Here is a 72089-nt window from a genome sequence, read left to right as displayed (position 1 = left end):
TACTCGTTTTTAAGGGGGGACGTTGATGAAATTGACCAAACACGTCAATTTTCGATTTTTTTTTTTTTGTTAGCACAACTCATGGACAATAAGTTCCCAAAGTTTCAATGTTGAAATCGCATCTGAAGTGCCTGAAAATTAATTAAAAGTGTGACGCGGCCTCCCTGCCACGCTCACGTTTTGAAGCAGCACTTCAATACCAGCTCAGTGAACAACGATTCTGTGTATTACTTTCAGCCAAACGTGTGCGGGATGCATCTACAAGGCCGTGATACATACTATTTGGTTTTATAGATCATTTTTGACCGATCCTGCACTTCTCAAAAAGTGTGTTCAGGGCAAAACCCAAAATCCAAATGAATCTCTAAATTCACTCACATGGAATCGATGCCCTAAAAACACATTTGCATCTGCTACAGTTGTCAGAATTGCAACTTATGATGCAGTTATGGTATTTAATGATGGGAACGTCGGGAGGATGAAGGTATTAAAAAGAATGGGCTTCAAGATAGGAACTTTTACTCAAGACGTCCTGAGAAAAATAGATTTACAGCGCGTCTTTGTAGCTGAAAACTCAGTTGAAGACCTGGTAAAGGAAAGAAGACAGACAACAAGAAACCAGAAGAGAAGCCTTGAAGGGAAAGACGACCCAGAGTACAAATGTGGTGCCTTCTGAAGAATTGACATAAGGAGAAAAGTTAGACTGAACTTTAAATTGCGTCTCCTGAAAAGTTTGTTTTCTAAAGTTTATGTATCTTTTCCTCAGATTCTATGAATGCTAGAATTATGAAATTTTGAACACATATTTCTGTAAACCTAATAAACGTTGTATCAAGAGTAAATTTTGAAATTCTGATTGAAAGCTGAGATGTTGGGCAAAGTGCTTGGAATTTTGCATCAATTTAAAATAGAACTTGTGGATTATAACTGAAAAATTATGAAAAATTCTCCTATTTGACCTATTCCAAAAACCTCATGAGAGAAGTTTATAACATATAAAGGTATGAAACAGAGAAATTTTTGTAGAAATCTCTTTAACACTTTCTGAGAAAAAGGAACACACATTATTTTTTGAAAATAAAGCTTCAAATTTCATTTGAAAAAGTTGACTATAAATAATCAAAGGATTTTATACGTAAATGTGTTACTTTCATGTAAAGCGTGATACAAAATTGTATTCCCAGATGTCCAAAACTGTTGATTTGGTGCATTTTTTGGAATAGTGTGTGTTTTTCAACAACACTGATACCCAACTGACACATTCAGACGGATTTCGATTAGTGAACTATTTAGGAGTGTTGTTGAGACTCGTAAAAACACAATCCCCCACTACCGCCCCTCTCCCCATTTGCAAGCTGTTTTGTCATCCCCAACGCACCCCTGTCATCACTACTACCATCAAAGTATTCTTAGCACTTATACCGTAATAGCACATGCGTAACTGTCGCTACACATTCCAATAACATTATATTATAAAGCTCTTACAGCCAAAACAACTAGATTTCCTCTTTCACTTGAAAAACTACCCAATTAATCATCTCAGTTACTGAAGACTAGGGAGTGTTTGTGAGAGACGGCGTCTAAGTGAAATTAAGGGCGCGGCGGTTCAAATGATTTACATTAATGATGACTTAAACTGGCATTTATACGAGGAAAACCTTCCGTGTATATTTATGGGCTTTACGCAGTGGAAATGGCACACATTAATTTGAGAACGTGCAGTCGATTTCTCTGCCTCGAGCTGTCGATCTCCTGCTGTGTTCGAGTCGCTACTGCTGTAATTCATACTACCGACCTAAATTGAGGATCGTCTCTATGTAATTTGGCAGCAGAAGATTCCGGAACATCATATCATCTCAGGAAACGTAGTGTCATTTTACTCTTCTGTTATTAATACAGGGTAATTTTCAGTACACTCAATGAAAAAATAAGCAAAGACTGTCTGACATTTGGCTGGTGTTTCTCATTAAAAATTAAAGCTATCTAGAAATCCACGAGTTGCAAAATCCCTGTTACAGTTGGATTCTGTGATCACTTCTTTACCACAACGGTTGAAAACACCGAAGTATTCATACAACGTGCTGGTTGGAACAGCACTTACTGTAGTAGGTACCTTTAGAAGATAGTTTATTTCAGACGAAACTCATGACATTGTTACTGAAGCGAAATCTTTACTCTGTCTCTTTTAAACTGCCAGGGAGTCAATGCCTCATGGGAAACTGAGATGGATATTTTTTCGCTTGTGATCCTTGTAATATCTTGAAAACAGAGGCAACACTAATATAATTTATGTGAAAGCTTATGTCTAAATGCGATTTTTGCAGACGGTCTTGTATGATGATATCGGAAATACACTGAAGAGCCAAAGAATCTGGTACAACTGCCTAATATCTGGTAGAATCTCTGCGAGTACGCAGAAGTGGCGCGACACGACGTGGCGTGGACTCGATTAATGTCTGAAGTAGTGCTGGAGGGAACTGACACCAAGAATCCTGCAGGGCTGTCCGTAATCCATGGGAGTACGAGAGGGTGGAGATCTCTTCTGAAAAGTACGTTGCAAGGCATCCCAGATATGCTCAGTACTGTTCATGTCTGGGGCGTTTGGTTGCCAGTGGAAGTGTTTAATCTTGGAAGTGTTTAATCTCAGAAAAGTGTCCCTGGAGCCTCTGGATGTTTGGAGTGTCGCACTATCCTACTCGAATTGCCCAAGTCTGTCGGAATGCACGACAGACATGAATGGATGCAGGTGGTCAGATGGGAACTTTACGTACGTGTCACTTGTCATAGCCGCATCTAGACATATCAGGGGTCCCATACCAGTCCAACCGCACACGTCCCACACCATTATGGAGCCTCCAACAACTTGAACAGTCCCCTGCTGACATGCATGGTCCGTGGATTCATGAGGTTGTCTCCATACCCGTACACGTCCATCCGCTCGGTACAATTTGAAACGAGACTCGTCCGACCAGGCAACATGTTTCCGGTCATGTCGGTGTTGACGGAACCAGACGAGGCGTAAAACCTTGTGTCATGCGGACATCAACTGTATACGAGTGGGCCTTCGGCTCCTAAAGTCCGTATCGATGATGTTTAGTTGAATGGTTCGCACGCTGACATTTGCTGATGGCCCAGCACTGAAATCTACAGCAATTTGCGGAAGGGTTGCACTTCTGTCACGCCGAATGTTCTCTTCAGTCGTCGCTGGTCCCATTCTTACAGGATCTTATACTGGCCACAGCGATGTAGTAGATTTGATGTTATACCGGATTCCTGGTATTCACGGTACACTCGTGTAATGGTCGTACGGCAAAATCCCCACTTCATCGCTACCTCGGAGCCACTGTGTCCCGTCACTAGCGAGCCTTCTGTAACACCACGTTCAAACTCATTTAAAGCTGGATAACCTGCCACTGTAGCAGCGGTAACACACCTAACAGCTATGTGCCACACCGAGACGTGCTTGGGTAGCTCAGATAGTAGAGTACTTGCCAGCGAAAGGCAAAGGTCCCGAGTTCGCGATGCAGCAAGAAGAAAAGGAAAGTGTTTTGTCTGTGTATACACCCTAGGGTTTAGTGTTCAGTGCTACAATCTCCCACACACCACGGAAATAACAGGTACAGATTAAAGTGAGCTTCTCTTAAAAAATGGTTGAAATGGCTCTGAGCACTATGGGACTTAACATCTTAGGTCATAAGTCCCCTAGAACTTAGAACTACTTAAACCTAACTAACCTAAGGACATCACACACATCCACGCCCGAGGCAGGATTAGAACCTGCTACCGCAGCGGTCGTGCGGTTCCAGACTGAGGTGCCTAGAACCGCTGGGCCACACTGGAGGATATTGGTGCAGATTCTCGTGATGAGAAGGTTTATGCCACCACCTCGCTTCACATTAGGGGCTCAATAATTGCGGAGAAAATTTTTTGTGCCACGCCGATTCGAACAGGATGCCTTTAAATTGAATGCCTGTGCGAAAGTGAGCGTGTGTTATCCACCATGCGCATTACTGGCCCCATATTTTTCAATTACCCTTTAAACAGTGCCAGCTATCTAGAGATCTCTATTTCTACTCATAATTAACAGATGCAGAGCAGCTGTATGCACTGTCCCAACAACATAGAGCAACCGCTCTCACATCCAAGCAGAGTATGACTCACATCACCAATACGTTCCCTGAAGAGAGACTTGTCACTAGAGGCCTCTGGCCTCCAAGGTTCCTAGACTTAACATCGTCCGGATTTTATTTATGGGGCACACTAAAAAGCAAAGTGTATGCTGACCATCCTCACAAAATAGAGGATCTAAAACGTAGCGTTACTATAGAAATTACCATCACGCCTGCGGAATTACAGCGTGTTGCTGGTAACATCACCACGACCATTTCTAACATCTCTTAAATATGGATAACGGCATGTTGCTGAACGTTACTCTTATCTATTCTTTCCTAGTTAGTTCCTAGTTACATTAATCTCCGGTGTGAGACATACAGGTTTTAAGTGGCACAGCCTGTACTATACGGGCCGGCCAGGATGGCCGAGCGGTTCTAGGCGCTACAGTCTACCACTACGGTCGCAGGTTCGAATCCTGCCTCGGGAATGGGTGTGTGTGATGTCCATAGGTTAGTTAGGTTTAAGTAGTTATAAGTCTAGGGGACTGATGACCTTAGAAGTTAAGTCCCATAGTGCTCAGAGCCATTTGAACCTGTACTATACGGGTTTTCCTTCTTGTATATCCTTTCCCCTAAAGTCGATTTCTCTGAACTGTGATCTCGAATAGTTTCCCCAGTATTTTAGATTTTTTAAATTTATTTGATATTACACATACCTCTTCTACGGTAAAGTGGAGAACAACTCTAGAAGAACTAGTAACTCATATTTGAAACATGGAAACATTCTTCGGAAAACCAAAACATATCTTGAAAACATTAGAACTCTTCTTAGAAAATTAAACTCATCGTTTGAAAGACACTCTTTTTCAGAAGCCTAATGACTCTTCTTAAAAATTTAAAAATTATTCTCTGAAATAACTGAGCTACTTCTTTGAAGAAACTAAGCTTCTATCAACGTACAAAGAAATGATAAGAAGCTTGTAAAGAGGCGAAAGCTGATATAGCTGAGAAAACAAATTTCTCGATACGAGTAAAATGGTCCTTGCATTGCTTCCGGACATAGTTCCTCAGAACTTTTTTTTTCTACCAGCTGCCGAGGTTTTTATTTTTAACACATTACTATGTGGAGGTCGAAGTGAAACGGCTCGATTGAGCAACACTTACTACCCCACAATAAGCGTAACTGTTAACGCTCTCAGTGCCTAAAAGGCGTCTGGACGTAGCTGACCATTTGCTCCTGTGTGATGGCAAACTGCTGTTTACTAGCTGAAGAAGTACTCCTTAAGGAAGGAAAGAGAGAAAGGGACTTAAAAATTTCTCAGCTGTGGTACTAAGTGTCTACCATTTGAGGTGAAAATTGTTGTCGCTGTGTTTAACCCCATTCTAGTTTTATTTTCCTAATGTCCTTTAGCATTTCTCGTTTTATGCGCGGTGTGACTGCAGTGGCCGTTTGCGCTTCTGTGAAGTACCACTGCTTCACTTTGCGCAGTGTAACTGTCTCCCCCGGGATTGCTTAACAAAATGTTAGTAATGAGAAACGTCGACAAGAAGGAAAAAGAAACTTGTGAACAGAGTATCAAACAGATACGTGCTCTTTTGTTGTTAGAGATCGTCTTGATCACATAGGCTTCTTTACACTTTATGACCGGTTTCGGCTTATCGCCATCTTCAGATCGTTAAAATATTCTGATATACGAGGGCAGTTCAATAAGTAATGCAACACATTTTTTTTCTGAAACAGGGGTTGTTTTATTCAGCATTGAAATACACCAGGTTATTCCCCAATCTTTTAGCTACACAACACTATTTTTCAGCGTAATCTCCATTCAATGCTACGGCCTTACGCCACCTTGAAATGAGGGCCTGTATGCGTGCACGGTACCATTCCACTGGTCGATGTCGGAGCCAACGTCGTACTGCATCAATAACTTCTTCATCATCCGCGTAGTGCCTCCCACGGATTGCGTCCTTCATTGGGCCAAACATATGGAAATCCGACGGTGCGAGATCGGGGCTGTAGGGTGCATGAGGAAGAACAGTCCACTGAAATTTTGTGAGCTCCTCTCGGGTGCGAAGACTTGTGTGAGGTCTTGCGTTGTCATGAAGAAGGAGAAGTTCGTTCAGATTTTTGTGCCTACGAACATGCTGAAGTCGTTTCTTCAATTTCTGAAGAGTAGCACAATACACTTCAGAGTTGATCGTTTGACCATGGGGGAGGACATCGAACAGAATAACCCCCTCAGCGTCCCAGAAGACTGTAACCATGACTTTACCGGCTGAGGGTATGGCTTTAAACTTTTTCTTGGTAGGGGAGTGGGTGTGGCGCCACTCCATTGATTGCCGTTTTGTTTCAGGTTCGAAGTGATGAACCCATGTTTCAACTCCTGTAACAATCTTTGACGAGAAATTGTCACCCTCAGCCACATGACAAGCAAGCAATTCCACACAGATGGTTCTCCTTTGCTCTTTATGGTGTTCGGTTAGACAACGAGGGAGCCAGTGGGAACAAACCTTTGAATATCCCAACTGGTGAACAATTGTGACAGCACTACCAACAGAGATGTCAAGTTGAGCACTGAGTTGTTTGATGGTGATCCGTCGATCATCTCGAACGAGTGTGTTCGCACGCTCCGCCATTGCAGGAGTCACACCTGTGCACGGCCGGCCCGCACGCGGGAGATCAGACAGTCTTGCTTGACCTTGCGGCGATGATGACACACGCTTTGCCCAACGACTCACCGTGCTTTTGTCCACTGCCAGATGACCGTAGACATTCTGCAAGCGCCTATGAATATCTGAGATGCCCTGGTTTTCCGCCAAAAGAAACTCGATCACTGCCCGTTGTTTGCAGCGCACATCCGTTACAGACGCCCTTTTAACAGCTCCGTACAGCGCTGTCACCTGTCGGAAGTCAATGAAACTATACGAGACGAAGCGGGAATGTTTGAAAATATTCCACAAGAAATTTCCGGTTTTTTCAACCAAAATTGGCCGAGAAAAAAAATGTGTTGCATTACTTATTGAACTGCCCTCGTATTTACTTCTAAATAGTAATTATAGCAATACTTACAAACGAAGATGGAATGGTCCTTTTGCATATGTACTTTTGGCATTTTATACATTGGTAGTTCGTTTTCCTATCAATATTACTCGAACAATCGTAACATCTTTTCCTTCCTTGGTTCGATGTCATAGAACTAGTTCCACTCGATGGCTGTGGATACAGTATTGCAAATAAGTTGTCAGTCGATGATCTCAGCTGCCTGGGAAGATTATGCACGTATTTCCTCCGTTTCAACTGCTCAACAACAAGACCAGAATCAAGTTCTTTCAAAAAGGTACGCCTTGTTTTCGGAAGAGTATCTTTCTGTGAACTGTACACTACCATTACATTAATTCCACTAACATTCAGCAATTAACAGAAAACGGTCATTGGCCAACGTCGAGTTTTTGTGGCCACATACACAGAACTGCAAGGCCTATCCACTGTGTCAACCCCAGATTTGGTGGCATTGTGAAAAGAAATTATTGCCGGTCTTTTGGCGACTGTTTCACTTTCAATCACTGCGTCTCGATGCATACTAGATAAGAGGGTAACTATTTTTTTTTTTGGCCTGATATTCAATAAGAGTTTTTGTGTCATCAAACAAGAATTGTGTGCAAAATAAATTTAGTTTATTTGCAATTCCAGGTGGTAATTCTTTTTTATTTTTTCTTACCGTCCCAACCATTGTCAACCTTTTATTCAACAATTCTTCGGCTGGTGAAAAGCTATTGAACTAATTGTCCATAGTAGTATTTCTGTCGGTGTTGTGTATAGGCTTCGTCAGACGCATGACCACGTCGTGTGGATACATTCCACTCGAGAAGGGTCCAGGCGGCTGTTTTCCAGGATAAATTTCCAAATTGAAGGTATAAAAAGTCCGTGCATCGATAAGAGCAAACATTTTTACACCATACCTGGCGGGTTTCGAAGGGCATCTTCTGTGCGGCTGGTCCCGGCGGAGGTTCGAGTCCTCCCTCGGGCATGGGTGTGTGTGTTTGTCCTTACGATAATTTAGGTTAAGTAGTGTGTAAGCTTAGGGACTGATGACCTTAGCAGTTAAGTTCAAAAAATGGTTCAAATGGCTCTGAGCACTATGGGACTTAACTACTGTGGTCATCAGTCCCCTAGAACTTAGAACTACTTAAACCTAACTAACCTAAGGACATCACACACATCCATGCCCGAGGCAGGATTCGAACCTGCGACCGTAGCAGTCGCGCGGTTCCGGACTGCGCGCCTAGAACCGCTAGACCACCGCGGCCGGCAGCAGTTAAGTCCCATAAGATTTAAAAAAAAAAAATAAAGGGGGGGGGGGGCATCTTCCTCTGAAAGCCTCAAGCTTCTCGTCAATCGTAGCATATTCCTCAATAGTACAGCACTTTTGGAAATTACCAGCTATTTGTTCAAAAAGGTCTATAATTGGAGCTAGTTTATCACCTTTTTCTCTCTCTTTACGAGTTCCTTTATCATCGAATTGTAAATTTTGTATTAAAAATCTAAACCTCTGCATGCTCATCACTCGTCTGGCAAATTCCTCACGGGTTGTATCGTTAGCTCATATTTCCTCGAGGTTTGTACGATTCAGTTTTTTCAAACCAAGTATATTTGTTACACCCATAAATGCTCTCAATTCTACAGCGTCTGTATCCATCGCATCACTTTGTTGAGAAAAATTATCTTTTTTGTGCTAATTTGGATGTTTGTGCACTGAACTATAGTATTTATCATGTCGGCCTCAAGGAAAAGTTCCCCACAGGCTAAAGGGGTCGTAGCATGTTGGCCTTGTCTTTTCACACCAGGTAAATGTTTAATAATGTTCCTTTCCAGGGTTCTCCTATTTCCAGGCGGAATTTTCTTGGTCCATATACTTTCACCATCAAGACCAAGAAGAATGTCGCCAAAGTCATCCTCAACCGAGGAATTATCTTGTTCCGTGTCAGATGTTTCCTTCGATTCTAAATAGTCGTCGCTCGCCAAACCTTCCGAGTCCTCTCATCTTCGAATTCATTCTCAGCCTCGAAGTTAGGGGTGTTGCGTAAGCCCAGCTCAGGAAGACCATCGAGGAGCGTCGTGTGAATTCTTCGTACACTATTGTTGTCCTCAGGAGGTAATATGAATCGTTCTCCCTCCACACCTAAAAAGGCAAAAGAAAAATATGTTGACGTCTCCATGCACAAACAAAAGTGTTGTGAGAAAAGTAACATGACTAGTGCGTGGGTCTGACACACCCCTGAGCCTCAAGGCCCTATGTAGGAATCCTACTATACAATAAATACATTACATAATCACCCCATGTAGGCTTTCACGGCCGGCGTCTTCATCAGTAAACACTTCCGGGCTAAGTTGCCGTGGTCGATCTGTAGAACTTCTTCTCCCTGACGTTTCGTTCTCAGCTACGGAGAACATCTTCCGAGGTGAGTCGACGACTGGAGCTGGGGCCGCCGCTTATATGGATATCGTAGGGGGCGCCACCGCACGTCACGTGGCTATCGTCCTCTCGATTGCAGGCAATCGATTGTCACGTGATTGATGCAACGTCGACCTCCATATGTTGTCCAATTTTAATCCTTCTTCTTTACGATTAAAATTGTGTTGATGTTTGTGGATTTCAATTGCCTCTCTATACATACGTGTATAATAATGCGACGTCCTCGCTAGCACGCTTGTCTCATCAAATTTTATTTCGTGATCTCCATCCTTAAAAACATGTTCCGCTACTGCAGATTTGTCGATTTGTCCCAAGCGACAGTTTCTTTTGTGCTCCGTCAACCGTGTATTGATGCTTCTTTTTGTAGTTCCTATGTAAACCTTGCCACAACTACACCTGGAGTGGCTAGGGGGTGACGAGCATCTTTTGTTGATCTTGGGCATTCACTAATTTTCTTAGTAGGTCTGAAAATAGTCTCCACCTGAAACTTGGCTAGTACTTTCCCAATGCGATCCGTGATGTTATGGATGAACGGAAGAAATACTTTTCCAGCTGATGGTTGTTGCTGTCTCCTACTTTTAGGCATTTTTCTACTTGGGTGAAGTGCTCGGTTAATCTCGTTTTTCGTATAACCATTTTTCGCAAAAGCCATTCGTAAATGATTTAGTGCTTCTTGTAAGTAGCCTGGTTCACAAATATTATTGGCCCTATCCACTGTCACTTGGGACATATCGACAAATCGGCAGTAGCGGAACATGTTTTTAAGGATGGAGATCACGAAATAAAGTTTGATGAGACAAGCGTGCTAGCGAGGACGTCGCACTATTATACACGTATGTACAGAGAGGCAATTGAAATCCACAAACATCAACACAATTTTAATCGTAAAGAAGAAGGATTAAAATTGGACAACATATGGAGGTGGACGTTGCATCAATCACGTGACAATCGATTGCCTGCAATCGAGAGAACAGACGATAGCCAGAGATAGTTACACATCGACGCCACGTGACGTGCGGTGGCGCCCTCTACGATCTCCATATAAGCGGCGGCCCCAGCTCCTAGCAGCCCCCTCCTTCCGCCTCCTTGAATTCTATCTCACCGTCTATGGCTGTCCTATCGCTCTCACTCCCACCCGTAAGTACCTTGGCGTCACCCTCGACCGACGCCTCTCCTGGACTCCCCATCTCCGGACAATCCAAGCCAAGGCACGTTCCCGCCTCCGTCTCCTCAAGCTCCTTTCCGGCCGTACGATGGGTCTGGACCCCTCCACAATCCTCCACACCTATAAATTCCTCATCCGCCCTATCCTTTGTTACGCCCATCCAGCCTGCATCTCTGCCCCCCCTACCTTTTATAAATCCCTCCAAATCCTTGAACGCCATGCTCTTCGCCTTGCCTATCGCATCTGTCTCCCCTCCCCCACGCGGATCCTGTATGGTCTCATCTCCTTCCCCCACCTCCTCCTTTTCCTTGAAAGGATACGGGTCCTGTACACCTCCCGTAAACTTGATCCTCCTCACCCGCTTGTGTCCCCGATCCTCTCCCACCCCCGCCCGCTGCCGCGCCTGTATTCCCACGTTCCACCCGGTCTCCATCTCTCCACCCTCCTTACCCTCTCCCAAGGCGGCTTCCGCCAGCTCCCCCTCCCTGATGATGTCCTCGTCCCCTCCATCTACCCCTCCTATCAACTTTGACCCTGCCCCACCCCCCACTTCCGGTGTCCTTTCCTTTCGGCAACCTCCCTCCCTTCTCTTCTCTTCCCTTCTTTTTCCTTTTCCCCAGTCCCCTCCCTCCACCGCTCTTCCCCCGGGCTTCCCCTCCCCCTTCCTCCCTCCCCACCTATCCCACCTATCTCCCCTGCCCGTGGCATCTCTGCTCTCCCCTCTCGTTCTCCCACTCCCCTTCCTCCTCCTCCTCCTCTCTTGGCAGGTCCCTGGACTCGTCCACGCTCAGTGGACTTTCGCGCGCCGGAGATCATCGCCATCTGTGTGTCGTGTGTGTGCCTCGATTTGTATTTAGTGTTCTGTCACCGTCACGCATCAACTGTTCACGTGTGCCGTCGCCGTCATCCGTGTCCTGTGTGCCATGTCACCAAGTGTTTCCTGTTTTTTCGAGTCCAGCGTGAACGGCTTCATGTTTATTGTTTTTTAAATCTCCTTTTTTTGCCCGCCGTTTTTACTGTAGTGTCTGTATCACCTATATGTCTTGTTATTGTTCCACTTAAGGCTGAAGAGCAGCGTACTATGCTGCTGACAGCCCGCCTGTATCAGGTGATGAAAATTACAATAAAGGAAAACAAAAAACTCCTAGCAGCCAGTCGTCGACTCACCTCGGAAGATGTTCTCCGTAGTTGAGAACGAAACGTCAGGGAGAAGAAGTTCTACAGATCGACCACGGCAACTTAGCCCGGAAGTGTTTACTGACATTACAGAATGTCAATAATCGATGTGATTAAAATATTGTACTCAGAAGGAAAAAGAAATAAAACTTACTGTGACAAGGAAGGTGAGGGGGACCAGCAGATGAAAACTCAACAAAGACAAGTACACTTAGACAGCAGGGTGAGAGCTGCAGTCGTGCTGAGGTTTTCCGCTTGCACAGGACGAGTGGAGGGAGAGGTCCACCGGACGTCAGGTCACTACATCCACACCGGCTATTTCTTGTGGAGTATGTCTGGAACTGTCCGGTCTGTCAGAACCATGCGACCGCCGCGGGGTTAGCTCGTCCCAGTAATTGACGGATTTTTGCTGGAGGCCTGGAGATCGGTTTAACCCAGTCTTTTCAACAGGCGGCTTACCTTACCCGACACAGGACCATAGAACGGCAAGAAAGCGTTTTCTTTTTCCTGCTCCTGGTGGTCTTACTGTGATTCTTGTTCGAATTCACTTCATTTATTGTTGAACTTTATAGCTGTTGTTCCTGAAGACCTTGCGCAGATTATCAGCGTCTAACATCATTCTTGGACGATGCACCAATGTTTGCAAAACACTGCGTTTCCGTGCCCTGTGATGATGGCTGCTGGCGTGCAAGTACAGATCACCTCCATGGCGAACTTGATGTTACTGTTGATGCTGTTGAGGCGTTCCAAGAATTTGTCAAGTAAAGAAGCCATTGAAATAAAAAATCAGCGATAACACCTTCAAGTCGATACGGTGGCCTACAGCTCAGCACAGCCTGGGATCCAGCGGCCGTGCGGTTGAAGAAGGCATATCGAACGTCGAGTCAAATGCCGATATGTGGCGATGCCTCCAGCACCAGTGACGTCAGAGCCGTCACCTAGTATACAGGGTGTAAATTTAAAGTTGACAAACAAGAATACCTCGAAAAATAAGCTTCACACGAAAAAATGTGTTGAATCCAAAGTCGATTATTTTCGAGGTGGCAGTTGCTGGTGCTAAAATTAGCCCGCCACCCCAGCATATGGGGGTGGGGTGGCAGGCAACTTTGTAATTTCAAATGGGAACCCCCACTTTTTATTGCAGAATCAGATTCTACATAAGAAACTACGTACATTTTGTCTTACAAACATTTGTTTTGATTCTTAGTAGTTGGCGCTGTAATTCAAGAAAATCCATGTTCTCATTTTTGCGTGGAAAATGGTAACGGATAGATAAAACATACTTATTTACTTCGTAAATTTTGATTCGCTAAAACTAAAACTCTTCCTCTGTCCCCATAGGGTTTGATTTGAAAGAGAGGAATTAAAGTGTTACAAATGTTGTTGACCCAAAAAACATTGGTGAAATGGGTCAACATTTGTAAAACTCTGGTTTGTCAACTTAAAACTTACACCCTGTATACAGGGTGTTACAAAAAGGTACGGCCAAACTTTCAGGAAACATTCCTCACACGCAAAGAAAGAAAATATGTTATGTGGACAGTGTCCGAAAACGCTTACTTTCCATGTTAGAGCTCATTTTATTACTTCTCTTGAAATCACATTAATCATGGGATGGAAACACACAGCAACAGAACGTACCAGCGTGACTTCAAACACTTTGTTACAGGAAATGTTCAAAATTTCCTCCGGTAGCGAGGATACATGCATCCACCCTGCGTCGCATTGAATCCCAGATGCGCTGATGCAGCCCTGAAGAATGGCGTATTGTATCACAGCCGTCCACAATACGAGCACGAAGAGTCTCTACATTTGGTAGCGGGGTTGCGTAGACAAGAGCTTTCAAATGCCCCTATAAATGAAAGTCAAGAGAGTTGAGGTCAGGAGAGCGTGGAGGCCATGGAATTGGTCCACCTCTACCAATCCGTCGGTCACCGAATCTGTTGTTGAGAAGCGTACGAACACTTCGACTGAAATGTGCAGGAGCTCCATCGCGCATGACCCACATGTTGTGTCGTACTTGTAAAGGCACATGTTCTAGCAGCACAGGTAGAGTATCCCGTATGAAATCATGGGCGTAGGTGGAAGAACATGGGGCCCAATCAACACATCACCAACAATGCCTGCCCAAACGTTCACAGAAAATCTGTGTTGATGACGTGATTGCACAATTGCGTACGGATTCTCGTCAGCCCACACATGTTGATTGTAAAAATTTACAATTTGATCACGTTGGAATGAAGCCTCATCCGTAAAGCGAACATTTGCACTGAAATGAGGATTGACACATTGTTGGATGAACCATTCGCAGAAGTGTACCCGTGGAGGCCAATCAGCTGCTGATAGTGCCTGCACACGCTGTACATGGTACGGAAACAACTGGTTCTCTCGTAGCACTCTCCATACAGCAACGTGGTCAACGTTACCTTGCACAGCAGCAACTTGTCTGACGCTGACATTAGGGTTGTCGTCAACTGGACGAAGAATTGCCTCGTCCATTGCAGGTGTACTCGTCGTTCTAGGTCTTCCCCAGTCGCGAGTCATATGCTGAATTGTTCCGTGCTCCGTAAGACGCCGATCAATTGCTTCGAACGTCTTCCTGTCGGGAAACTTTCGTTCTGGAAATCTGTCTCGATACTAACGTACCGCTCGACGGCTATTGCCCCGTGAGAATCCATACATCAAATGGGCATCTGCCAACTCCGCATTTGTAAACATTGCACTGACTGCAAAACCACGTTCGTGATGAACACTAACCTGTTGATGCTACGTACTGATGTGCTTGATGCTAATACTGTAGAGCAATGAGTTGCATGTCAACACAAGCTCCGAAATCAACATTACCTTCCTTCAATTGGGCCAACTGGCTGTGAATCGAGGAAGTACAGTACATACTGACGAAACTAAAATGAGCTCTAACATGGAAATTAAGCGTTTCCGGACGGATGTCCACATAACATCTTTTCTTTATTTGTGTGTGAGGAATGTTTCCTGAAAGTTTGGCCGTATCTTTTTGTAACAGCCTGTAGAAGGGGCGTACCAGCAGCCCACTGCCAGTCGTACCACTTGACAATGGCCAGTCATTGCTCGGCCGAAAGCTCAAGCAATTTTAATCGCTTGTGACGGCTGCAAACCAGAGGACTTTCCATTCGATGTTATCACTGCGAGACTCTCCATTACTACTCCGCTGTTTACTGTTTCTTGAGTAAAAATAAAGCTAGAATGACCTATTTGAAGTTTGTCAATTTCAAGGGATACGACACAGCTGAAGATGCCCATGACTAGAGACGAAACGGTGGACGGATATTCAGTTTGCTTGAGACACGGAGGACGTACAGCGATTCCATGAAAATTTTTCTGTTTGGCCGACCGGTGTGGCCGTGCTGTTCTAGGCGCTTCAGTCTGGAACCGCGTGACCGCTACGGTCGCAGGTTCGAATCCTGCCTCGGGCATGGATGTGTGTGATGTCCTTAGGTTAGTTAGGTTTAAGTAGTTCTAAGTTCTAGGGGACTGATGACCACAGATGTTAAGTCCCATAGTGCTCAGAGCCATTTGAACCATTTTTTTGAACTGTTTGAAATGGAATGTGCTGTGTCTCGGCGTAACGGGGCAGCTCTCGCGCGAAACTGTTTCAGAGGTCGCGGGTCGCCGAAACGCTCGCGCCTCATACCGACGTTTGGAGAGGGTGATGTATGCTGTCGGGAAAGGTTCGCGCGCTCACAGGTCACACGTCATGGGGAGCGCGCGCGCGTAATTGCAGGCCCTCTGGGCGACCCGCGCACCGACTCCCCCATAAAGCTTCACGGCGACCCCACAACTCAGGCGCCCCGGGCCGCTTTCGCCGGCGGCTCCCACACAAACACCGAGTGACGTCAGAGGCGGACGTGGGAACGCCACCGGCGCGGAATGTCGCACTGGACCGCGGCTGTCGGCTGGAGCCTGCGCGCTCTGTGCGGCTCCTCGCTGCTCTCATTAGCATTGCGCTCCGGCAGGGCCGGGGCAGTCTAGAGGCTGCCGAATGCCGGCGCACTCCGTGTGACAAGTCTCGCCGCTAAGTGCTGAAAGTCAGCTGTTCTCAGCAAAGGCTGTGCGTGCCTGCACATATAAACAAATAACCGTGGAACTGCCAGTGGGACTCTCACTCTGAGGGTTCCGTACGTATTTAATTATGTATACAAGGTGGAGGAATTTCCCTGCTACCGGTCATCTACAAAATTCTATCAACCTGCCTTCTCACCAGAACGCAAGGACAACTGGAACCCGCCATCTCGGAATACCAAGCGGGTTTCAGACCCAACAGAGCCTGCCCCGAACAAATCTTCAACCTGAAATCAATCATAAAATCCCACATGACAAGCGCCAAAAAAATCATCTGCACTTTCATCGACTTCAAAAAGGCTTACGACTCGATCGACAGAAAGTCCCTCATCCAAATCCTCAGAGAAAAAGGCCTAGACCAAAAGACCCGAAGACTAATCGAACAGACACTAACCAATACAAAATCCAAAGTCAAATTCATGGGCGAAATCTCGGACCCCTTTGAAATCCACACTGGCCTAAGACAAGGAGATGGACTATCCCCGCTATTGTTCAACATCGTCCTGGACAAAGTAATGAGCGAATGGGAAGATGAAGTCAGGAGACAAAACACCTGGAGACCAGTCACATTAGGAAGGAAAAGACTGGAAATCCCTTACCTAGCATTCGCAGACGACCTAGCGATACTGACCTATGACCCAACATCAGCAAAAACACAGATCGAAATCCTGAAAGAATGCGCCTAGAAAGTCGGCCTACAAATCTCTTTTGAAAAAACGCAAGTCCTAACAAGAGAAGGCGACGACATCACAACCAAGTACGGCAAAATTAAAGGGGTCACACACTTCAGATACCTAGGCGAAATCATCGAACCGACCGGAACAGAGAAACTGGCTTACGAAGACAGGCAACAGAAGACACGGAAATCACTAGGCATGGTACGAAACGTCTACAACAAACAATGCATTTCCAGAAACACCAAGATCAGACACTATAACACAGTGATCAAACCCGCCGTACTGTATGCCAGCGAAACACTAGCACTCAACAGGAAAATCAAAATTGAAGAAATCAAAAAAGAAGAACGCAAAATCATGAGGAAAATTTTAGGAGGAAGACCACCACCAGATGGCTACAGACTACAGAAGAACTCAACAGTAGAAGCATATTCGAACATCGAGAACGATATGAGAAAAAGGCGCCTTAAATTCTACGGACATTTAGATAGACTCCCTGAAACAAGACTCACCAAGAAAATTCTAGAACACATCAAGACAAAGTCTCGACACCCTGGATGGAAGGAGTCCGAAAAGACCTACAAGCAATTGGCACCACAAACACCACAGACAGAAGCACCTTCCGAAAACACATAGACAATTGGGAAGTAAAGTCAGAAGCGCTAAAACAGCGGACCAAACAAGAATGGTCTGAGGAGAGAAAAGAGGCCCTCTCCAGGAGAATGAAGGAGTACTGGAAGGACAAGAAGAACAAGCCTTCAAAGTCATAAGCTTAACGATTTCCTTTTAGGGAAAATCCGCCAACAACAACAAGGTGGGCATAAACACTCTGAAAAGTTTGTGAGGTTGTAGCAGGCTAGGTTGTTTTGATAAATAATTATTAAGAAAAAAATTCGATACCTGCGCCGTTTCTGAGGTATTTCGCACTCCATACGTACTCCGCTACCCTTGTAGCCGCTTGCTGCGTGTAGCGCACGCCTGACCTATTCAGGGGGACCCTACATTTCTCCACCCAATAGCGGAGGTCGAGATATTTGCACCCCAGATCTCCGCAGAATCGTCTGAGCCTCTGGTTTAAGCCTTCCATTCGGCTCCAAACCAGAGGACCGCGATCGGTTCTGGGAACGATACTACAGATAGTTAGCTCAGATTCCACCCCACGAGCGAGGCTTTCCGCCTTCACCAACTCCGCCTGTATGAACTGAGGATGACCTCTGAAGCCAGACAGCAGGAGTCATTGGTGCCGACATGAGCAACAATTTGCAGTCGGGTGCACCCAGTGCTCTCTATAGCCGCCGGCAGGGCCTTCTCCACATCTCGGATGAGACCCCCCGGCAAGCAGACAGAGTGAACACTGGCCTTCTTCCCCGACCTTTCCGCTATTTCCCTAAGGGGCTCCATCACCCGCATAACGTTGGAGCTCCCAATCACTAATAAACCCCTCTCCCCGTGTGCCTGCTCGGACCTTGCTGAAGGAACGGCCACATGTCCACTCACAGGCAGAGCGGGCGATGCCACACGGCCAGCCTCCACATTGACCCTCCGCCTCGTGCGCCACGATCGCAGCTGAAACCGCCACTCCCCTTGGGGAAAGGGTGGCGCAACCGCGCCCAGTACCCGGGAAGATGTCTCGACAGCAGGGACAGTGGGTGAAGCATGTAACACCTGGGGTGTACCATGCGATGCACCCGACTCCCCACTGCCGCTACACTCCGAGGCAGCAGCCTGAAGACGGCTGACCGCGGCCATCAACACGTTCAGCTGTTCGCGAACAGTGGCCAGCTCCTTCTGCGTCCGTACACAACAGTCACACATCCTATCCGTCCTAAGAAATCAATTTACTGTAGAGAGTTAATCAACTTTTAAGTAGACTGGTGCCGGCCGGTGTGGCTGTGCTGTTCTAGGCGCTTCAGTCTGGAACCGCGTGACTGCTACGGTCGCAGGTTCGAATCCTGCCTCTGGCATGGATGTGTGTGCTGTCCTTAGGTTAGTTAGGTTAAAAGTAGTTCTAAGTTCTAGGGGACTGATGACCACATATGTTAAGTCCCATAATGCTCAGAGCCATTTGAACCATTTGAACTAGACTGCTAATTCACTAAAGGCGGCTGATAGTTGACTAAACTGTGCTTACTAGACACTTCTTGTAGAAAACAATGAAAATAACACTACCTGTCTCTGGACTGTATTCAAAACAAACACTAGGACTACTGGCACTATGGCTGACTAAAGGTACTCTCTCTGACTGTATTCAAAACAAACACGAAATCTATGGAACACTATTACTAGCACTCGACAATTAAAGCTTCCTAAAAGCAAAAACACAAGGAAGAAGAAGTGACAAGTAAGAAAAATACAGTTAATACTTAATTAACGTAGCTCGCTGCACAGCAGACGTGACGCAGACGGCAGTTACGACGACACTGACACTACTGGCACTATCGCTGACTAAAGCTCTATGTCGGCTCTTAAGTCATGCTTGTGACGTAAAACGGATGCCACTGTAACACCCCACTGTCACTTATCTGGTTTTGGTGTGTGTTCACCCCAGGTAATTGACTAACAGATCAGCAGAGAGTGCAAAACTGCCGCAATGTCAGATAACGCAAAGAAAGTAATAAGGCCCTGTGACTGCTGATTGAACTGCGGTGGCAGTGCTGACATTAATTGGCTCAGAATAGATCACTTTTAATTAAAAAGAGATGCACATTGATGTTAAATGCAGCTATTGAACACCAGATGCAAATGTTGAACATAAAAATAATTAACAAAGTGATTTGGGATTTCAACTACTTGATTGAAAACAGATGCAGTCGATTAGCACAGATTTATTTTAACTCAAGACCTTCAATCATCACATTACATGACTCTCCTAAAGGGCAGTGGTAATAAATTGCGTTTGCGTTGAGTAAAGCGCGATAAATCAAAAGTAATTCCTATCGACTGACCCAGGCGTAATGCGAAGTGCGAGAAGAATTCTACAATACACGGTCCATGAAACCCTCGTGGAAACTTTGCCGACGTGATCCAGCAAATTAATCAGTGGCCGGAGCGGGCGCAATATCACCGAATTCAGTGTGGTGGAGCGGTGTCGTGCGGACGTTGGCTGACCTCGTGATGCTGCAAGGCTGCGCTCGTCTATTCACTCCTAGCTATCTTGCTCAGTACATAGCTGAATGGAAACTTCCTATCTCCAAGCTCAATCGTTCCATTTGCTAAGTCCTAAACTGCAGAGATGCTCACTCTTTCTCAGGAAAGCTGAGTGAAGAACGCCACATCCGCACTCTAGGCAAGCTGGGAACGGAAGACCTCTACTGAGACTTCTGCCAGTCCATTCTTCGCCTCGGTTTCCCCTCCAGCAAAATCACTTACGCCAATTGCAGCGCAAGTTGCGCTAATTATGCGTTGCTTCCCAGCGCCAACCAATGCCTGCTCTGGGAAGTGAACAAATTCCCACAAAATTTCCCTTCCTCTCAACTTTTGCTATTTATCTCCCCCCAGGCCACCCATCAAGGTTAGTGTCTGCACAAAACACCAAGTTTTCCGGAATTCTGACTCCCAGGAGAGTACTTTAAATTCCTTGGCCCTACATTCCCATCGGAGGCCAGCATATTTCATTCCATCGCTCTTCACCTGATTTACTTCAGACTCTGTGGACCGTGAATTCAGCGTGAAGTTGCTACAGTCACAAACATGCATATTTTGACCTCTGTTGACCGCTCCACCGTAGCTTTGCGCGGCTTTCTCTCATGTTTCACTGAAAACGGGACGACAGACATTTATCAACAGGCATACAAGTTCTCTGTCTGCTTCCCGGTACATCAGCGTGGGGTCAACCACACCCCCTCACTGTCACCCATCTTAAGGCACCTGGAGGCAGTGCCGCGTTACCGCTTTCTCAAGAGTTTGAGCCGCCCTACGCTGCCTATTGTCGCTTCCCTTCGCCGCTCCCCCACCAGCCACGGTGGTCAACTCGAATACTTCCCTGGGGTAAACTAGCCTCCAGTAAATTGACGCGTTCCACAAAGTTTTCATGTCGTGTGAATTACTTTAAAACCATCACCCGACATTAATTATTCCAATACGTCCATACTATACCCTCTACAAGATGCATTGTGCCTTGTCAGTCATTTTTGTTCAGCCCTACTGTTCGCTCAACGTGAGTTAGGTGATCTTTAATGACTTCATGTAAGGGGCATAGTTCTTGCCATCTTACACCACAAAACATTGCTCAGTCTACGAGACAAAACTCTGACAGGCCAGAGTCCTCTTTTCACGGTACGCAGTGCAGTGGGGACCTGGAATTCCACGATCTCCTCGTTCGCATACGCTTTCACGTCCTGTGGGAGGACGGCTCCAGTGCTGTGCCGTGTCCAAGACAAATCACGCTACATTTTGCATCGCAAACTTCCTCCAAAACGTACCTGGATAGCTTCTGTCCACTGCTACATGTACACTAGCAAGTTAAAAAAAGGGCCACTAGCCTCGCATTAACCAGCTAGACGGAGTTAAAGCAAGCACTACTCTTGTATCACTAATCAGTGCCCTGTACCTACCAACCGTAAAGAAAGATTACGCCACCTCTAACTGGCTGCTACCAACTCTTGTCAACAATCACCACAACTGCAAACAAGAATACAGTTCAAAAGTCAGTAGGGAAAGAGCCACACAAAAACTCTACTCTCAAACTAAAAAAAAAGAGAAGTTTATTGGCATGAATTGATCCTAGCGAAGCCCTTCGCGGTTACCCAATACCACTTGCAACTAGCTTATGGCTGCCCATTCTGCTCTGAGGTCTCCATTTTGTCGAATATGTCCGTACTTACTAATTCTCAAGGCTGGACGAGAAAAACGGGACAGAACCTAAAGAGAATTCCATCCTTCGTCGAGGAACACGCTTCGGATCCTCTCAGGCTTCCGTAGTGTGCTGAGTAGATTGGTTGTTCATGAAAGACCACCTACTTCAGGTTTCGGATGCACACAACGAAAAACCATCTCTGCTCCAGAGGGCATACGACTTCTACACTACATGAGACTTTCTGGCGACTCCATAGATTTCGCAAAGCTCCAGACCATTCCACCAGTTATCTTATCCACAGGCCTTCCAGCCAATGTGAAAGAGGAGCAAAGTGTAGGCATTGTCATTGGCTATTTCTCTCTACCGCTTTTACCGTTTCTATAACGTGCTACTTCCTGGAAGAAGTTTCAGAACTTTTTCTTCAACAGGCGTTGAAAAGCATCGGCCGTGAAGGGAAATTGTCTGTCCCTTAAAGACAGTCTAGACAGCCCTCAATGGTGTACATAAGAAGGATTAGGAAAAGTCCAGCCCATCTTTTCTCTGCTGAACAAAAGCCTCTGCCCCTGCAAAAGAACTGGGTGAGGAGATAACGTTAGCGAACGAGGCTAGCATACTCTTTGTTCTGTGCTGCGTCGTTGTCAGTGCTGGCAACTGACGAAAATATCATTAATCTTGGCTTAACCTGTTGCCATTATTGGGCACTGTTAAAATTTTTTTACATTTCCTCTTTGCCAGTGATGGCAATTTTTGTTATCATCAGTTTTAAGTTTTCCCTGTCGCCAGTGTTGGGATGTTGCAACTGAATTTTGCTATCAGTTCAGGCTAAACATCCACAGTATCAGAAAGCTTATTACTGCTGTGGTTCTACAAAATTAATGGCATTTTGCACGCTAGTTATTACTAATTAAACGCCGGACTGACATGGTGTCACTAGAACTGAACTATGGCAACACCAAAATAAATATCAAATGGTTCAAATGGCTCTGAGCACTATGGGACTTAACATCTGTGGTCATCAGTCCCCTAGAACTTAGAACTACTTAAACCTAACTAACCTAAGGACATCACACACATCCATGCCCGAGGCAGGATTCGAACCTGCGACCGTAGCAGTCGCGCGGTTCCGGACTGCGCGCCTAGAACCGCTAGACCACCGCGGCCGGCAGAATAAATATCCAATGATAGTACTTACGATACAAAATTATACTTAACTTCCACAACAGTCTAGTGTGTGGCGCTTGATCTCGTATACCTAACACAATGAAAACTTCTTGTTGTTGTTGTCTTCATTCCGAAGACTGGTTTCATGTAGCTCTCCGTGCTACTCTATATTGTGTGAGCGTCTTCATCTCCGAATAATTACAGCAACCTGCATCTTTCTGAATCTGCTTAGTGTATGCATCTCTTGGTCTCCTTCCACGATCTTTACCACCTACATTTCCCTCCAATAGTAAACTGGTGATCACTTGATGTCTCAGAATGTATCCTGCCACCTGATCCCTTCCTTTGCTCAAGTTTTGCCAAAAATTCCTTGTATTCCCAATTCTATTCAGTACCTCCTCATTAGTTACGCGATCGACACATCAAACCTTCAGTATTGTCCTGAAGCACCACATTTCGAAAGCTTCTGTTCTCATTTTATATAAACTGTTTTACGTCCATGTTTCACTTCCACATATGGCTAACTCCTGAGTGGTCAGAGCGGCGGTCTATCACGTCAAGGGACCCGAGTTCGATTCCCGGCTCGGTTGGAGATTTTCTCTACTCAGATACTGGGTGTTGTGTTGTCCTCATTATCATTTCATCATCATCAGTGGACGGCAACGGGAAACCACCACTGGAATTACTTGCCTAGACGCTCATGCGGTGGACCTCTCTACGAGGGTTCTCCCATGACAAGAGCTGCCGTAAGGCAGAACACGAAGCTATTTTAGTGGCTACACTCCGAACAAATACCTACGACTTATACATATATCCGATGTTAATAATACTTTTTCCAGAAACGATTTCCTTGCCAATGCCAATGTACATTTTCTATCCTCTCTACTTCGGTCATCATCAGTTATTTTGCCGCCCCAATAGAAAAACTCCTTTACTAATTTAAGTGTCTCGTTTCATAAATTCCCTCAGCATCACTTCATTTAATTTAGCTACATTCCATTACCCTTGTTGATGTTAGCCTTATATCCTCATTTCAAGATACTGCCCATTCCGGACAGCTGCTCTTCCAAGTCTTTTGCTGCCTCTGACAGAATTGCAAGGTCATCGGCAAACCTTCAAGTTGGCAGTCTATAATTTGGTCACTATGGCTGATAGTAATTATGCAGACACTCTCCTAGTCTGCTGTAAATAGTGGCTGCTAAGCTGGAGTGTAGTCTGAACAGAACTCACGGAAGTGTGATTCACAGCGTAACTGTAGGAAATGGTGGCACAGTCGGTTCAAGGCAAATAGCAGGAGCTGTTTCTACCGCTGGTGCCACAGGAACTGAACTAAAGTGTCAAATTGCAGGCACTGAACTGAGAGAGTATCTTCGGCTTCTTCCCTTCTTTGTGCTTGTTTGCGGAAGGTTCTCCATTCCTGCCAGTACTAGGTCGAATCAAATTAGTCTACCGCTGACAGTGCTGTCTCAAGGTGCTGGAAAAATGATCGACGGATGAATACGACGTGCTGATGGATGTGAGGCGGAGACAGAAAGTGGTCCTGATTAGCGAGCGTCATCTGCAGGCTGTTGCTAGGAACTCAGAACGCGCCGGGCCAGTGATGTGCCTGTATCGTACTGCCTCTCGTGCTTTTGTTGTGTACCTCTCGAGCTATGCACCCAACAGTCATCTTCTCCGGACTTCAGAAATACACAACGATAACACTACCTCTGCCCCAGCGACACACATCTTCAACCATCCACCAACGAAGCCACCGACTCCTCGATTATGCGAGTTCCAAATTACTCCTCGAAATTATTTTATCATTCAGATGTTTCGGCCATTTGGCCTCCAGAGTAGAATGTAGCCATTTCCTGTTAACACGCTTAGTACTGATGTAAAGTGCTGCTCCTTGCCGACACTTTATGGAGTTTGTTTCCCAAAGGGTATCACGAAACACCGGCCATTCTGCGGCACAAGCTAACCTTTGAAAACTGCTGGGTCGGACCAGCCCAACCCCCTTTAGCCGGACTGAGCAAAGACTTGACCGTTATCTTCAGGGTGGAGAATACGTGAAGTCCCTCGGAAGGTACAAAGAATGCACTGTCGCTCAGAATACTGATCAGCAGTAGCCGACGGTCGCGGACCCGAACTGGTATGTCGCAGGTTGCCTTGATAAACCGCTGACACTTATACGAGGGGGTGGCATGGTGACAACGGACTCGAATTCGTGAGGATGGCATTTCAAATTGTTTACTGACAGTGCCTCGGATGTTTAAATGGCTTTCTCTGGATATGGGACTTAACGTCTATGGTCATCAGTCCCCTAGAACTTATAACTACTTAAACCTAACTAACCTAAGGACACCACACACAGCGATGCCCCAGGCAGGATTCGAACCTGCGACTGTAGCAGTCGCGCGGTTCCGGACTGTAGCGCCTAGAACCGCGAGACCACCGCGGACGGCGCTTCCTTTGGATATTTACGAGCTGTGGTGTACTTGCTGCACAAAATTTACTAGTTAAAATCCTTGTCCAGCACGCAGAGTCAGATTGTAAGTACACTAGTGTGCAAAATTAAAACAAACGTAAATTTTGGAACGTTGCGTTTATTTGGCCACAGAACAGTATAATAAAGTGATAGTAAAACAGAATCAGTGTAGTGAATGCAGAATGCAATCAGCTGCAACATGAAGAACGGTAGATGAAGATGTTCTTCGTTTTTTTCCAACTTAACCTATTTGCACACACATTCAAATGGCTCAAATGGCTCTGAGCACTATGGGACTCAACGTCTGAGGTCATCAGTCCCCTAGAACTTATAACTACTTAAACCTAACTAACCTAAGGACATCACACACGTCCATGCCCGAGGCAGGATTCGAACCTGCGACCGTAGCAGTCACGCGGTTCCGGACTGAAGTACCTAGAACCGCACGGCCACCGCGGCCGGCCGCACACACATTCCGACAGCTGATTAATGTTCTGAGCACGGGATGTGACCACTTCTGGCAGCATCACAGCCTGACAAAGTACATGCAGTGAATGATGTTATCAATCCCATGTTGAGGTAATAACGGCCATTCTTCCTGGAGAATTGCTCTCAAGTCTTAGATAGTGGCCGGCAGCGGTGGTCTCGCGGTTCTAGGCGCTACAGTCCGGAACCACGCCGCTGCTATGGTCACAGGTTCTAATCCTGCCTCGGGCATGGATGTATGTGATGTCCTTAGGTTGGTTAGGTTTAAGTAGTTCTAAGTCTAGCGAACTGATGACCTCAGATGTTAAGTCTCATAGTGCTCCGAGCCATTTGAACGATTTATGACTGTGTACTCAGCGATTATGGATGTGGGACTTCCCGACAAATACTATCCCGTCTGATGGGTGACGTGACGTCACCGCTGGCTTGGTTGTCGTTTGACCGGAATGACGTTTTCCGTGCAGAACACGATCGTACGGATATTTGTTGATGTTGGTGTGACTATATCGTTGCTTAGAGACAGGAAGAAGATGTAGTAGTTTGTTGCTTTAATTTTGGATACCAGTGTAGTTTTCCAAATCACTTGAGGCAAATGCCACAAAGGTTGCTTTGAAATGGTACTAATCCCGTTTCTTCTAGTGTTACCTTCTAGTATTATTATTTACCACTTAATGTTAATGGGGAAATGCGTGTAGTGACAGGATAGCTTTTCACTCTCAGTGCTCTGATCACTACATTCGACATCGTGAATCTTTCAGATAACAAATCAGCTTTAGCGAAGCATATACTTGCAGAACACAGTCTTGGAATAGACAATGATCTTAAAGTGCTGCATGCTTCTGAGACGAGTTCGAAACTGAATATCTTGGGAGGAATGGAAATTTTTAAACTTCGCTAAACGAGGAAAAAATGAGATCCTAAACGAAATTACTGATTTCAAGATCACTTTTTCAACAGCTTCAATTTAGTACTGTTAAAACGGAAAATACGCAACGATTAGGAACATATATGAATCTGTATTCCAATAGCAATAGTTTTTTTTAAGTCTTGAAAATAATTTTTATACTGTCGTTAGTAATGTCAAATTGTCACAGGTTTTCTTCTTGAAATATATTTCGTCGACCATCATCTGGTGTGCAGAAGACATTACAAGGAACACACAAGATCAGCATCATTAAATAATTAAGTAACAAAAAGTGGTAATGGTCTCTGCAAGAACTTTTCGAATGCAATCTTCGCGGACTTCCAGTTCCGTCAAGTGCTTATACATACACGAGCTTTTGGCTGGGTGCTTCTCGGCCATTGTCAACTCATTACTGACAGCTGTGTGATTGCTACCCCGGTGCTTATGCAACCATGGTGAACATTCTTAGCTCGTGGCGCCAGGGACGCCTCAGGGAAACCCCACCGGCCATGGCGGCAAACCCCTTTGACAGCTCATGCGACGTCCCAAGGACGTGTGTGAATCAATGTAAAGTACAATCGTTGCCCAAATGAAAATACAGAATGAACAATGGCTCCTTCAAAGACTCATCCCTAAAATGTCGGACATGGTATTTTACACTGTATATGGTATTGTAAACTTTGGTATAATCCAAAAGTGGAAGCATCTTCTGTCTCTCCGTGCTCGAAAGTTTTCTCAATACTCAGAGAATAATAATGGCCGACATGGTTGCCTTAAATGTAATCTGTAAAACGTTAACTGTTTGTAAGTCCTCCGATTCTACAGATGCCAATTCTTAGATCTGAGGAGACATTGTGGGCGTCCCCTACAAGGCAAGTGCGATCCCCAAATTTATGCAGTTACAAATATCTGGTTCTGTCCTACTTTAAAAAAAAATGTCTGATTCATCTATACCTTGATGGACAACGGTGAGCTGAGTGAGGTATGTAAGAGAGATTGTACTAACGAAGCCCAACGTACTGGATTTAGTTTGGCAAGAGACTGACTTAAAAACGGAAGAAAACTAAGACACCGCGTCATGCACGTCGAGGTGTACAGAGACGGAGCACAGCCTCAGTTCTAAAACGGGAGTACACAGTACAGTCCGGCTGAAATAACAGTGGTAGCCACAGAAAAGTTGAAATAGGATATCCAGACAAGCATCTGTTTCCTGATCCTCTTGAATTCTCCACCAGTGTCCTAACCGCTGTGTCACACCAGTAGGTAAACCTTCACTTGCGGATGGATACCTGTAAGGACACCGTCTCAAAACCGCGGTTATTAAAAAGCATCAGGTGTTTTACTCTATAGATACTGAAATTTTCTGCACGTGGCATTGCCGTCTTCTTACTGCGGTTACCACTACAAAAATTTAGGAGGTGCCGATTTATAAACACAAAGAAAATAAAAATAAAAATCTTGACTCTCAGAAAGGACATGTAAACTTGAACACAATTTGCACTATTGGGCAATGCAAAATCCACGATGGCTGCGACAAATGGAACATCAGCGACCTTGGCGGGTTAATGTATGGTGCGGCATTATGGGAGGAAGGATAATTGGCCCCCATTTTATCGATGACAATCTAAATGGTGCAATGTACGCTGATTTCCTTCGTAATGCTGTACCGATGTCACTACAAGATGTTTCACTGCATGACAGAATGGCGATGTACTTCCAACATCCGGATCTGACGTCCCCGGATTTCTTTCCGTGGGGAAAGTTGAAGGATATTTGCTATCGTGATCCATCGACAACATGCGTCAGCGCATTGTCAATGCATGTGCGAACATCACGGAAGGCGAAATACTCGCTGTTGACAGGAACATCGTTACACGTATTGCCAAATGCATTGAGGTTGACGGACATCATTTTGAGCATTTATTGCATTAATGTGGTATTTACAGGTAATCACGCTGTAACGACATGCGTTCTCAGAAATGATAAGTTCACAAAGGAACATGTATCACATTGAAACAACCGAAATAAAATGTTCAAACGTACCTACGTTCTGTATTTTAATTTAAAAAACGTACCTGTTACCAACTGCTCGTCTAAAATTGTGAGCCATACGTTGATGGTGTTAGGACAGGAACCAGCCACAAATTTACTTTCAGTTCCTTTATTCAAAGGAAACCGTTACCGGTTTAGAATCGTTGTGATTCATCCTCAGACGGTTTACACGCTTTCTTTGTGACATTTGGTGTGTTTTTACAGATTAATTGTCCTAAAATATAAATAAAACATAATTATAAACACGCCATACACAGATGGTTACGTTACAGATTTTCGTTGCATGTGACTTAGGTGAAACGTCGGTTTCGAGTGTTTGTTTTCATAACATTCGTCAAACAGATCTAAATGCATTCGCACTGCATCCTCGTTGTTGCACACGTAAATAGTTCTCACTGTACACTTTAGATTTGTCTCTGTTAAGCTCTTTGTATGTATCAAAACACGTGGTGCGTGGTTGAAATGATCTCAGTGACAAATCTAAAGTGTACAGTGGGAACTATTTACGTGTGCAACAACGAGGATGCAGTGGGAATGCATTTACATCTGTTTGACGAATGTTATGAAAACAAACACTCGAAACCGACGTTTCACCTAAGTCACATGCAACGAAAATCTGTAACGCAACCATCTGTGTGTGGCGTGTTTATAATTATGTTTTATTTATATTTTACGACAATTAATCTGTAAAAACACACCAAATATCATAAAGAAAGCGTGTAAACCGTCTGAGGATGAATCACAACGATTCGAAACCGGCAACGGTTTCCTTCGAATAAAGGAACTGAAAGTAAATTTGTGGCTGGTTGCTGTCCTAACACCATCAACATTTGTCTTCAAACAACAGCCACGGTCTCCATCATGTCATCATATGACAAAATTGCATGTTAGCCATATGTTTGCGACTATTACAGCGCCATCTATCACAAAGCGAAAAAAGTGGTCCAACTAAAACATTCATATTTCTTTACGGACTACACGAACATGTAATAAAAATGGGGGTTCCTATTTAAGGAAACGCAGTTGATATGCGTTTGACCTATGGCAGCGTCATCAAGCGGGCCCACCACAGCGCCATCTGGTTTCCCCCTTCAAGCTAGACGACTTTCGTTCTTTGTAGTTTTTTCGTTTGACGCATATTTCGTGAGATATTTGGCACGGTCACTATCAATGGACCACCCTGTATAGTGGACAAAAGTTGCGCCGTCCGATATTTCTTCTCATCATAATTTCATAAAGCTTTGGACTGAGAGAAGTCACTGTACGCCAACGCAGTGCTATTGACTGAAAAGTGATTACTAAGAAAGGCTAGTCTATAGTGACATAGCAAACGGAATCAAGTGCAGGGACCAGCACTACAGCTCTACGTAATGCTCTGCATTTATGCAGTCGTTAATGCGTCCTTATCTTAATCTCAAATTGGCCTGTCAAATGCAAGGCCATTTGAAGACATGGCAAAATAAGTTCTATTATGAGCTGCTTCGGAGTGCACGACTTCTCTCTCTGCAGAATCTGGCTCATCTCTGCAAGTAAGACATGACATGGCGCATCTCTTGTGATTTAGGTTCCTCTCACAAATTGTACTAGCAAACAACAATATAGAAACGCAATTCAGCTTTGCGTGCTGATGCAAGTGAATTAAAATTGAATCGCAGACGGAAGTCATGCTACGTATGGCGTGATAATGAGGTGGCTACGAGCCACAGCCTGACTGTATCTGGTGCATTACTGTTAGTCTGCACCAACGGTGGTGTCAGGGTGAATATATATCTTAGCGATGGCGGATCTGATAACATTAAATATTTCTAATTTGAAAATTACGGACAGGAAGCGGCGGACGTCGGTGTGAGCTGCTCGCTGCATGTTACGACTGCTACAAGGTTAACACACAAAAGAACATCGTTCCACCGGAATTCTGCATTTGTGTCGGCCACGTAATCTCACCTATTCAATCCCTACCTTGCCGCACTTGACGTTTCTATCAGTTCTTCTGTGCCATTAAGCTCGTGAGGCTTTCGAAGGAGCTTTTCAGAATTCAAAATTCTGTCGGCAGCAAGATGCATGGAATGAATCTTTCAGTCTGAGTTGAAGTATGCACAGAAAAATTCTGACTGATTAAACCGGTGTGACGGATCGGAACTCAAACCCAGGGCCTTGCCCACCTAGGCGCTTCGGTCCAGAACCGGGCTGCTGGTACGGTCGCAGGTTCGAATCCTGCCTCGGAAATGGATGTGAGTGATGTCCTCAGGTTAGTTAGTTTTTAGTAGTTCTAAGCCTAGGGGACTGATGACCGGAGAAGTTAAGTCCCACAGTGCTTAGAGCCATTTGAACCATTTGAGCCTTGCCTACCTGGAACAAAACTCTTAGCGAGCGAGTTATCAAGGAACGAATCTCAACTCGCGTTTACAACGAGGCAGTCGTCCGGAATTGACTGCCAATGTTGTTAGAGGCGAATAAAGGTTTAGCTGGAAGACGGAAGAGATTTGCCTAGTTTTAGATACGGAAACAAGTTTGTTTCTCACAGGGATGGTTTACAGAAAATACAGGCAGTGAAGACAGACTGCGTTGAAGTCAACATGTTCCTGAGCTTGTAGTTGCGTCGTTGCTTGTAGCTGAGTCCTTATAATTCCGCCTGTCAGTGAGAACGTCTTCTTAGTAATGAGTTTTCGTCAGTGCGCTATAGCACTTCACGGGGATAGAACTGTTTGCAGACCGTTTAGAAAACGGTCCATCTGATGGATGTCCACAGAGAGAGTCGGGTAATACTGACACAACTGTACTTTTGGAACATACACTGTGTTCCTTCATTGTGAAATACCTCAAAGCAAACGATGTATTGACACATAACCAGCAAGGATTCAGAAAATACTCTTCCTGTAGAACACAACTGACTTTTTATTCACACGAATAGTGAGTGCTACCGACAGGACATCTCAGGTTCATGAGCATACCTGTAGCTTTGCAGAGGACTTTTGACAGTTTCCTACAAATTCGCGGTCAGGGTATTTGGGATAACCACGGGAGTGCTCCTGCTGTCACACGAAATCCCATCCCAGACTATAGAGTCACGTGGCCGTCCAGATCCCGGTCTTCTTGCGATCGTACGTTCTCGTAACCACCGTTGCCAGCAATCCTAAACAGTGGCTACATTTCTGACAAGTCTTTCTGCAGTATCGCGCAAGGGACAGCTAGCGTTTTGTGGCTCTATTACAAGACCTTGTTAAAACTCATTGAGCTGTTGACAATGGCGTCTTTGTCACCTTAAAGGCGTTCTCAACTAAAATCAACGCACCGCGTTCAATCTCAAAAGCAACTAACGATAACGAGCGTTACAGGCAGCATTTCAAAGCAACCGTGATTTGCGTCCTCATAATCGCTCTACTAGCGTCACTCTAATGCAGCTGGAGCGAGATTTGAATAGATGTCATCTTTCAGATGTACACTCATGCTCATAAATTAAGGATAATTGCAGAATGTGGTGCCACACAACGTGGCACTACACAAAACTGGCGCTAATAGCATAGGCACATAGGGAACACACACGACACAGATCTATAAGTCCACGGTATTGGTGACAAGTTGAGAAAACCGTCCCGAAACACGTGGACTACAAAACGCCACTGTTTCGTGCGCATGTACCCCGACATCAGTATGGGATATGATCACCATACACCCGTACACAGGCCGCACAACGTGTTGGCACACTCTGGATCAGGTGGTCGAGCAGCTGCTGGAGTAGAGCCTCCCATTTTTACAGCAGTGCCTGTCGGAGCCCCTGAAGTGTGCTAGGGTTTCTGCGGTCGCAGGTTCGAATCCTGCCTTGGGCATGGATGTGTGTGATGTCCTTAGGTTAGTTAGGCTTAAGTAGTTCTGTTCTATTGGACTGATGACCTCAGAAGTTAAGTTCCATAGTGCTCAGAGCCATTTGTCCTACGCTTTGAAGACGTGCAGCGATACGTCGACCGAGAGCATCCCAGACGTGCCCGGTGGGGTTTAGGTCTGGAGAACAGACAGGCCACTCCAATCGCCTGATATCTTCTGTTTCAAGGTGCTCCTCCATGATGGCAGCTCGGTGGGGCCGTGCGCTATCATCCATCAAGAGGAATGTGGGACCCACTGCACCCCTGAAAAGATGGACATACTGGTGCAAAATGACGTCCCGGAACACCTGACATGTTACAGTTCCTCTGTCAAAGACATGAAGGGGTGTACGTGCACCAACCACAATCCAACCCCACACCATCAAACCACGACCTCCATACAGGTCCCTTTTAAGGACTTTAAGGGGTTGGTATCTGGTTTCTGGTTCACGCCAGATGAAAACCTGGCGAGAATCACTGTTCAGACTATACCTGGACTTGTCCGTGAACATTACCTGGGACCACGTTCCAATGACCATGTACTGCGTTTTTGAAACCCGACCTTACGGGCTCTCCTTTGACCAGGGTTCAGTGGAATGCACTTTGCAGGTCTCCGGGCGAATAAGCCATGTTTGTTAAGTCGTCTGTAAACTGTGTGTCTGGAGACAACTGTTCCAGTGGCTGCGGTAAGGTCCGGAGCAAGGCTACCTTCTGTACTCCGTGGCACTGATGGTGAGATATCGGTCTTCTTGTGGTGTTGTACACTGTGGACGTCCCGTACTGTACCGCCTGGATACGTTTTCTGCTTGCTGGAATCGTTGCCATAATCTTGAGACCACTTTTGTAGTACACGGAGGGACCGTGCTACGACCTGGTGTCTTTGACCAGCCTCCAGTCGCCCTTGTATTCTACCCCTCATTACGTCATCAATATGTGTTCTTTGAGCCATTTTCATCACACAGTCACCATTAGCACGTCTGAATACATCTGCACACTTACTTGCTGCACCGTACTCTCACATGCACGAACACACCTCTGCGTATGTGGACTGCTGCCAGCACCACCGTGCGATGACCGAAGGTCAAATGCGTCGCATGGTCATACCCCGAGGTGATTTAAGCCCACGAACCTCCCAACAGAGCGTTGTTTCATCATGTATCAGCATTGTCCTTAATTTATGAGCATGAGTGTACAAACACAGCTACCAACTTTGCGTTTATCTCGCACAACTCCTTCTTGTTATTGAGAAATTATTTTCCGTCAGTGTATTTTTGCCACAATTTTTTTCGTATTCTGCCACCTCAAATATATCAACTGTACGAGTCGTATATGAGTTTCGTGCTCATTTAGCAGTGTCCTGATAGGTCGTATCATTCGCTACTGAGCGCTGCAGCGTGTAAACAGCATCTTCAGTGGTGCTCAGCAAGTCTCTAATTTTGTTGTTGTTACGATAAATCTTTTTAAAGCCGACGGTCAGTGTAGAAACAAATCGCTTGTTTTGATGCCTTTGTCCCGACATCTGAGTAGTCATCGTGACGGATTGCCGTCCTACAGTCCCGGGTTTGATTCCCGGCCGGGTCGGGTGTTGTGCTGTTTTCATCATCATTCTATCCCCATCCGGCGCGCAGGTCGCCCAGTGTGGCATCGAATGTATTAAGATCTGCACCAAGGAGGCCGTACCTGCCCCGCAAGGGGCCTCCCGGCCAATGACGCCAAAAGCTTGTAAGACATTGTGGTCTCCTGACCTTCATTGATTACATATTCCGCCCTCACAATCATATTGCGCACATCAAGACGCTTCATTCGAACCCAAACGATAAGATAAAGTCAGTTTTGTATGAATTCACATAAACGATATGCAAATAACTAATAAATCGCAAATGCGCACAGTGGTTGAAATACTCGAGGCTGGCGTACACACATAAATTCCAGACTCGACGGCCACAAGAGCTTTTAGTTCGAGAGAGGCAACCGCACGCCAGGAGGCCAGTCCCAACCCATCTACATCGGTTGGTGGCCACCCGTGGAGCAGACAATGTGTGCCTGAGTGAAAGGGGGAACGACCCCGTGTTCGGCTTAAAAGCAAATTCCGCTACATTGTGTGGGATCGTCCAACCTACGCCATCTTTACACATAGCACACAGTTTCAGAGATTTTCACAGGGAGACAGCAAAGGCCAAACGCTAATACTACCGATTTCCGGATTGGTTGCCTTAGACGAAACGTCATTCTCCCGTTTTAGAAGAGCAATGCTGATTGGCAGACGATATTCCTGACGCCTTGAGCTGAAGGAGTAATGGAAGAGACTGAAAGATATACTCCTTCATATCTGGCGTGGAGAGGCGCCGTTCCGTTGTCGCTCTTGGAGTGAGGAACAAGTCTCTCCTCAGTACTTCACTGGGAGAGCACCTCTGTCGAGAGCGAATCGAAGTGCGACTCTCTATATTGAGTCCTTGCGATTAAGCGTTGTTAACTGTGTTGGCCGACACACTTATTGTGCGGTGTGAACGGACAGAGTTATAGTTAAACGCCTGCGAGCGAATTTTTGAGTGGCATCGTGGTGGACTGGTTATCTGATCGGTGTACCACGCCAATAGTTAGACTATGGGCGAATAGGAATCCTTGACTTCATCAATGCGTAGAGAGAGTTTGATTGGCGAAGGTCAATCCAGATAGAACGAGAGTTACCATATTTGTCAGCAGCGAGCGGCGCAGACAGCAGTCATCGCAGCTTACAGTATTGTGCGCTACAGCTATTGCGAGCCCCGTATTTCCTCCACAACGGTACACTTCACTGCATTTCACACATGACAGCCTCGACTGTACCTAGCAACATTCTAAAGGATAATTATTCAAGTGGAGTAGGCGCCCCTCTCAGCCATTCTGCCAAGTCAATAACAATCTTAAACTTTGTATAGAAATTTCATCAGTGAATCCGATCCTTGAGAGGTAACTTCACATTCCAAAAAGAACCAGGATATAACTTGTTCAGTTCATAACTAAAAGTGCCATTGTGATTTTCTCAGAATTTTTGCAAAATAAATAATAACTTTCGTTAGTTTCATGTTTTTCTTACACTAACTAGCACTACTCCAGTACCCTTGTATCGCACTAGTTACGTAAGAAATTTTGGGAATTTTTGTGTCATTTACTTACAGCGGACAACTCCAGAAGATATTTATTGCTGAAAGTTCTTCAGGCATTTCTCTTTAGAACGTTAGGAGCGTCTGTCTGACTTCTGTAGCAGTGTGGAAGTGGAAATATCTTCCAGGAGCCGCAGGGTAAAGGGTACATCTCAGATTAATCCGTTGCGCAGAATAACAGAATCTCAGATCAGCCCCACGCTCACACACTCATCTCCATTCCTTTGATAAATACAAATATTGACCGTCGCTACTAAACCAAAAGCGGAACTCTTGGCTGCAGTTGATGGCACTTGTGATGTCTGTGGTCACGCTGTTGTGGTGCTAAGGGCAGTCGTGAAACGCTGGCCGAGCAGTTAGTCGCTCGTCGTGTAAACGTCTTCCAACGGTGCAGGCGCGCACAATAGCGTGTCATTACGGACTGAATGGCAGCAATCGCCGCAGTTCGGGCTCTTTGCGTCTGTCGGGCAATCCATTGCGTCTCCCCCTGCGGCTTTGCGGCCGTCGTCTAGAGCTTGCGTGTCGTTTCTCCTTGCCATGCCATCCTCTTTCCATTTCCGCCCATTCGTGGAGGCGGCAACGCTCGCACGATTGTCTTGGACCGCAGCATTCTAGGAGTCACCATCCAGCCCCCTAAAGTCCAGTACTGAGTCCCGTTTCGGCCGCGTCTACCTGGGAGATTTACTGTACCTTCGGATGTAGTTGTTCTTCAGAATCAACGATACTATAAGCAAAATTGCAATAGGAAGCACGTTTACCGTAATTCGCTGGAGCAAGGTAAGGTGCCATGCGGTTGGAAGAAAGACGAAGCAGCCGGCCGGTGTGGCCGTGCGGTTCTAGGCGCTTCAGTCTGGAACCGCGTGACCGCTACGGTCGCAGGTTCGAATCCTGCCTCGGGCATGCATGTGTGTAACGTCCTTAGGTTAGTTAGGTTTAAGTAGTTCTAAGTTCCAGGGGACTGATGACCACAGATGTTAAGTCCCATAGTGCTCAGAGCCATTTGAGCCATTTTTGAAAGACGCAGCGCACTCCTATTTTCGAAAGGATCGTCAGACAGGTACTCCCAGTTCATCGCTGAAGTCCGTAGAATCGAGGAGAGCGCTTTATCCTCGTGAGACCGAGACAATGGATGAGAACGATGCCCTGGTCTATGATGTGTGTCTTGCCTTCCGGACGTCAACCCATACAGCTATGCATTGCTGCCGACTGAACAAAATGGGACGTCACGGAATATAGGGCCAGCTTCTTGACTTCCTAGCTAACTGAACTCGATACGTCATTATTACCGGGGCGATTCGTCAGGTGTAAAATTAGCTCCAAGGGAGAGCTGCAGGGTCATTGGTTGTGACTGCGTCTGCCTGCAAGATTTACTGTACCTTGGGATGTAATTCTTCTTCAGAATCAACGATACGATAAGCAAAATTGCAATAGGAAGCACGTTTACCGTAATTCGCTGGAGCAAGGTAGAGTACCATGCGGTTGGAAGAAAGATGCAGCGCAGTTCTATTTTCGTAAGGATCGTCAGACAGGTATTCCCCGTTCATCGCTGACGGCAGTAGAACCCAGGAGAGCGCTTTATCCTCGTGAGATCAAGACAGTCTATGAGAACGATGCCCTGGTCAATGATGTGTCTCTTGCCTTCAGGACGTCAACCCTTACAGCTATGCACTGCTGCCGACTAAACAAAACGCGAGGTCACGGAATATAGGACCACCTTCTCCACTTAATGGGCAACAGCCTAGCCGCAGTGGATACACCAGTTCCCGTGAGATCACCGAAGTTAAGCTCTGTCGGGCGTGGTCGGCGCTTGGATGGGTGACCATCCAGACCGCCATGCGGTGTTGCCATTTTTCGGGGGTACACTCACCCTCGTGATGTCAACCGAATAGTAGCGGCTTCGGTCAAGAATACCATCATAACGACCGGGAGAGCGGTGTGCGGACCCCACGCCCCTCCTATCCGCATCCTCCTCTAAGGATGACACGGCGGTCGGATGGTCCCGGTAGGCCACTGGTGGCCTGATGACGGAGTGCTTCTTCACTTCCTACCAAACAGAACTCGATACGTCATTATTACCGGGGCGGTTCGTCAGGTGTAAAATAAGCTCCAAGGGAGAGCTGCAGGATCATTGGTTCTGACTGAATACAGGGAGAATCATAACGAACAACAAAAACTGACATGGGTGTAAATGTACGACAATACAAGCGGGAACGGGTCAATAAACATGGGACCGTAAAGGAGCCGCTTGCGATACACACTGAGGGGACAAAAGCCATAGGATAACTCCTGAATGCGTGTCGTGCCTCATTTTTTCCGGCGCAGTGCAGCAACTCGGCGTGATATCGACTGAACAAGTCGTTTTGAAGTTCCCGCTTCGCGCTCTGCTGTTTCCTTACCCTAGCCAGACGGAGCTGTGGCGCTGCTGCGGCCGGCTGCCTGCCGTGTTTGCGGGAGAGCACCGGTCTGGACGAGGGACTCTGACTGCGGACGTCTGGGAGCGCACAGGGGGCCAGCCTCTCTTATTGATTGTTTGGCGTGACTCGTGTTAGGTGTGATGCATCGTTAAGGCCGTGATAGCACCCAATGTTACTGTCTTGGTCGCAGGCGGATCCAAGGGGATGAGGCCTGGTTGTCCATTGAAACTCCTATCCTACGGTTGTCATCGGACTTACTGACATTGACATTCTGTTGCACTGACCACCCAGCTGCCAGGGGCGGACCATCGGACTTAAAGTAAGTCATTTGCAAGCAACTGGGGATTCCGGTGTCCGCAGTAATTCGGCGAAGATTATTTGTTTCGTCGGTGTATAAATGCTTGAACAAGGAGCAGTTTATTTAGTGTTCACCTAATGTTCGTGTTTTGCGTGTACTGCTTGCGGGTGTAAACTTGACTCTCACCTTTGTCTGTTGACAGTAGTGACTTTAAATTAATTAGCTGGATTCTTTCTTTCCTCGTCACGACTCGTGTTAAATGGCAAAATATAATTGTAGACCTTAACTTGCTACCTCATTTGCGTGGCATCAATAACATTTACATGGACAGATGTGAACTCTAACCATAATTTATTGGATTTGTTTATAAATAACTTTCCTGGTACCAGTCATTATTTTCTTATATTCTTAGTTTAGACGACGACTTTCGGGAAGTGGTTCCCATTTCCAAGTGCGTTTTTTTCTGAGTACTGTGCCACTTTTACGTAACGTTTTGGATGTGTTCGGTTCTGCTTTGTTTTTGTACTTTTAAGTTTCCTGATGGTCCATTTGTGCAGAGCCTCAGACATGTTAGACATCACATACAATCCTTTGCGCTCAGCACACATCAAGAATAACTTATTAAGTTACTCTCGATGTATACTGTACACAGAAAATTGTGCGCCATGTTAAAAAAAAATTATATCGTGTTTACCTTATGTTAAACTGACACGTTACACATTGCGAAATGTCGTATTCATGATATATGGAACAAGTATTATTGTAATATAATGTAGTACAGTTCTCATAGGTGAAATTTCTTAAGCAGTATTTACATTTAGCGTTTCTGTAACGCATGTGTTGCAAAGCGACGTTCATGGCTTACAAAAGTGCTAACGTCCTTGTAGCTGGTTGCACGTTAATATCAATATAACCACTAATAAAATCATGTATCATGTATTGCAAAGACCCACCAACAAACTCATCCATGATGATTAGCAATGAAGCTATACTGGCAACAACAGTTTAGTATTATGCAGGGTCCTACAAGTGTTGTTGTGTGCAGCTTACAAAAGCGGTCAAATTATTATAGCTGGCTGTACGTCACTGATAAACATTTTATGATCACCAACAGACTCATTCATGATGAACAGCAAATGGCGACTAACAAACTCATCCATGAGGAACAGCAATGCAATTATACTGACAGTAACTGTTTAAAGTAAAGTAGAGTAAGATAATGCGACATTCTACGGTTGTTGTTGTGTACAAGTATGTCCATAAAACTTAATATGTACGTTGTAAATGCAGTTTTGCCACCAAAGTACAGATAAATAGTGGAAGATCAGTAGAGTGGAAGTAAAGCAAAAGTAAAAGAGTAGCAGTACAGTTATGGCATATAAATTCGCTTTGAGTAATCTGTTTTCCGTAAGTAAGGGTTTCCACCTAAACTCATATGACATTCACCTTCCGCTTTGTAAAACAAGCTGCATAAATGGTCAAAATAGGAAGGAAAGCTTAGTTTAACGTCCCATGTTAGAGAAACTGATCAAAGAAGAAGCGATAAACCACCTGTACAAATTTGTGGGAGGAAGCAGCAATGACTTGAACGAACTACTACCGCTGTCACTGGAATGATGACTAGGAAGAATCCAAATCATCAGTACTGGACTGTGGTTTGAGTCCCATTTCTCGTATCCTGATCCACGCGTCGTGTCGATCGGTACAAAAGACGGAAATCAGTAAAACCCTTAAAATCCACAACAACTGTTTACAGTACACTACTTGTTTTATTGATTCTCTTTTTCTGTTGAAACCGCTTAAATAATGTTGCTCAGTAGTGACCAATAATGGGAACATTTGACTGCATTTAGGGGCATCGACACACAACCGAACTTTCATCGAGGATAACGATGAGAATATTCTGAACCGAATGCTCTCAATGACCAGGTGGAGTGCACGACGGGTCCTAGAACGTCGCTGAGTCACTCATGACGATTGCTGGGGGTGTATTCTCCGTTTTCCCTCGTAGGTCGTAACGTAGCGTCCATAATGGCCTCTAAATCGACAACACGTGAGGTCGCTCGGTCGTGACTAGCCGGCAACCAACAGACACAAACAGCGAACGTCATGTTACACCCAGAGTAACATCGAACTAGAAACATACAACGTTTCCTCTCCTTAACTGTTCCTCGTGGAAAATTAATAACATAAATGTTACACATACGTGAGCATTACACAAGAAACAGTACCTTTTCCGAAACCAGCAATAAAATTTCGTTTCCAGATTTGCAGCATCGTCCTCGTGGAAATCTCTGACGAAGAAGTAAACTGTTGTATTGGATAATGTATATCACTGCGCTTATAGTTAAGGAGTCACGTAAAATAATCTTAGAAAATTACGGTATACTGATAATTTTTACTTATGGACCGTCTGACAGCACCTGAATAAAACACAATTTTAGTGCCATATGCGTTTCGCCTTTATTTTCTGCAAGGCATCATCAGTGGCAGGTTGCGTGGACAATTTCTTACATATTACGCTGCTGTTGCATTTTTGGTGTTGTTCTTCTTCTTCTTATGAACGCCCATTTTTTCCACATTCCACAGCACTATGCACTGAACGCTTGTTTTAATGCAATGTTTTGGTTTCAATATACCGTAATATTACACGCAACTGAGGAAGACAGGACTACAAAAGTTGAAGATGTCTTAGAAAATTACTAATCGTTAGTTTGGTTCCTCCGCGTAATGTTAACAAACCCGAAGAAGGAACGAACTGTGTCATTTATATCGTTAGAACTCCTGCGGGGGAGCTGTTTGTAGGAACTAATGTTTGCTGCATACTCTGAAACACTGATGAATAGCTTGTTTATATTTTTATCGTTACTGGCCAACAGCAATCCTCTGAAACAAGTAATTTAGTTACAAAATATAACAACAGATTGTTTGTTTATTTAGCTGTATGAACTAGTTTTAGGAATACTTTGCACCATAGATCTAGATGTAGCTGATGACGTAACAACAGTTGCAGAGGAATAGTCTTCAGGAACGATCAATGGGACACATTGTGGTCGCCGTGGCAAATAGAGAGAAAGCTGAGTAGTGTACTTCGTATTTACAAAATCAGAGAGACTGCTCAATTCACGCACTTCACAAGTGATTGAGTCGTGACGTCAGCTACGTTGGAAAAAAGGACAATTATGGGTTCAAAGTCCCGTTAACTATTCTATACTCAGCAAACACATCGTGTGAGAACCAGAGTGCTCTGTTCATTCAAGAATTCCAGAAAGCAGAGCACGGGTTGATCAGACAGCCTTCATTTCAGATCCGCACACTTTCATAGCAAATAAATTGCGTACATTCGGAATACTCGAACAGGTAGTAACGTAGTTCTGTGTAGTGCAGTGTTGTATAGTGTAGCATAGCTTAGAACGACAAATTACGAAATTTGTGGTATAGTGATGGGGTTTTGCACAGTAGTTGAGAAGCACTTGTTTTCCAGCTTCCAGATGAGGGTACACTGATTAGCCAAAACATTATGACCACCTATTTAAAAGCGTGTTGGTCCACGTTTGGAACGCATTTCAGCAATGATTCCGCGTGCCATGGATTCGACAAGACTTGATAGATTTCCAGAGGCTTGTGGCACCAGATGCCTACGCACAAGTCACACACTTCCCGTAATTTGCGGGCGGTTGGTTTGTGGGCGCGGAAATGGGGTCCGATAGCGCCCCAGTTGGGTTTCATCGGATTTAGATGAGCCGAATTTGATGGCCAAGGTGGTAGGAGGCTAATCCCTGCAGTTCAGTCGTAGCTTGCTGTCCTAGCATTATTATTCATTTGTCCCAGACAGGGCTACTGCTGTTGGCTAGAATAATAGCGAAAATATCTTCTTTGCATTTACCAGCTGAAACTGGACAGAACTACTGTCTGGAGCTAGTGCTTGGTCAGTGGCAACTACCCCTCCTCTACTCCCATGCTTGGAAGCCAGAGGAGAAAAAAAAAAGGTTTTTGCTCCCCAATAGAAGGAGGGGAGTTAGACTGCACCAGTATTCTGGGTCGTCTTCCTTGGAATGTAATATGATATACTAATACAGTATTCCAAAGATGGGCTGAGGATTTCCCAAACGGGTAATTAATTGATCAGTTTAATTAATTAGTCAATTAATTTGATATCAATAGTGTGCCAGGGTCAGCTTCCCTTTTCCCAGAGGGATGGATGATTTCTCAGGAGGATTGATTATCCGGAGACGGTCATAAACCACTCAGCAGAACAATAGATTAAGGTCACAAATCGATCAAATGTCACAATTTAATATAATTGCATATCAGACTGTTATCAAAAGTGTGCCAGGACAAGCTTTGGTTACTACTTATGAGATGTTCCATATATAATCTGTGAGCGTATAAAGTCGCTTTTCCGCTCAAGTGCGCCTATAACTTTGACGCTCTGACACCCGTAACTGAGGTCTAGGGGTAGCGTGTTTGATTAGAAATAAAAACGTCCTCGGTCCCAAGTTCGAAACGCGCCATCTCTTTAAACTCTGATTAATAATCAGCATTGGCGGACGAAGACTTCCGGCAAGAGAAGTCACCCCCATTCCGCCAACGGCCTTGTCTAAGAGGAAGGAAGAGCGGATGGAGGTTCAGGGCAATCTCTTACCTTTGCGGTGGGAAACCGCCCTTAAATGCGGAAGAGTCAGCAATGATCAGCGGCGTGAGAATGCAGAATGTAATGTAAACCACTGAATTAAACACACATTACGTGTATCCACAGGACATGTGGCCTGTAATTGAAGATGTGTCATGACGATCTCTCCATTGGCAAAAGATTCCGGAATAGACCCCCATTCGGGTCTCCGGGAAGAGACTGCCAAGGGGTAGGTGACCGTGAGAAAATCTATAAATGGATGCAAATAATTAATCTAGACATAGTAGGGATCAATGAAGTGAACTGGAAAGAAGACAAGGATTTCTGGTCAAATGAGTGTAGGGTAATATCAACAGCAGCAGCCAATGGTAGAGCGGGAGAGGATTCGTTATGAATAGGAAGGTAGGGCAGAGAGCATGTTACTGTGAACAGTTCAGTGATAGGGTTGTTTCTATCAGGATCTGCAGCAAACCAGCTCCGACAATTATAGTCCAGGTATACATGCCGACGTCGCAAGCTGAAGATGAAGAGAGAGAGAGAAAGTATATGAGGATATTGAATGCGTAATACAGTACGTGAAGGGAGATGAAAATCTAATAGTCACGGGGGACTGGAATGCAGTAGTAGGGGAAGGAGTAGATGAAAAGGTTACACGAGAATACGGGCTCGGAACAAGGAATGAGAGAGGGGAAAGACTAATTGAGTTCTGTAACAAGTTTCAGCTTGTAATAGCGAATACTCTGTAATAGCGAATAGGAGGAATACTTGGAAAAGGGTGGATGATGCTGGAAGATTTCAGTTAGATTACGTCATCGTCAGGCAGAAATTCCGAAATCAGATACCCGATTGTAAAGCGTACCCAGGAAAAGATACCGACTCAGATCACAATGTAGAAGTGATGAAGAATACGCTGAAGTTTAAAAATTAGTCGGGAAGAATCAATAAGAAAGGAAGTGGGATACAGAACTACTAAGGAATGACGAGATACGCTTGAAGCTCTCTAAGGCTATACATGCAGCAGTAAGGGATCCCTCAATAGACAGTACAGTTGATTAGGAATAGACATTTCTAAAAAGGGCAATCACAGAAGTTGGAAAGAAAAACGTACGGAGAAAGAAAGCAAATGCGAAGAAAACATGGGTAACAGAAGAAATACTTCAGTTGGTCGATGAAAGAAGGAAGTACAGAAATCTTCAGGGAATTTCAGGAATACAGAAATACAAGTCGCTGAGGAGTGAAATAAGACGAAATAGCTGCATGAAAAATGTGAAGAACACGAAAAAGAAATGATGGTCCGAAGGACTGACTCATTATATACGAAAGGCGAAACAACCTTCGGCGAAAACAAAAGCAAGCGTGGTAACATTAAGAGTGCAACAGTAATTCCACTGCTAAACGCAGAGGAGAGAGCGGATAGGTGGAAAGAATACACTGAAGGCCTCTATGATAGGGAAGATAGGTCTCATGTGACAGAAAAGGAACCAGGAGTCGATTTAGAAGAGATAGGGGATCCGGTATTAGAAGCAGAATTCAACAGAGCTTTGGAAAACTTAAGATCAAATAAGGCGAAAAGCATATAATTTCTACAATCATTGGGGGAAGTGGCAACAAAGCAACTATTCACGTTGGTGTGCAGAATATATGAGTCCGGCGACATATCATCTGACTTTCGGGGAAATATCATCCACACAATTCCGAAGACTGCAAGACCTGACAAGTTCGTGAATCGTCGCACTATCAGCTTAACAGCTCAAGCATCCAAGTTACTTACAAGAAAAATATACCGAAGAATGGAAAAGAAAATTGAGGATGTGGTAGATGGTCAGTTTGGCTTTAGGAAAGGCAAAGGCACAACCGAGGCAATTCCGACGTTGCCGTTGGTAATGGAAGCAAGACTAAAGAAGAATGAAGACACGTTCATATGACCTGTCGACTTCGAAAAAGCGTTCGATAATGCAAAATGGTGCAAAATGTTCGAAATTCTGTGAAAAATAGGAGTAAGCTCTAGGAAGAGACAGGTAATATAGAATATCTACAAGAGCCAATAAGAGTGGCCGGCCAAGAACGAAGTGCTCGGATTAAAAAGGGTGTAAGATAGGGATGTAGTCTTCTGCCCCTACTGTTTAATCTGTACATCGAAGAAGCAATGATGTAAATAAAAGAAAGGTTCAGGAGTGGGATTAAAATTCAAGGTGAAACGATATCATTGATACGATTCGCTGATGACATTGCTATCCTGAGTGAGAGAAAAGCAGAAATACATGATCTTCTGAATGAAATGAAGTCTAATGAGTACAGAATATGGATTGAGAGTAAATAGAAGAAAGGAGAAAGCAATGAGTAGGAGCAGAAATGAAAACAGCGAGAAAATTAACTTAAGGATTGATGGTCTCGAAGTAGATGAAGTTGAATTCTGCTATCTAGGCAGCAAAATAACCAGTGACGGACAGAGCAAGCAGGAAATCAAAAGCAGACTAGCAATGACAAAAAGGGCATTCCTGGCCAAGAGAGGTGGTCTTAATTTGAGGAAGAAATTTCTGAGAATGTACGTTTGGAGTCCAGCACTGTATGGTAGTGAAACGTGGACTATGAGAAAACCGGAACAGAGGAGAATCGAAGCATTGGAAATGCAGTGCAAAAGAAAATGTTGAAAATTAGGTGAACTGATAAGGCAAGGAATGAGGTGGTTTTGCGTTGAATCGGAGAGGAAAAGAATATGTGGAAAACACTGTTAAAGGAGAAGGGACAGGATAATAGGACATCTGTGAAGACGTTAGGGAATGACTTCCATGGCACTAGAGGGAGCTGTAGACAACAAAAACTGTAGAGGAAGGTAGATATTGTAATACATCCAGCAAATAACTGAGATGAAGAGGTTGGCACAGGAGAGGAACTCGTGGCAGGCCGCATAAAACCAGTCAGAAGACTGATGACTCAACCAAGAAAATAAAAAAGACGATGTTTCTTGATGTTTCTGGACAAGTGTTCCTATCGTTGATACGTTCCTCAAGACTCCCACTACAACGTCCTGAAGTTTGTCACAACGTTTCCGGGACACCCTGTATACATGAAGGAAGGGAAATTTCGACATCAGCTACTATAAAGAACTTAATAAATCTGATGGCGACAAGTGCAAATTTGTACCGGACCGGGAATAGAACCCGAATTTCCCACTTACCGCGAGTGGTGGTGTTAACCATTTCAGCTATCTGAGCACACGTCCCGTCCAGCACAAATTCCCAAATGTCGCACGCTACAGATGTGATACTGCCAGTCCATTTTCCTGACCGATCGCAGCTTCACCTGGAAACGGCAAGAGCTTCAACAAAATGTGCATCCGCACAAAGTTATCATTGTTTCGCAGTCGAGGTTCGTATATTTATATGTGGGGTGTCTGTTGTTTCGGAAGTGTGATAAACGGGGTTCCGAGTCCTGGTCTACCACAGATTTTTCACTTGTCGCCATTGGATTTATTTCAGTGTCCGATTGCGGCTGACGTTGAGATTACTCTTTCGTCATGTTTATGTGTGTGGCGTCTGTTCTTTCGGATATGTCCGAACACCACACATACGCTACTGGCCATTAAAATTGCTACACCAAGAAGAAATGCAGATGATAAACGGGTATTCATTGGACAAATATTTTATACTAGAACTGACAGGTGATTACATTTTCAGGCAACCACCTCTGGCCGTAATAACGGCCTTGATACGCGTGGGCACTGAGTCAAACAGAGCTTGGATCTGCCCATGTAGCTACAACACGATTCCACAGTTCATCAATAGTGACTGGCTTATTGTGACAAGCCAGTTGCTCGGCCACCATTGACCAGACGTTTTCAGTTGCTGAGAGATCTGGAGAAAGTGCTGGCCAGGGAAGCAGTCGAACATTTCCTGTATCCAGAACGGCCCGTACAGGACCTGCAATATGCGGTCGTTCATTATCCTGCCGAAATGTAGGGTTTCGCATGAAGGGTAGAGTCACGGGTCGTAACACATCTCAAATATAACGTCCACTGTTCAAAGTGCCGTCAATGCGAACAAGAGGTGACCGAGACGTGTAACCAATGGCACCCCATACCATCACGCCGGGTGATACGCCAGTATGGCGATGACGAATACACGCTTCCAATGTGCGTCCACCGCGATGTCGCCAAACACGGATGCGACCATCATGGTGCTGTAAACAGAACCTGGATTCATCCGAAAAAATGACGGTCTGCCATTCGTGCACCGAGGTTCGTCGTCGAGTACACCATCGCGGGCGCAACTGTCTGTGATGCAGCGTCAAGGGTAACCACAGCCACCGTCTCCGAGCTGATAGTCCATGCTGCTGCAAACATCGTCGAACTGTTCGTGCAGATGGTTGTTGTCTTGCAAACGTCCCCATCTGTTGACTCAGGAATCTAGACGTGGCTGCACGATCCGTTACAGCCATGCGGATAAGACGCCTGTCATCTCGACTGCTAGTGATACGAGGCTGTTGGGATCCAGCATGGCGTTCCGTATTACCCTCCTGAACCCACCGATTCCATATTCTGCTAACAGTCATTGGATCTCGACCAACGCGAGCAGCAATGTCGCGATACGATAAACCGCAATCGTGACAAGCTACAATCCGACCTTTATCAAAGTCGGAAACGTGACGGTACGCATTTCTCCTCCTTACACGAGGCATCACAACAACGTTTCACCAGACAACGCCGGTCAACTGCTGTTTGTGTATGAGAAATCAGTTGGAAACTTTCCTCATGTTGTAGGTGTCGCCACCGGCGCCAGCGTTGTGTGAATGCTCTGAAAAGCTAATCATTTGCATATCACAGCATCTTCTTCGTGTCGGTTAAATTTCGCGTCTGTAACAGGTCGTCTTCGTGGTGTAGCAATTTTAATGGCCTGTAGTGTACAAACAACAGTGCTCCTTTTGAAAATGTGTGTATTAGGTTCGTGGGGTTGCAACAGTAAGCTACTTGTAGTGGTGTGGTATCGACTCGTGACAACGGGCTTCAGTACGGTGATCGACTAGAGCGACAGTGGAGGCGACGTGAGCGGGCGGAGAAAGCCGAGTGCAGGCACCTGTTGGCGCACAGTGTACGGTGCTGGGATCTGGTAGGGCGCCCGGGGCGACGGCGACGGCTGCCGGCGGGCAAAACGGGTAGTCGGCTGGCCGGCTGTTAGCGTATCGTCGACACATCGGCAATATCGTTTATTACGGCGGGCGCGCCTCGTTACGGTAATGGCCCGGGGCCAGCCGCGGCTGCCGGGTCTCCAGATAGCCGCGAGATAGGCCGCGGGAAATTAGCTCCCAGCGCGGCCAGGGGCGGCCAGCCTGCGTGACGAGGCGGGCGGCTCCGAGTCGGCCAGCCGGCCGTGTGTGCGGCTTTGTGCCCGCCTGCCCGCTGGTTCAAGGGCGCACTACCGCCGCAACCTGTAGCCTGCCGGTGCTGGCGTAGTGGAAACGCGCGTAAGTAACTGACAACCTTTTGCCGGCTGCTCTGTAATTAAATTGTTTATTTACGTCCGGATTTCAGCTATTGCGCCGTGAGTTAACATCTCAGTGAAAAGTGCGTCGATGCTTATTCATTCCTACTTTCTCCGTATTTAAAAGGAACTGCTGCTCTGCAACTGTGGTCTGAATTAATGAACACCCGCCTGAGATGCTAAGAACTTCTTCATTCTGAAAGGGCAAGGATGCCTGGATCCGGGTGTGGTAACATGCCAAGCCTGCTGTTGTTGTGGTCTTCAGTCCAGAGACTGGTCTGATGCAGCTCTGCTTGCTACTCTATTCTGTGCAAGTTTCTTCATCTCCCAGTACCTACTGCAACCTACATCCTTCTGAATCTGCTTAGTGTATTCAACTCTTGGTCTCCCTCTACGATTTTTACCCTCCACACTGCCCTCCAATACTAAATTTGTAATCCCTCGATGCCTCAGAATATGCGCTACCAACCGATCCCTTCTTCTAGTCACGTTTTGCCACAAACTCATCTTCTCCCCAATCCTATTCAAAACCTCCTCGTTAGTTATGTGATCTACCCATCTAATCTTCAGCATTCTCCTGTAGCACCACATTTCGAAAGCTTCTATTCTCTTCTTGTCTAAACTATTTATCGTCCACGTTTCACTTCCATACATGGCTACACTCCATACAAATACTTTCAGAAACGACTTCCTGGCACTTAAATCTATACTCGATGTTAACAAATTTCTCTTCTTCAGAAATGCGTTCCTTGCCATTGCCAGTCCACATTTTATATTCGCTCTACTTCGACCATCAGCAGTTATTTTGCTCCCCAAATAACAAAAATCCTTTACTAATTTAAGTGTCTCATTTCCTAATCTAATCCCCTCAGCATCACCCAATTTAATTCGACTACATTCCATTATCCTCATTTTGCTTTTGTTGATGTTCATCTTCCATCCTCCTTTCAAGACACTGTCCATTCCGTTCAACTGCTCTTCCAAGTCCTTTGGTGTTTCTGACAGAATTACAATGTCATCGGCGAACCTCAAAGTTTTTATTTCTTCTCCGTGGATTTTAAATCCTTCTCTAAATTTTTCTTTTGTTTTTTCTGCTTGCTCAATATAAAGATTGAATAGCATTGGGGAGAGGCTACAACCCCGTCTCACTCCCTTCCCAACCACTGCTTCCATTTCAGGTCCCTCGACTCCTGTAACTGCAATCTGGTTTCTGTACAAATTGTAAATAGCTTTTCGTTTCTTGTATTTTACCCCTGCCACCTTCAGAATTTGAAAGAGAGTATTCCAATCAACATTGTCAAAAGCTTTCTCCAAGTCGACAAATTCTACAAACGAAGGTTAGCCTTTCCTTAATCTACTTTCTAAGATAAGTCGTAGGGTCAGTATTGCCTCACGTGTTCCAACATTTCTACGGAATCCAAACTGATCTTCCCCGAGGTCGGCTTCTACCAGTTTTTCCAGTCGTCAAGAATTCGCGTTAGTATTTTGCAGCTGTGACTTATTAAACTGATAGTTCGGTAATTTCGACATCTGTCAACACCTGCTTTCTTTGGGATTGGAATTATTATATTCTTCTTGAAGTCTTATACTCAGCAAAAGGATCGCTTTCCTCGGCTCACAATTAATTCGAAACTAGTAACTGACAAAATTGTAATAGTAAAAGCTGAATTACATTCCACAACTTAATTACAGTACTAATACATCTGGCCAAAACACAACGAAGGAAGTTGAGGACTGATCCTGAAAAATTTCGTTCACATGCTACAGCAATTATTTACATTCATCTCAGGTCTCAACAGACCTACCCTACCATAATTAGGGCCAGGTGCTGTGGACGAGCAGTTCTAGGCGCTTCAGTCTGGAGCCGCGCGACAGCTACGGTCGCAGGTTCGAGTCCTGCCTCGGGCATGTATGTGTGTGATGTCTTAGGCTAGTTAGGTTTAAGTAGTTCTAATTTCTAGGGGACTGATGAGCTCAGATCTTAGGTCCCAAAGGGCTCAGAGCCATTTGAACCACATTTAGGTGTGTGTAAGGAAACAATTAGGTTTTAGAGGTCCAAACCAGAAAAAAAGCAATACTACCACACATGCCATTAGTCTCTAATGAAGCGAAGGTACCAGAGTTGCACCTTTTTCACAAAACAGTTTCCCAGAAATCAATTTATCAAATCATATTCTAGTAACTCGATTGACTACACGGCCCCTTCGGGCCACTCGCACTAATTTAACCGAGTACCAGCTAATACCTAGGGAGCCATGCCTGTGGAATTCGCCCATAACTGGTTTCGTTCAATAAATTCAAATGGTTCAAATGTCTCTAGGCGCTTTGCAAGTTAACGTCTGACGTCATCGGTCCCCTAGACTTAGAAACTACTTAAACCTAACTAACCTAAGGACATCACACACATCCATGCCCGAGACAGGATTCCAACGTGCGACTGTAGCAGCAGTTCGGTTCTGGACTGAAGCGCCTACAACCGCTCGGTCACAGCAGCCTCTCAAAAAATTCAACCACAGTGACAATCGATAAGACACCACAAAAAAAGACTTTCTCATAGCCAACGAACACCTCAGTCAATTAAAAACAAAGTGAAGTATGCAGCAAGATCCCATCCAGGAGTGCAATATTTACAAACGAATTTATTAAATCACAAGAGAGCACTAGTTACTGTTGGCACTGCCTCTCACATGGTCAGTAGGTATAAACGAAATTAGAATTATATTAATACCTTCAACTCTTAACGGGCGTTGATATACATCAACGGAAGAGGTGAAAATGTGTGTGCCGACTGGGACTCGAACCGGGGATCTCCTGCGTAGGTAGACTCAGCACCACCAGAAGCAATTCCAAAGACGTACCGGGCAGCTCTGGACAAAACATCAGCAAACGAAAAATTTCTTCGACCACCGCCATACAGCCTGGAAGACCACATCCTGTGGTGAAAGCTTTCACTGCATCAACATATTGTACCACAATAGTTGGCACCTGGTTTCTAAACATCAAACCCAAAGCGATTTTTCGTAGACACATAAATGATGGGACAGCCTATCTTGCACGAACGCTATCAAGATTTAACCATTGAAGTAGTATATTTACATGCTCTGGCGCAACTGAGCCCTGTTTACATGTAACCCAACTAACGGGAGTTCACCATTAACTTACACTGTGTGATGATGATTGCCAAACCAATTTCACAGCCAGGTCCAACTCGGTGAATTACTTTCGTTGCAGGATCAGAACTTTGATTCACTGCAAGGGAATGTTCCACACCAACAATGGAAACGCCCTGAAAGAACTGAGGACTGCATATGTGGCTCTCAATCACATGGCGACCTCCAAACCAAAGAACCCACCACCTTTCCAACTTGGCAGTCGTCAATGTGCGTGGGCTGTGTTGACGTGCTCGACACTACCATGAGACTCTGTGGACAATATACTTCCAGAGTCCATCACCCATACCAATTTTTTTTCCTTTATTGTGTTTCAATTCCCCATCGGGGTGGGCTGGCAGCAGCATATGCACTACTCTTCAGCCGAAAGACATAGAACGAAGAATAGAAGACATTTAAAAATAGCAAAGGAGAAAACATGCTGAACATAGATATAAAAAAGGGGGAACATCATGGGAGACAATAGACAAAAAAGGGGCGGCTGTAAAATGGAGATAAAAACCGTAAAAAAGTAGCACACACAACAAACCACACACTGGGACACTTAAAAGAACACAAGGAACAGTATGACCGGAGCATAAAAGTATCGATGGATGCTGTAGCACATAACAATCACTGACAGTACCACTAAGTACAAGGCCAGCACACAATTAAAATCACACCTCTTGACGCACAGGAGAAACAGCACTAAACACAACACTGATCTGGCACACTGGTGATGATCAAAACAGAGGATCTGTCAGGCAGGGTCTCAGGGGGGGGGGGCGGGGTGGGAGGAGGAAAATCCGTTCTGGGGGAAGGAGGGGAGAGGAAAAAGGGGGCCCTGGGGAGAGGGGGGGTAACAAGGTCAGGTTATAGTTGGAAGGAAGGGTATATGTCAAGGCGAAGTTCATCATCCGGGAGAGGGAGGCGCTGGAAATTGCCTTGATGAAGGAGATGGAGGGTGTGGAGGTGGAGAGAGGGGGGGATACAGCGATAGAGGTGCGGCAATGGGTGGGGGCCAGAGAGGAAGGAGGAAACCAGAGGATCGGGAGGATCAAGGCTGCAGACAATGTAGAGGATGTGGAGATGTTGGAGGAACAGGACGAGGTGGGGGAAGGGGATGAGTTCAAACAGGAGTCGTGTGGGGTAAGGAAGGTGGATACGGAAGGCAAGGCGGAGCGCATGGCGTTCGAGGATTTGGAGGACGTTGTAAAAATGGGTGGGTGTGGGATCCAGGCAACGCTGGTATAACAGAGGATATGACAGATGAGGGATTTGTAGGTGTGGAGGATGGTAGAAGAAAGCAATCCCCATGTCTGGCCAGACAGGAGTTTCAGGAGGCGGAGGTGGGAATGGGCTTTCTGCTGGATGGTCTGGAGGTGAGGGGGTCCAGGTGAGGTGACGGTCGAGGGTGGGGCCAAGGTATCTCAGGGTGGGGGTGAGCTGGATGGGATGGCCATAAAGGGTGAGGTAGAAATCATGGATACGAAACGAGTGGGTGGTGCGGCCTATGATGATTGCCTGGGTTTTGGAGGGGTTGAGATGGAGGAACCACTGGTTACACCAAGTGGTGAACTGGTTAAGGTGTGTTTGGAGAAGTCCGCAGCTCGTGGTCGTGCGGTAGCGTTCTCGATTCCCGCGCCCAGGTTCCCGGGTTCGATTCCCGGCGGGGTCAGTGATTTTCTCTGCCTCGTGATCACTGGGTGTTGCGTGATGTCCTTAGGTTAGTTAGCTTTAAGTAGTTGTAAGTTCTACGGGACTGATGACCATAGATGTTAAGTCCCATAGAGCTCAGAGCCATTTTTTGTGTTTGGAGAGTGTGTTGGGACCGTTGAAGGGTAGAACAGAGAGCCAGGAAGGCGGTGTCATCAGCATACTGGAGAAGGTGGACACGTGGTGGTGGCTTGGGCATATCAGCCGTATACAAGAGATAAAGGAGAGGGGAGAGGACAGAGACCTGGGGGACGCCAGCAGTGGGATAAAAGATACGAGAGTTGGTGTTGTGGAGCGTGATATAGGAAGGACGGCGCGAGAGGATGAAAGCGACCAGACGGACAAAATTGATAGGCAGGACGTAGGTTTGGAATTTAAAGAGGAGACCGGGATGCCATATACGGTCATAGGCATTTTGGAGGTCAAGGGAAACAAAAATGGCGGAGCGACGGGAGTTGAGCTGGAGGGAGAGCCATACCAAGCTTGTGCATCGTCTTAAAATCGGCACATGCTGAACTTGCAACGAGCCATGGAAACTCCAGACACCAAAAGTCAAGGCGCCGACCGTATTACATTTTACTCCATGACCAGTTTCGACTTTTATACTAAAGCCATTTACTGTTGGATCTAAAACGACATGGTGAACTGTGCCGTCACGAGACGTCACACGTCCGTCGCGATTTAGATGCCGCGACAAGGAGATGCGCGCGCCGCGGCAGTGAAGCATGCTGCCGAGTGTGACCTTGAGGCGGCGCTGATTGGGCTCGCTTCAGCCAGAGTGATACGAAAACATGTGGGCTTTTCACCGCTCGACACGAGTGGGTGTTGCTCGGTTAATGTGCCGATGAGAGGACGGGGGTTCCACGGCCACAAAGAGACGTTGACGCCCTGTAGGGAGCTGATAGCTTTACTGTACAGTCTGGGTATTTTCTACTGTCAGTATACATCATAAACGGCCGAATAATTGTGAACCCTGCTGGTTAATCGAAAGATTTTTGTGTGTAACGTTTAAGATTACCTGTGTCTACCTGGAGTGAGCACATGGGCAGTGGTGATGTTTTTTTGTAACAGCACTGTGGTGTTTATGCAGCCAATGTTCTTGCAGTTACTCTATATAGGTAAAGCTGAATCGATGTGATTATCACTTTAATGCCTATGATCTGCAACCGTGGCAGGGTATTTACTTGTATAGACGTTGACATTTTAGCTGAAGTGTTAAAACTGTGGTAGGAAGAACTTTGAGTAATTTAGTAATGATTTTATTGATTACACTGTTGTTAAAATTATAGTTAATCTTAATCGTTGGTAAGTCCAACTTCGGGACTCAGCGATTTGGCAAATTAGTGCAGAGTTGTTCTACCCTGAAGCGCCAGTGAAACCGGTATAGGCATGCGTGTAAGAGAGATACATGTAAGCAGGCAGAATACGGAGCAGCGGTCGGCAACGCCTATATAACACAACAGGTGTCTGGCGCAGTTGTTCAAGTGGTTCAAATGGCTCTGAGCACTATGCGACTTAATTTCTGAGGTCATCAGTCGCCTAGCACTTAGAACTAATTAAACCTAACTAACCTAAGGACATCACACACATCCATGCCCAATGCAGGATTCGAACCTGCGACCGTAGCGGTCGCACGGTTCCAGACTGAAGAGCCTAGAACCGCTCAGCTACCGCGGCCGGCTGCAAAGAAGGGAAAGCAGAAAGGTGGAAGGAGTATATAGAGGGTCTATACAAGGGCCATGTACTTGAGGACAATATTATGGAAATGGAAGACGATGTAGATGAAGATGAAATGGGAGATACGATACTGCGTGAAGAGTTCGACAGAGCACTGAAAGACCTGAGTCGAAACAAGGCCCCGGGAGTAGACAACATCCCATTAGAACTACTGACGGCCTTGAGAGAGCCAGTCCTGACAAAACTCTACCATCTGGTGAGCAAGATGTATGAGACAGGCGAAATACCCTCAGACTTCAAGAAGAATATAATAATCCCAATCCCAAAGAAAGCAGGTGTTGACAGATGTGAAAATTACCGAACTATCAGTTTGATAAGTCACGGCTGCAAAATACTAACGCGAATTCTTTACAGACGAATGGAAAAACTAGTAGAAGCCGACCTTGGGCAAGATCAGTTTGGATTCCGTAGAAATACTGGAACACGTGAGGCAATACTGACCTTACGCCTTATCTTAGAAGAAAGATTAAGGAAAGGCAAACCTACGTTTCTAGAATTTGCGGAGCTAGAGAAAGCTTTTGACAATGCTGACTGGAATACTCTCCGTCAAATTCTAAAGGTGGCAGGGGTAAAATACAGGGAGCCAAAGGCTATTTACAATTTGTACAGAAACCAGATGGCAGTTATAAGAGTCGAGGGGCATGAAAGGGAAGCAGTGGTTGGGAAGGGAGTGAGACAGGATTGTAGCGTCTCCCCGATGTTATTCAATCTGTATATTGAGCAAGCAGTAAAGGAAACAAAAGAAAAATTTGGAGTAGGTATTAAAATCCATGGAGAAGAAATAAAAACTTTGAGGTTCGTCGATGACATTGTAATTCTGTCAGAAACACTAAAGGACTTGGAAGAGCAGTTGAGCGGAATGGACACTGTCTTGAAAGGAGGGTATAAGATGAACATCAACAAAAGCAAAACGAGGATAAGGGAATGTAGTCGAATTAAATCAGGTGATGGTGAGAGAATTAGATTAGGAAATGAGACACTTAAAGTAGTAAAGGAGTTTTGCTATTTGGGGAGCAAAATAACTGATGATGGTCGAAGTAGAGAGGATATTAAATGTAGACTGGCAATGGCATGGAAAGCGTTTCTGAGGATACTGCCTGCACCATTCCGATGACTTCGTCTGATGTTTTATCTCGATGGACTTATTCAGTGCTGCAATGTGCAGGAATTTATGGTGAGATCGCGGTTTCCAGCGCCCATCGGCATAATGTTTCATTCGCAAAGTTTTCAGCTTTAGAGATGTACCGACTTCGTGGCCATAGTTAAATCGGTTATTCAAATGTAGAGGTTTTGCTCATTGTTCAAGGACGATTATCGGCATTTCATTTATTCACGTACTCATTATTGCTATTGGAATTTATGGTTATATGAGGTAGTAATTCATATGTTTAGTGGAACTGTTTTCCATGTTGTCCGTTAGAAGACAAATATAACCTTGCTACAGTGATTCCTCAGTTGCTTATTGAACAATAATAAGAGGTTATTCTAAATTTATAATCAGTTATTTTAACCTCACAGTTACTTCTGCAAATTAACATTTTTTTCCTGTAACCTTCCCATGTTCTCATGCATTCTTACTCATATCGGTAGCTGATACAAGTACAATTCACTAGATACGTTCTTTCTTCAACTGAATCACTTTTCAAAAAAGCTACCTTCAACAGGCGTATGTTCAAATTCTTTGTATGCTTTATCAGACAGTACAAGGTGCGATTGGCTTGCTGAGAAGTTCGAGAATTTCTTCTGGTCCCGAGTATGTTCCAGTGATTGTTGTACTCTATGTTCATTGCGGATAGGTGTTAGACCATACAAAGTGAGGTTTTACATCTACATTGCACTATCGTAACTATATCAAAGAGTAGAAATATACTTCCAGATCGTATGGTAAGAGTGTGTTGATTGTAATATTGCATTCAATTGAATACATGTTCAAGCTCCACTTAATTGCTCGTTGGGCTATTGAGGTCTTTCCTACTTCTGATTATAAGCTGCAGTAAGATCGCGTTACTTTTCATTCATGGGTCAATACTTTGTACAGAAGTGGAAATATTTCTAGGGAATTTTCACTGACGTCATACCGTTTGTATACTCAATCTCAGAGCAGAAGTATGATGCTTTCAAAATTTGAAGTATAAATGCAAAAAAAGAAAACAAGAGAAAATATATCTTACATTGTGCTGCGAAGAAGCAGAGTAACGTAAAGGAAAAGTCGAGTGAATTTAAAAGCGACGTGCCCAACATTATCACAGGAGAAATTAACGCATCGTTGGTATAAATACTGTACAGTTTTATGTATTAAAAATACTGTCATATTTTAGCATTAAGAAGAGTTGTATTTTGACACCTTTCAGAATTTAAACAACATGCTTTACCAAAGAAATCCTGAAAGTATTTCTTCACATTTAACGAAATTCGAAGATAGTTACAATGAACAATGGGTGCAGGTCAAACGTAAGGTTACGCCATCCAGTGTGAGCTGATAAAGGTTAACCCAGGATACAGTACAGGGAGCTAGCATTTCTTCCAGGCGAGGGGGGTTGATTACAAGATTAAGGACGTGTTTGCAAACACCTGAATGTATTTATAAATTTTGTCATGTGAGCATGAAATTCTGTTTCAAGTCCACAAAGTATCCCTTCTTTATTTCTTGAAGAATTACGAAGCTGTTTTTGATACCACACATCTCAAGACTATGCTGTACAAGGTTATCGGCGAGAGAGGATTTACTTTCTATGTTTTTCCTTTGTTATCTAGTGTGTTTCTTCAACCGTGGTTTCAAACTGCTTCCCGTTTCTCCGTTATAGCTAGCCTTACGAAGAGAGTTGTAAGTTTTGTATATCCTACTGTGTTAATGTCATGAATTAAAAGACGCAGCAGCGAACGTTGCAGTTTATACGAGACTTTCATCTTACTTTTTTCTCTTAAAAAACAGTGCTGAGTTTATACGAGATCTAGCCGCAGCGGCACATAAAGTTTTTATGTAGTTCCTCGTTTTGTGGCGAAACATTTATTTTAAGATGCGTTTACACGAGCTGTATTTTACGGCAAAGTGTAGCCGTAATAGTGCTGCTGTTAACATATCTTAAATGTGACTGCGATACGCAGCAATACAATATACTCTGTATAAAACTGTTGAAACCGTAACATCTGGTAACTATTGTAAACGGTCTGATCTTATGCCAAAGCTTGCAAATGTAAAGCTCAAAAACTGTTCGATAGAAGCGAAAATTGTCAGACAAACTGCTCAAAATTTTTAACTGAGACACTAAATTAAATCACTCTACTCGAAAAGCCAAACCCTGAACTGGAAATTATTATATGACATCCATCTCGTAGTGTCACAAGGGCTGAACACACTAATTGTTTTCACTTCCACCGCATAAAATTTCAAATGTTGCACCTGTACCACATAAAACCTCAAAACCACACACACACACACACATATATATATATATATATATATATATATATATATATATATATATATATATATATACACACACACACACACACACACACACACACACACAGAGAGAGAGAGAGAGAGAGAGAGAGAGAGAGAGAAACACGCGCTCGCGCGCTTACAAACATTCGCACACACCGTTTTCTAAGAATATCACTAATCTGCAACGAACACCAGCTGTTAGAGGAAGGATTGAAACACAGTTTTGACTCAACAGGAAATCAACGACAAACAGAAAATCTCATTGTAGAACCTGAATATATTCTCATAACAGAAGAAAGAAATATTCACACCAATGTTAATTCAGTTAGTAAAAGCGGAAATTTAAAACATAGAAACACAGAGTAAAAAAGGATTCAATAAATTCAAAAAGTAATTGTGCAAACTCAAACCTTAAAACGTAAAGAAAAGATTGTAAGCAGAAAATATTATTATAAGAATAGCTGAAATAAACAATAGGGTATTGCTCATGGAAACAAAAGAATACACAGATAAAACGAAAGAATTCATCACCAAAAACAACATAAAATATTAAAATCAAAATGAGGTGCCAAACTCCACAATACAGATACATATTACCATCCAGCCGACAGGAAATATCAGAGCAGCTCCCACATACTAAGTAGCAAAACAAATGAAATCACAACTCATCTAACACTATAAACTTGAAAATGACGAGGCAACAAGAAATACTATGCATCCAACAGAATGCATCCCATGCACAGCAATACCGCTGTCTTTGATGTATAAAGTGGTACAGTTACATATCGGTTAATGGTACTACTAAATTAAGAAAACCTGAAAATACACAGCCAGCTACTTTGTGAACATGTAGGTGAAACAACAGAATTATTAGAGTCAATAACTTAACAAAACACTTTTGAATTCAAGGTTTACCTATGGATTCATCTATTTTATGAACATTAGACACCATTCTCACAAATCACAAAGAAAACCTATATTTGAGGATGTAATAAAAAAGAAAAGCTACATCATAATCATATACATTGATGAGAAAATATACATTGTATGTGAACGTCAGAACTAAACACGATTACACAAAGATGTAAAAACTATGCACAAGAGCATAAGGTTTATAATAGAACAAGAACAAGAAAACATGCCCAACTTTCTATATTTAACTGTTAAAAGGGCAATCATAATTACACTTTTGACTTAGAGAGAAAAACCATCAAAGGCACAATAAGGAATAAAACCTCAAACTACCCACAGAATCTAAAAGAAACTCCAATCACAAACATGCTAAACAGATTCAGTAAGATTGCCCTAAATACTTTTCATTACCAAATAGACAAGTCTATAATAGAAAAATAACATTAAAAATAAAGAAACGCTAGTAGTTGAACTTAACGGAAAAATAAAGACACAAATAATGAAACAAACAAAACGGACCACTCAGACACATCCTAGCAGCACATTCATTAGAAAATGGCGTACTATGACCTACCACAATAAACTCACAAAATCTGTGATTATAATGAAATTGTAAAACAGTCGTGTCTGCCTGTTTGAAAACGCTAATCTCCAAACCCACAAGACGAATTTTCATAGATTTTTCACAGATATCTTGAGCGTAGCTTGGGGCAACATGTAGGCTTTATTTAATCAAAATCGGAACACGAAAATCAAAGGATATGGTATTTTAAGGTCATGGTTAAAATTTTCAGATCATATTAGTAGCTCGTATGTTTATCACAACAGCGTATTATACCAAATAACCAACCGATGTCGCTGTACAACAAAGAACCAATAGACAGTGCTATACACCAAAGAATCAATAGCGTTGTCAGCTTTTTTAACTCAGTGCCAGATGTATTTTCGGAAGTTAACGTCACTGATAGAATTAAGCTCGACAATCTTCTCTTTACGAATACCAATCAACACGGAAATTAACTGACTAGGATATAGCTATTTATTATTTCGCTTAGGTTTTAAAAACTTAATGACATTGCTTTGCTTGGGGAAAGAAGAAGTTTATGCTAGTTCGACGGTGAATGACAAAACTGTTTTGAGTTTTCACGTCAAACAGTTGTTGGTGTACTTGCTGTTGGGCAGTGTCCATCGCATGTTCTGCCTCTCTTCAAACACTACAAAGAGACGTCTACCTGTGTGATGGGTCAGGATGCAAGTTTGGTTTGTAAAGATAACTTCTTTCCTTGGATGGTGGGAATTCAGCTGCCCCCTTTATCCCCCTCCCCTAAATCCCCGCAGGCTCACTTATATGGAATTCTTGTTCAGGACGTAGTAGATTTCTTTCAGTGACGAGTGCTGTCTTAGTCTGTGCAAAGATGCTTCTTGGATATTCTCCTTGCTTCGTTCGGCGTGATTTCTTTGTTTCCGTTTTAGCAGCAATCCTAATCCTACAGCATGGTTCCTAGCTTTAGGAAGGATCGCTTCAAGTGTTGGAAATGTTATTTTCTTTCAGTTTTTCCAGCACACATCCCCTTAGAAAGTTACACTCGTATTTTTACGAACGTCAATGTATGTAATTCATTTGCCCTGGAATTCCGGCTGCAAAGACAGTATAAACGCGTAAAAACTATTTTTCTCACCATCCAGCAGTGACTGTAATTGTGATCGGTACTAATGATCGTGTTGGCGTTATTGGAAGGATGGTGTAACTGTAGAAGCAGGTACATTACTGAAACTTTCTGGCAGATTAAAACTGTGTGCGGATCGAGACTCGAAGTCAGGACCTTTGCCTTTCGCGGGCAAGTGCTCTACCATCTGAGTTACCCAAGCACGACTCACGCACCTTCTCACAGCTTTACTTCCGCCAGTACCTCGTCTCCTACTATTCAAACTTCACAGAAGCTCTCCTGCGAACCTTGCAGAACTAGCACTCCTGAAAGAAAGGATACTGCTGAGACATGGCTAAGCCACAGCCTGGGGGATGTTTCCAGAATGAGATTTTCACTCTGCATCGGAGTGTTCGCTGATACGAAACTTACTGGCAGATTAAAACTGTGTGGTGGACCGAGACTCGAACTCGGGACCTTTGCCTTTCGCGGGCAAGTGCTCTAGGATTGTAGGAGACAAGGTACTGGGGGAATTAAAGCTGTGAGGACGTGGCGTGAATCGTGCTTGGGTAGCACAGTTGGTAGAGCACTTTCCCGCGAAAGGCAAATGTCCGGATTTCGAGTCTCGGTCCGGCACACAGTTTTAATCTGCCAGGAAGTTTCATATCAGCGCACATTTCGCTGCAGGCTGAAGATCTTATTCAGATACATTAGTCTTTGCTGCCGACTGCTCAGTACGTATTGCAGCTTCTTTATTAACGTCGAGTCTTCCTGCACATCAGTATGTTTAAGACTTTCTGTACTCTTCCGTAAAAGCTGACGTTCTTCAGCGGAACCGGGAAGGTAGGCTGTGGTCTGTTGCACAGCAACAAGCGGACCTGTTCCTCTGCACTGCCTCATTCCTTACTGAGAAAGTAGTTCACCGCCCTCTGGCCTTAGCAGGTCATCTGCGGATGGGGTCCCTTACTGGACTGCCATTTACAAGCGATAATTGCGAAATCCAGTTTTGCTATCATAATGGTGAAAGGAACCGCATTGTGAACAGTTGAGAGGTGAGTGCTTTTGTAATTTAACAAGAGCCGCCAACGACCTATTATACGTCGTTAATCTTAATGTCTTCATGCGCGGACGACTATTAAAGAAGGCATAATGGCTGGAAAATGGCGTATCTAAATGTCTTCCTACACCCAGCAGAGAAACATCTCACGGATTTACACGTTGCTATACATTGCAAAGCTGTACGCTCCAGCGAACACTCTCCGCTGCGTGCCTTCGAGTGACGCAGCGTCTTTCACTAACTGGGTTTTCGCTATCCTAAGAACGACAAAAATATCAGCAAACCTGTGGCAGTCTCATCTATATCTGCTCCACAGATAGCAATAAACAGTTCTCATTCGTTTCAAGATCAACGTTGTGGCCAATTATTATCGATTTTTCTGGGATATATTTAAATACTGAGATAAGCCACCCAGAATACATCCAGAATGAGTAAATACATTCCAAGATAAGCAAAACCGATGCACCACGAAAGAATTATCTGAATGGGACGTCAATCGGGAGATGTGTTGTACGTGTTCAGACAAACAAATCCGTACAATTTCCGCAAAAATTGGATGATTTATTGAAAAGAAAGAGCTTTATAAATTGAGCAAGTCACTAACGCGTTGGTCCACCTTTGGCCTGCTGCAAGCAGTTATTATGCTTGTCAATAATTGACTGAGTCTTTGGACGCCCTTCTCAGGGATGTTGTTGTGGTCTTCAGTCCTGAGACTGGTTTGATGCAGCTCTCCATGCTACTCTATCCTGTGCAAGCTTCTTCATCTCCCAGTACCTACTGCAACCTACATCCTTCTGAATCTGTTTAGTGTATTTATCTCTTGGTCTCCCTCTACGATTTTTACCCTCCACGCTGCCCTCCAGTACTAAATTGGTGACCCCTTGATGCCTCATAACATGTCCTACCAACCGATCCCTTCTTCTAGTCAAGTTGCGCCACAAACTCCTCTTCTCCCCAATTCTATTCAATTCCTCCTCATTAGTTACGTGATCTACGCATCTAATCTTCAGCATTCTTCTGTAGCACCACATTTCGAAAGCTTCTATTCTCTTCTTGTATAAACTATTCATCGCCCATGTTTCACTTCCATACATGGCTACACTCCATACAAATACTTTCAGGAACGACTTCCTAACACTTAACTCTATACTCGATGTTAAGGAATTTCTCTTCTTCAGGAACGCTTTCCTTGCCAGTTCTCAGGGATATCGTACCAAATTCGTCCAACTGGGTCGCCAGATCGTCAAAATCCAGAGATGTTTGGGAAAAACTGGTGTAGAATAACGTCGACGTACCATTGTGATATAGTGATGTAAGGGTGCCGTAGATGACATCCAAAGAGGTCCTGCTATGCAATGAAATGGCGCCCCGGACCATCATTCCTGGTTATCGGCAGAGGTTGACAGCCATGTTAGTGTCCCACCGCTTCCAGGGCCTCTCCAGACACGTTCTACTGGTCGTCAGGGCTCAGTTCGAAGCGGGACTCATCACTGAAGACAACTCTGCTCCAGTCAATGAGATTCCAGGCCGGAGAAGTGTCTGGGGTTGCCCCGACAACGGTGGGTCACCAATCTGAGTGTTGCCCGCCATACTGCCAGGAGTGACAGCGTGGGGTGACAGTCAGTTTCATAGCAGAACCCCCATGGCTGTCGTTCGCGGCGCTCTTTCATTACAACGGTACGTCGACGAGATTCTCCGGCCCGTTCTGTTGCCCTTCGTGCCAAGCCGTCTTAGATTTACACTTGAGCAAGATAATACCCGCCCGCACATAGCGAGAGTTTCTACAGCTTTTATTAGTGCTCCCCAAATCCTCCTTTGACCATCAAGGTCGCCGGATCTCTATCCAATTCAGAACGTTTGTGGCATTGTGGGCAGGGCGCTTGGGATTTTGACTATATAACGCGCCAATTGGACAGAATCTAGGACGATAACTTTCAGGTGGGCATCCAACAACCCTATCAATAAATACCAAGCAGACTACCTGCTTGCATAACAGCTATAGGTGACTTGCTCAAATTGTGACGCTCTTTCTCTTGAATAAATCATCCAGTTTTTCTGAAGTAGTCATTTGTTTGTCTTTACATGAGCATCATATTACCGATATCCTTCCCATTTGGATAATTCCTTTGTGATGCCTCTTTTTTTGTCTTAGGGTATATATTTAAATACTTTGCAGTCCACCCCGAATACATCCAGAATGAGTAAATACACTCATGCTCATAAATTAATGATAATTGCAGAATGTGGTGCCACACAACGTGGCACTACACAAAACTGGCGCTTATAGCATAGGCACATAGGGATCACACGCGACACAGATCTGTAAGTCCACGGTATTGGCGATAAGTTGAGAAAACCGTCCCGAAACACATGGGCTACAAAACGCCCACTGTTTCGTGCGCATGTACCCCGACATCAATATGGGATATGAACACCACACACACGTATACAGGCCGCACAACGGGTTGGCATACTCTGGATCAGGTGGTCGAGCAGCTGCTAGGATATAGCCTCCCATTCTTGCACCAGTACCTGTCGGAGCTCCTGGAGTGTCGTAGGGGTTTGAATACGTGCAGCGATACATCGACCAAGAGCATCCCAGACGTGCTCGATGGGGTTTAGGTCTTGAGAACAGGCAGGCCCCTCCATTCGCCTAATCTGTTTCAAGGTACTCCTCTATGATGGCAGCTCGGTGGGGCAGTGCGTTATCATCCATCAGGAGGAAGGTGGGACCCACTGCACCCCTGAAAAGATGGACATACTGGTGCAAAATGACGGCCCGGTACACCTGACCTGTTACAGTTCCTCTGTCAAAGACATGCAGAAGTGTACGCGCACCAATCATAATCCGATTCCACACCATCAAACCAGGTACCTTTCAAGGACATTCAGGGGTTGGTATCTGGTTCCTGGTTCACGCCAGATGAAAACCCGGCCAGAATCACTGTTCAGACTATACCTAGACTCGTCGGTGAACATAACCTGGGACCACTGTTCTAATGACCGTGTACTGTGTTCTTGATACCAGGCTTTACGGGCTCTCCTGTGACCGGGGGTCAATGGAATGCGCCTTGCAGGTCTCCTCGCGAATAATCCATGTCTGTTGAGTCGTCTGTAGACTGTGTGTCTGGAGACAACTGTTCCAGTGGCTACAGTAATGTCCCGAGCAAGGCTGCCTGCAGTACTCCGTGGCCGTCTGTGGGCATTGATGGTGAGATATCGGTCTTCTTCTGGTGTTGTACACTGTGGACGTCAAGTTCTGTAGCGCCTGGACACGTTTCCTGTCTGCTGGAATCGTTTCCATAATCTTGAGTCACAGTTTGTGGCACACGGAGGGCCCGTGCTACGACCTGCTGTGTTTGACCAGCCTCCAGTCGCCCTAGTATTCTATCCCTCATAACATCAATATGTGTTCTTTGAGCCATTTTCAACACACAGTAAACATTAGCATGTCTGAAAATGTTTGCACACTTACTCGCTGCACCGTACTCCGACATGCACCAACACACCCCTGTTTATGTGGACTGCTGCCTGTGCCACCGTGCGACGACCGCAGGTCAAATGCACCTTACGGTCATACCCCGAGGTGATTTAAACCAGCAAACCGCCCACCAGAGCGTTGTTTCACCATGCATCAGCATTATCCTTAATTTATGTGCATGAGTGTATATCTCGACGTCGTTTCAGTAAGTTAAGGGGATAATTTAATGAATTTCCTTGCGTATGCAGTACTAGGTGTCCAATTTTTCTCTTGACCTGTTAAGACTCGGGAAAGCTTCCTCACGATGTCTGGTTTCCGATAAATGCAACGTCGTGTGAAGTCGTTAAGAAATGCGACCCGTTACATTACTTCAGTTGCGCAATGGGAATTTCAACCTGACGGTCCGTGAAATGGACCATATCAAATGATTGTATAAAAATAATTGCGTAGGCTTCCGCGGCCAGAGTCAGTCGACATAAAACTTTTCTGAGTATGGTACCGCGTCATAATGTATAAAACTACTGCTGCTGCTGCTGCAGAAAATCCAACATTTCAGCCACGGTTGCAGCGGGGTTCTTCTGGGTCTACTGGCCGCTGCAACCGTGGCCGAAGCGTTGGTTTTTCTGCAGAAGCAGCTGTAGCTTTATACGTTATGACACGCTACCATACCCAGAAAACTGTCATGTCGACTGATTGTACAAAGAAGATTACCGTAGGTCGCTGGAGCAGCAAAGGGTACCTAGCTGCTGGAAAAAATCGCAGGTTATTCTCGTTTTTAAGAATGACCGCAGGACAGATGTACGAGGTGCATTCAAGTTCTAAGGCCTCCGATTTTTTTTCTCCGGACTGGAAAGAGATAGAAACATGCGCATTGTTTTAAAATCAGGCCGCTTTCATCGTCAATACGTCCCAGAGATGGCAGTACCACACGGCAGATGGAATTTTACCGCCAGCGGCGAGAATGAGAACTGTTTTAAATACTTAAAATGGCGACGTTTTCCTTACTTGAACAGCGTGCAATCATTCGTTTTCTGAATTAGCGTGGTGTGAAACCAATTGAAATTCATCGACAGTTGAAGGATACATGTGGTGACGGAGTTATGGATGTGTCGAAAGTGCGTTTGTGGGTGCGACAGTTTAGTGAAGGCAGACCATCGTGTGACAACAAACCAAAACAACCTCGGGCTCGCACAAGCCGGTCTGATGACATGATCGAGAAAGTGGAGAGAATTGTTTTGGGGGATCGACGAATGACTGTTGAACAGATTGCCTCCAGAGTTGGCATTTCTGTGGGTTCTGTGCACACAATCCTGCATGACGACCTGAAAATGCGAAAAGTGTCATCCAGGTGGGTGCCACGAATGCTGACGGACGACCACACGGCTGCCCGTGTGGCATGTTGCCGAGCAATGTTGACGCGCAACGACAGCACGAATGGGACTTTCTTTTCGTCGGTTGTGACAATGGGTGAGACGTGGATGCCATTTTTAAATCCAGAAACAAAGCGCCAGTCAGCTCAGTGGAAGCACACAGATTCACCGCCACCAAAAAAATTTCGGGTAACCGCCAGTGCTGAAAAGATGATGGTGTCCATGTTCAGGGACAGAGAGGGCGTAATCCTTACCCATTGCGTTCCAAAGGGCCCTCGGTAACAGGTGCATCCTACGAAAATGTTTTGAAGAACAAATTCCTTCCTGCACTGCAACTAAAACGTCCGGGAAGGGCTGCGCGTGTGCTGTTTCACCGAGACAACGCACCCGCACATCGAGCTAACGTTACGGAACAGTTTCTTCGTGATAACAAACTTTGAAGTGATTCCTCATGCTCCCTACTCACCTGACCTGGCTCCTAGTGACTTTTGGCTTTTTGCTTTTTCCAACAATGAAAGACACTCTCCGTGGCTGCACATTCACCAGCCGTGCTGCTATTGCCTCAGCGATTTTCCAGTGGTCAAAACAGACTCCTAAAGATGCCTTCGCCGCTGCCATGGAATCATGGCGTCAGCGTTTTGAAAAATGTGTACGTCTGCAGGGCGATTACCTCGAGAAGTAACGCCAGTTTCATCTATTTCTGGTGAGTAGTTAATTAGAAAAAAAGTCGGAGGCCTTAGAACTTGAATGCACCTCGTACACAATTATTGACCTATAAGGCTGACACCAATCTGTTGTAGGATTATGGAACATGTTTTATGCTCGTGAATTAGGACCTTTTTTTGGTGAACGAAAAATCTACTCTCTAAAAATCATCATGGGTTCAGCAAACAGAGATCCTGTGAAACTCGGCTCGCTATGTTCCTCCATGAGATCCGTTGCGTTGTAGATGGCGGCGCACAGGTTGAAGCCGCATTCCTTGACTTGCGGATGGCATTTCACATCGTTCCGTAACTGCCGTTTGGTGGACAAAAATTCGAGCTCTTCGAGTATCGGGTCAAATTTCCGGATGGATTCAAGAGTTATTTGCAGACACAAACGTGCTTAACGGAATGACATCGATATAAAAGTAATTTCCGGGGTAACCAGGAAGTGTGTCAGGGGTGTTATTGTTTACAATGTATACAAATGATCTAGAAGAAAGCGTCGGATGCTCTTTAGGACTGTAGTCTACAACATACTAGCAACACCAGAAGACAGTATCGATTTTCAGAATGACCTGTGCAGGATTAATGAATAGTGCAGGCTCTGATAGGTGACCCTGAATGTAAATAAATGTAACATACTGTGCATGCGTAGGAAAAGAAAGCCATTGCTGCACAAATACACTATGGATGAGAAACTGCTGGAAACTCTATCCACCGTAAAATATCTAGAAGTAACTATCCACAGCAGCCTTAAGTGCCATGACCACATGAATCATGTAGTAAGAAAAGCTGATGCCAGCCAGACTGACATTCATAGCAAGAATCGTTAGGAAATGTAACTAATAGACGATGGGAGTGGCTTATAGGGCGCTTGTACAACCCATTCTTGAATACTGTTTATCAACTTGGAGGGTAGGGGTGTCACTTAGTAGTATCAGAAGTACCCTCCGCCACGCACCATTAGGTGGCTTGCGGCATATGATGTAGATATAGAAACGGGATGAGACAGAACCCTTTCAGCAGATAGTTTTTAACGAATTAGTAGGCGAGGAATTAGCTCAACTTTTTAAACGAACTGTATAATTTTTATATACATACATAAAAAAAATTGCATCACCTTGGTTCCGAGAGTTGCAGAGCCTGTTCAGAAAATAGGAACAGAGATCAACATGTACCACCATACAGCGAGACTTTCAGAGGTGGTGGTCCAGATTGCTGTAAACACCGGTAACTCTAATACCCAGTAGCACGTCCTCTTGCATTGATGCATGCCTGTATTCATCGTAGCGCACTATCCACAAGTTCATCAAGGCACAGCTGGTCCAGATTTTCCCACTCCTCAAAGGCGATTCGGTGCAGATCCCTCAGAGTGGTTGGTGGCTCACGTCGTCCATAAACAGCCCTTTTCAATCTATCGCAGTCACGTGCGATAGTGTTCATGTCTGGAGAGCATGCTGGCCACTCTAGTCGAGTGATGTCGTTATCCTGAAGGAAGTCATTCACATGATGCGCACAATAGGGGCACGAATTGTCGTCCATGAAAACGAATTTCTCGCCAATATGCTGGCGATATGGTTGCACTATCGGTTGGAGGATGGCATTTACGTATCGTACAGCCGTTACAGCACCTTCCAAGACCACCAGCGGCGTACGTCGGCCCCACAAAATGCCACCCCAAAACAGCAGGGAACCTCCACCTTGCTGCAATCGCTGGAACGTGTGTCTAAGGCGTTCAGCCTGACCAGGTTGCCTCCAAACACGTCTCTGACGATTGTCTGCTTGAAGGCATATGCGCCGGCCGGAGTGGCCGTGCGGTTCTAGGCGCTACAGTCTGGAACCGCGCGAGCGCTATGGTCGCAGGTTCGAATCCTGCCTCGAGCATGGATGTGTGTAATGTCCTTGGGTTAGTTAGGTTTAATTAGTTCTAAGTTCTAGGCGAATGATGACCTCAGAAGTTAAGTTGCATAGTGCTCAGAGCCAGCCATTAAAAAATTAAGAGACTGGAAGTCTGAATAAAATATGTTAACGAGAATGGACAGCAAAAAATGGTTCAAATGGCTCTGAGCACTATGGGACTTAACATCTTAGGTCATCAGTCCCCTAGAACTTAGAACTACTTAAATCTAACTAACCTAAGAACACCACACACATCCATGCCCGAGGCAGGATTCGAACCTGCGACCGTAGCAGTCCCGCGGTTCCGGACTGAAGCGCCTAGAACTGCACGGCCACCTCGGGCGGCAATGGACAGCAACCACTGAGGGAAACATATTTGCCTTGGTAATAGGGAATTCGAATGTCGCTATGAGCCAGCTTTAGTGTAGCTTGAATATGCGAGTGGGATGGCCAAACGAGAATTTTGCGAAAACTACATTCCAGCGCACTTCGAGCTTTCCACATTTCGCTCTGTCAACAGTTTCATGCGGATGACTTTCAGAACTAGATACATTTTGTGACACGCCAAAATGAGAACAGTGGGTCACTGAAAAATGTGTAGCACCATGTTATGTATAGATAAATATTAACTCGAATACTAAACACTTAGGCAGAAATTATTCACTGCTCAAAAGAAAGTGGTTAGTATAATGTGTGGGGCTCATAGTCGCACATCTTATAGGCATCTGGTTTAAAGGTTAGGAATTCTTACAACAGCCTCACTGTACGTTCGCTCTCAGTAATGGAATTTGTTTTCAACAACATGGACCAGTTTAAAAACCACAGTGACATTCATGACTATAATATCAGAAGAAAGAAAGACTTACAGTATTCTCTACTTAACCTATCGTTGGCAAAGAAAGGGATGCAATATACTGCTGCAGAACTTTTCGATAAATTCCCAGATGAAATAAAATGTCTGGCAGGCAGCAGTAATATTTTCAGAAATAAATTGAAATCAGGTCTCCTTGACAACTCCTTCTATGCCATAAATGATTTCTTGAATAGAAATAAATAAATCTATAGGTATAATATATGCATTTCGAGCCGTTTAAGGAAATGGGGTAAGTAATAAAAATTTTAAGATTAAAAAAACCCTTGATTCATGTGTGCATTTGTTATGCACTTAACACGCTCCACATCATAACGATTACCGTGAGATTGAGCAAAGGAACACGTAACTAACTAACTAAGAAAATTTTGCTGTACAAATTACGTGGATTGTGATTTTCGATGATTTATAGGACATCTCAAGTTCCCCTTATAGTGTCCACAAAAACATAAAGATTAGTGCGTCTGTTTCTGTGGTAGCATTTGTTTACGGATGAAGTATCATTTAGAAACCATGGACAAATCAATATTAGCAACATGCAATAGTGGTAAAATTGACATTGGCTGGGGAAAGTAGAAACACAACGATCTACCTCGGTAAACGTGTGTTGCTAGATTTTGAAGAATCGTATCATTGGTACCTACCGCCATGGGAAGGTGGGATCCGCTGGAAATCATAACGCTTCAGATAATCTTTCCATTGTGTTTGCAGCCACTGTCAAATAACCTCGTTAAAAGAGAGTTCATATAGATTGTTTATTCTATTGTAGAAACATGATTTTGGCCTTTAGCCATTTTCAAGTATCACACTATTAAGCACGTTCTGACTTCCGTGAAGGAATCAATTTTAATATGTTTTCGAAGATGACTTCGTTTACAGAAGTCTGATCATGGTATTTGAAAACGGAGAAGGCCAAGATCATGTTCGTAGAATAAAATAAACAATCTATACGTTAGATGGCAGAACTTGCCTTTAAACTTAATCTTCTGTTTCTAAACTACAGTGCTTAGTTATCGCACCAAATAATTTTTCCATTGTTTCATTTCTAAATACTATAATTCATACATACCGTCCACCAGAGGGGTATTTTGTTGTCTTCATTCTGAGAAGTAATAATGCTGAGTTGCAGCCCGTTTTCGTAACTTACCTGCGGAAAAAGAAGAAATACAAGATAATCTATGTTTTTATGTGGTCAAGGATCTGAAACAGTTATTGACATAATATTCTGATCAATTCAGCATTCAAAATTCCACGAATTATTTTATTTAAAACACAAGTCAAATTAGAAGTCTAGAACACTGGTATTTGAAATATGTTTTGAATTAAATATTTTGAGTCACAGATGAACTGTAATTTTTCTCAAGTTGTTCTTATAAATTTAATCATAAAGCTTACATTTACAATGTGCTTCATGCTGCGTAACGAGTTTTTTTTGAGAGAATGCGTTTTGCGGCAGACCGCTAAGCTCGAAACGATTAGTGAACGCTACATTGTCTGGAAGCTACTAGAAAATGTCGGAAAAGAACTTTAAGATTTTAAATGGGTACATTGGATTTATTTATTCGCTCATTTTTGTATTTTGCGCCTTTTCGGTGATACGATCAGAAAGCTGTTCCTGGAGCTCACAATTGGAACAACACTTCAGGAAAGAAACAAGAGTGTGTAGTACAATTCATGTGTATGTGAAGGTTACTGTGTGGGAAAAAC

This window comes from Schistocerca americana, chromosome 3 (genome assembly GCF_021461395.2).
Source record: "Schistocerca americana isolate TAMUIC-IGC-003095 chromosome 3, iqSchAmer2.1, whole genome shotgun sequence".
NCBI lineage: Eukaryota > Metazoa > Arthropoda > Insecta > Orthoptera > Acrididae > Schistocerca > Schistocerca americana.
The sequence above is the reverse complement of the archived record's forward strand: the minus strand, read 5'-3'. Positions refer to the sequence as shown.